Source organism: Phodopus roborovskii, unplaced genomic scaffold (genome assembly GCF_943737965.1).
Source record: "Phodopus roborovskii unplaced genomic scaffold, PHOROB, whole genome shotgun sequence".
NCBI classification, from domain to species: domain Eukaryota; kingdom Metazoa; phylum Chordata; class Mammalia; order Rodentia; family Cricetidae; genus Phodopus; species Phodopus roborovskii.
The window spans coordinates 6285793-6346740 of NW_026126636.1; the positions used below are offsets into that span (position 1 = coordinate 6285793).

Consider the following 60948-nt stretch of genomic DNA (forward strand, 5'->3'; position numbering starts at 1 on the left):
GGGTACTTCAAATATGCCAGACCCTCAGGTCCCCAGCCCTGGACGAGCAGGCAGCCTGTCCAGCCCTCGGAGCCCCAGTTTTAGCACTGAGCTCTTACAGCTGGGACCAATGGCAAAGACGGATCAGCTTTGCCAAGCAAAGCAACCTGGGCTCCTGGGCTGAGACGATGGAGCCTGCAGCTTGCTGAGCTGGTCTGGATCCAGCTAGTGTGTAGGAAACCAAGAGAGTCCTGTGCTAGGCGGGAGCCAGTGTCCTGGAGGGGAGGGCAGGGCAAGCCTCCACAGTCCTGATGTTAAAGACTGTCCCTGTTCTGTAAGCCTGGGAGAGGGGAGAGCCGCACCCCAGTGAGTGTGGGGGCAGGGCACAAGGAGACTTGTCCGGCCTTGACGTCTTTGCCTCAGGGCCAGGGTCTGTGCCAGGTGTGGGTGATGGTTGGAAGGTGTGAGTTGAGTCACCAAACTTGGCCCCACCTGCCTTTACTTAAGGTCCCTCACCAGCTCGCTGTCACACGGTTGCTGTCTGTCTGTGCTCTGGGGCTGAGCTGGTGGTCTGGATCAGGGTTGGTCCAGATGAGGAGGCTGGGCTTGGAGGTTGCCCATCAAAACAGAAAGCGAGCATTGGACGAGCCGGGCATTGCCTATGTCTCTACTTCCTGTGGCCAGTGTCTCCCTGCCGGCTTCCTGTCATGGAACTTTTTGTTTCTGCCCCTTGTGTCTTTTCTTCCTCGATGAGTCTCTCTTCCCTTCTTTACACTGTCCTGTCTCTGGAGTTCCCAGCTGGGACTGACCCAACTCTCCGTCTTTGTCTCCCTGCTTCTCATGCCCTGCCCCTCTAAATCTTGCGGACCATCCCTGATAAGAGCTCTGTTCAAAGCTATCTGTATGATCAATGGGATGAGAATTAAGGTGCTGTCCCTAACCAGTCTGGCAGGTAACATTCCAGATACCAGAGGGAAGAGTGCTGTGTCTCTGAGATCATCAGATCCTCATTTTTGTAATTAGACATGGTATCCCTGGGGCCTTCTCTGATTATTGGTGTTTTGGGTTCCCTGTTTGCAATTGCAATTTTGATGCACTCACTGATGGGAACCTGGGGTCCTAAGGCAGCCTTAGACACTCTAGTCAATTCTCAGAACTCCATGCCCCAGCTCCAGGAGGCTGGAACCTAGGGTTTCCTGATACCGAAACTTCAAGCTTCAAGCCATATAGGAGTGTGGGTATTCCTGGTACTGTCCCGGGTCGTGTTGAGACTGGAGATCGCCCAGAACAACAAGGCCATTGCTCCAAGACAGCTGGGTCATACCAGTGTCTGGAAAAGAAAGGGCCCTTGTATTGTATGACTTTTCCTGAGGAATATGAGCAGATTTCTATTCATTCCAGCAAGCACACTAACAGACCAAAGAAATGGCTGCACAAAAGTCCAGCTTAGTAAATGGATGAGTTTTGGGGGTAGCTTACAGGAGGAACATGGGTGAGGGCTTACTTACTGTACCACAGATTACTCAAGGGCACTCCCATCACCAAAAAGCATACCCCATGAGAAATGAAGTATTCAGAGTCATTGTTAGTGCTTATATTACCTTCTGGGGTGGGTGGGGCCGTGTGAATCCTGTAAGTTTGAGGAACTCCCTGAGACTTGGAAGTTGTTAATGCCTGAGTGTAGTGAGGTAGTCCTTCTGTAGCACTGACCACGCCCATTGGGGGGTGGAGCTATGGGCGGAGGTGACCTGAGGAAGGAGGTCGGAGGGGGCCAGGAAGGCGCTCTCTTTCTGGCGTGACTCGGACAGGAGAGGATCGGGTTGAATTTCCTGGTGTTCATCTGTCTAGGTTGTAAGTTATTTCTCCCTGAATAAACATCTATTCGGCTTATTTGTTTATCCTGATCCTTATTTACCGCAATACCTGAGACTAGTCAGTTTTGAACTTTCTGAATCTTAAGGAGCCTCCCTCCAAAATGGAATGTTTCAATTCCAAGAAAATGGCTACATGACCTCCTACCTCTTCCTCTGGCTCTCACATAGGAATAAATGTTCCGCACAGTGAGGTGCTGAGGAGGAGAACCAGGATGAAAAGTAAAGAAAATAAGAAACAAGACAAAAGCAATGGCTGGGGGCCAGGAGGTCTTGCATAAGCTGATGACTTATGCCAAGCAAGTTTATTAAGAGTCCAGTAGCCTATATATTTTTTGCAAGGGGAAAATGACCAAGGTCAGCAGGGAGCACAGGATGTGGCAAACACAACTGACTGATAACCACAGCCCAGGGGCAAGCAAGAGTTAGGTCCCCAGAAGCCACACCTTTGACTCCTTCAAAGCCCAGGCTCCAGCCCTCAACCGGCCTTGCCAAGTCCACCCCTCAACAAGGATGCAGAATTGAAGTCTCCTTTGTCCTTTGATCAAAGCCTCTGAGAAAGTCTTGGACTGTTTCGATTTCCCAGAGCCAACAGCTACAGTGATCTGTGAATATAAGTAGAAATGCCCAGACATAATTGGACAGACTTATCCCATATATTTAAACAAAACAATAATGGCGAATTACACACTGGAGCCTAGCACCTACCTGCTCAGTCACAGACAGGCTTTTGCTCTCGCAAAAGACGTGAATTCCTTCCTGTGAGGTGAGCCTTCAACCCAGCCAGAAAGCAGTCGTTTGCACACTTAACACTTGTGCCGCTATTGTACATTGGGGGCAGCATGTTGGTGCTGTGGCACACGGCAGAGCAGGGTTGCTGGTGAAAATTCTCTCCCGGCAGCCTGATCAATATATTCTAACACTATGAAATCCAACTAGCAGCCAGGTGTGGTGGAACACACCTTTAACCCCAGTACACAAGAAGCAGAGGCAGGCGGACCTTTGTGAGCAAGGCCAACCGACTCTACAAAGTGAGTTCCAGGACAGCCAAGGCTGTTATAAGGAAACCCCGTCTCAGAAAACAAAAATAAAGGAGGAAAGAAAGCCAGCTGGCAGGGGGAGAGCTTCCAGGCCAGGCCCAGCCTGATTTCTCAATATCCTTCAGCCCCAGTGTGTGGTGTCTTCAGCACAGGAATTTACCATCTAGTTCTGGCATGTAAGCGACTCCGGTATCAGTGGGCTTAATGGTTTGTGGGACTTCTGGGGCCTCGCTAATGGTTTGAATAAAAATGATTCCCGTGGAACGCTCCTCCATTGTTGGCGGGAATGCAAATTTGTACAGTCACTGTGGAAAGCAGTATGGGGATTCTTCAGAAAATCAGGGATCATCCTACCTCAAGACCCTGCAATACCACTTTTGGGCATGGACCCAAAGGAGGCACACTCCCACTATAAGGACATTTGCTCAATTACATTTATAACAGCCAGAACTTGGAAACACCTAGATGCCCCTCAACTGAAGAATGGATAAAGGAAATGTGGTCCATTTACACATGCAGTACTACTCAGAGTTAAGAAACAATGACATTCTAAAACTTACAGGCAAAAAAAAAAAAAAACAAAAAAACAAAAAAACAAAACAAAAAAAAAAAAAAACAAAAAAACTCCAAACCATCCTGAATGGAGTCACCCAGACCTAGAAAGACAAATATAGTGTGTACTCACTCATAAGTGGATACCAGACATAAAGCAGGGGTTAACCAGCTACCACACCCCTAAGAAGCTAGAACCTTCTTCCAGAAACAGATGGAAGCAGATGCAGAGGTCCACAACTAACCATTGGGCCAAGCTCCTCGAGTACAATCACAGTCAGGGAGGAGCGACAATATGAACAACGGAGTCAAGACCATGATGGGGAAACCCAGAGTCAGCTGACCCGAGCTAGTGAGAGATCACTGACTCCAATCTGACAAATGCGGAACCTGCATAAGAGCAAAGTAGGTTCCCTGAATACAGGTGACAATGGTGTGGCTGGGATAATGTATGAGGCCACTGGCAGTGATCTATGATCTAACTCTAATGCACAAACTGACTCAGTGGAGCCCATTCTGTATAGAGAGATACCTTGCTCAGCCTAGACACAGGCGGAGAGGTGTCTTGGTCCTGCCTCAAAGAGATGATGGGACAGACTAAGCAGACGTCCTAGGGGAGGCCTCACCCTCTCCATGGAGCGGATGGGAAGTGGGGTGGGGAGAAGGTGGGGAGAGAGGAAGGAGGGGGAACTGGAATTGTAATCTAAAAAAGAAAGAAAGGAAAAAATGACCCCCGTGGGCTCATGTATTTGAACGTTTAGCTATCAAGGCCTGGCACTATTTGAAAGGATTAGAAGGATTAAGAGGGTGTGGCCTTGCTGAAGAAAGTGTGTCACTGGGGTAGGCTTTGATGTTTCAGAATGGAGCTCTCAGCTACTGCTCCGGGACCTTCCTGCATACCACCAAGCTCCCCACCATGATGACAATGAATTAGATTTTTGAAACTGTAGTCAAGCTTCCCATTAAATGCTTTCTCTCTAATAGTTGCCTCGGTCATGGTATCTCTTCACAGCAATAGAACAATGACTAAGACAGCCTCTGTTGTTTTTTTACTCTTTGCTCTTTAGCTCTTTGGGGGAGGGCCCACCACCCAGCTCCCAAATAAATCACACAGAGGCTTATGTAATCAGAGATTTCTCTCCTACCACCCAGTTCTTCTAATAACCATTCGGAGACTTAATGTTACTTTCAAATGTTTGTTTGATGGCTCAGGCTTATTATTAGATAGCTCTTACATTTAAATTAATCCATATTTCTTATCTCTGCTTTGCCACATAATTCGAGGCTTGTTACCTCAGTTTCTACATGACTTGCTTCCTCTCCTGTATCTCTGCTTGGATTTCCTGCCTGGCTCTATCCTGCCTTGCCATAGACCAAAACAGCTGTATTTATCAACTGATGAGAGCAACATAGTCACAGCGGACAGAAAGACATCCCACAGCAGGCTTATTCGCTTATGAATGCCCAGCCTTAGCTTGGCTTGTTTCTAGCCAAGTTTCTTCAATTATTCCATCTACCTCTTGCCTCTGGCTTTTACCTTTCTCTATTTCTACATACCTTTTCTTTCCTTCTTACTCCGTGGCTTGCTGCGTAGTTGGGTGGCTGCCCCCCGAAGTCCTCCTTCTCTGGCTCCTAGATCTCCTCCCAGATTCCTTGTCCTCTTTTATTCTGCCAGCCCCACCTATCCTCTCTCCTGACTTGCTATTGGCCACTCAACTCTTTATTAGACCAATCAGGTGTTTTAGACAGGCACAGTAACACAGCTTCACAGAGTTAAACAAACGCAACATAAAGGAATGCGACACATCTTGGCATCATTAAACAAATATTCTGCCACACAAACAAATGTAACACATCTTCAAATAACATTCTACAACAAGCCTCCTTGGACAACTACTCATAGGGAGTGGTTCATCCCCAGTCCTGGAATTGGGGCTCCTAGATGTTCCTTCCCAAGCCTGCAAGTTGCGTTTACTTGAACCATTTACCTTGTGTCTCCCAACACTATGGGGTCCTTTTATAAACTTGTAAAACATTCAGGTTTGGAATTCTATAACAAACCCTTTACCAGAGTGTGGGCAGGATCTCTGAAGGGCCACCCTCATCCTTTTCCACTTCCACTGCTGGTGTTCAGCAGTAAGAGGATGCTAAAGCTACAACAGAACAGGCTGGAGATGTGGTTCAGTGGCTGGAAACACTAGTCGCTCTTCCGGAGGACCCTGGTTCAATTCCCAGCACCCACACAATGGTTTACAACCATCTGTAACTCCAGTTCTGGGGTATCTGACCTCTGAGTGTAATGCATGTGCCTGATATACAGACATACATACAGGCAAAACACACATACACATGAAATAAAAAGCAATACATTTCTTTAAGAATCATCCCAGGAAGCAGTGATGAATCTGGGGCGATGATGTTATTTGTGAACGTATACATAGGTTTTTGTTTTAAGATACAGTAGCTGGACATGGTGGCACATGCCTTTAATCCCAGCTCCTGGGAGACAGAGGAAAGACGACCTCATGAGTTCAAGATCAGCATTGTTTACATAGGGAGCTCCAGGACAGCCAGGGCTATGTAGAGAGACCCAATCTCAGAGAGAGAGAGGAGAGGAGAGAGAGAGAGAGAGAGAGAGAGAGAGAGAGAGAGAAACAAAAAACAAACAAAGGATGGAGAGGTTGCTCAGTGGTTAGGAGCACTGGCTGCTCTTACAGAGGACCAGGTTAGAGTCTCAAAAACCCGTATGGAGGTTCACAACTATCTGCAGGTGCACACACATTCATAAGTATGTGAACAAAGCACTCATGCACAAAAATAAAATAAACAAATGAAAAAGTTCTTGGCCAGGTCTGGAAAGATGAGCTCAGTGTTTCAGAGAATTTGTTGCTCTCTCAGAGGACCCAAGTTCAGTTCCCAGCACCCATCAAGCAGCTCAAAACTCCCTTAAACTCCAGCTCCCAGAGATACAACCCCTGGATCCTCCAAGGGCACCCCATGCTCTCCACACACACATATGCACACATACACTCATGCACACTCATACACACATACACACTCATACATACAACATACACACATGCACACTCATGCACACATACACACTCATACACACACACTCATGCACACATACACACTCATGCACACATACACACTCATACACACACACTCATGCACACTTACACACATACACATATACATACACACTCATGCACACCTGCACACACATCCATACATACTCACATACATATCAAATGCCTATAATCCCAGGATTTGAGAATCAGGATGACTGCTGAACCTCTAAGTATGTGTTGGTCTCTTAGCAAGACCCAGCCTGGGCTACATAGAAGACCCTGTCTCAGATGAGGAGGAGGAAGGCAGGAAGGGAAGAAGGAGTAGGGGGTAGGAAGATGGATGAAAGTTGGATATAAAGAGGGCTAAGTAGATAGATGTTAGGTGTTTTTCTTTGTGAGAGTGTGCATGTGTGTAATTTATTTATGATGTTAGGTGTTTGGTGTATGGAAAGAATGACAGCTGGGAGGCGATTGCTGGATTGGATGAATGATTAGATGGATGATGAACAGCTGGGTAGATGAAGCTAGGTGGACAGATTGGCAATGAATGCTGGATGTTCAGAAAGTTAAAGAGGTATGTGGATGGATGGATGGATGGATGGATAGATGGATGGATGGATGGATGGATGGATGGATGGATGGATGGATGGTTGGGTGGGTGGATGGTTGGGTGGGTGGATAAGTGGGTGGATGGATGGATTTACAGTTGGCCTCTTGAGTGGAGAGAATGCTGGAAGTTCAAGTGGTGTCCTACTTTTATCTCTGCAGCTATAATAAAACACCCTGACAAAAGCAACTCAGGAGGAAAAGGCTTTTCAGCTCGAAGCTCCAAGTTGTGGGAAAGTGGAGACAGGAACTTCATCTTGAGGCAGCTGGTCAGATCCATTGTCAAGAGAGAAGATGAAAGCTTACTTGTGCTCTAGAGCAGTGCAGGATCCCTGCTACCCCCTGTAGTAGGCTGTCTTCCTTACAAAATTAACATATTCAAATTAATCCCCACAGACACTTCCACAGGCCAGCCTGACTTAGACAAACCCTTGTTGAGACTCTCTTTGCAGGTGATTGTAGATGTGTAAGGGTAACAATGAAAAGCATCACATGCTAGGTGGGGTAGCACAAGCCTCTCATCACAGCACTCAGAGGCAGATAGATGCTTTTGAGTTCGAGGCCAGCCTGATCTAAGTAGTGAGTTCCACGTTGAAGTTACAAAGTGAGAGTTTAAAAATATTGTAAAAACTAAACACCACAGATGCGTAAGTGGGTAGACAGATGGAATGATGGGAAGGCAGACCAATTCCTAGTTCTGAAGTTTGTAGGCTATGTAACCTGTCTTTCTCCCTCCTTCCCTCTCTCCATCCTTTTCCCCCTCCTTCCCCTTCTCTCTTCCCTTTCTCCTTCCCACCCGCCTTTTCTCTTCTTCTCTCTTTTCTTAGATATACTTTTAGTCTTAGCTAAGGCTAGCCTCCATGTGACTGTAATCCTACAGCCTTAGCCTCCTAAGTGCGGTGATTGTAGGACATTCTACTCAGCAAAAAAAAAATTTTGGAGACAGGGTCTCATTGTATAGTCCTACACTATGTATCACAGGCTAGCCTTGAAGCCCCACTCCAAATCTGCCAAGTGCTGGAGCTATAAGCATGTGTTAGTACCCCTAGCTTGGCAATTTTCCTTCTCTCCCTCCCTCCCTCCCTCCCTTCCCCTCCCCTCCCTTCATTTCTGTGCCAGGGTCTCGTAGCACAGGCTAGCCTCTCGCATACTATAGCACTAAGGATGATCATGAACTCCCTACCTTCACTTCCCAGGGGGTGATTAGAAACATGCCTCGCCACACTCAGCTTTTCGTTTACCTTTCCCATCCCACCGCCACACACGGCCTGTCCCTTCGTCTGTTATGCATGAATGATAGCAGTGGTTCCTAATCTTGGAGTTTGGTGTGAGGAGTGACTGGACTGACACAAATATAGAGCTTGGCGCATACTCCTGTCGTAGTGGAAGGGCAGATGGGTAGGTGTGTGTGTAGAACAGGGCAGGATGAAAGCCAGGACCACACACCCTCACACAGAGATCCCTTAGACATTTTATTAGGGCCTTAGGTGGAACTAGGGGGTCTTTCCTCTTCCCCAGGAGGAGCTCAAATCTGAACATAGGACAAGGTGATGTCACCTTTGATCTCCAGCATGTCTATCCTCTGGAATGCTTGGAATCGATGTGAGTAGTCGAAAAGGTGCTGGCCGTTGGCAAACACCTTGAACCGATCGGTTCCGCAGCGGATTGACAGCTGTGGGAGAGGGGAGAGGTAAGGCCCTGCAGGACCCGGATCTGGGGGTGGTGGGGAGAGGGACCCCCAGACTCACATCAAAGAACTGCCCAGGGCCAAATGGATTGTAGACAACCTTCCTCTCCTCGGAGCCCCAGGAACCATTCAGAAAGCTGTTGCGAACCACACCCTCACCCATTCGGGGGTTGATGTGGAGAGGTATTTCACCTGATGACCCCACCTTGAAGTTGATGATAAAGCTAAGGAAAAATAAGGTGTCAAGTGGGGTCTAGCCCGAGTCGTGAGGAGGGCTGGGGTCTTGATCTCTGTGTCTGAGGGGGCGGGGGAAGCCCGGGTGCTTACTTCTTGGCTGTGGGAAGTATATAGCCCTTGACTATGATGGTTCTTCGGGCTACAAGCCCCCCTTGTAAGGTTCCCACGTATGGCACAGGCTGTGGAAAAAGAACACAGGGATCCACCCAGTCTTGTGGTACAAGGCCACATTTCACAGAATGGCAGAATTGGCCCCAACCATGTTTCTTCCTGAACAATTTACTCCTCCCCCCCCACCCCAAAACCCTCAGTCCACCCTTTCGGGGCTCCCCACATTCCCTGCTTGCTCCCCAGAGAGCAGCTGGCCCCTGGAACACCATACCGGATTGAAGGCTGGGGGTCCTGACATGACCTACAAAGGAGATCGGGATCTCATATATAATATTTGACAAATACTTCTTCCAACACGTCTCCATCCCAAATTATCCACATCCCTGCACATTCCCACCACGCCCGTCCCACTTACGGGCAGGCTGTTCATCTGTGGAGGGTTGTATCCAGGACCCTACAGCGTGGGACAGTCAGGAGTAAGAGTGGTGAGGGATGTAGGATCCTTTGACTGCCCCTAAATCTCTCTCCATCAATCCTCCACCTCTGGGGGAGACTGTCCACCCCGCAGCAGATACTTACAGGTTGAGCCGGAAAACCCATAGTTCCCTGTGGGCACAGAGAAGAAAGGAGGTCATAGTTAGCACCCCTAATTCTGGGCTGGAAAGTGTTGAGGATTATACCTTAGGTCAGCCCCTCCGGGATTTAGGGTCTACCAAAGCATCAGTGGCTCTAGTCAACACCTGGTCAATTCCATTCTTTGTCCCTGCTTCCACAATCTTGTATTAAGTCGCTTCTGTCCTAGGCCCCTCTTCCAACCCTTGCAACCCCCTACTGAGAACTAATCGAGAAAGTGGAATTCTGGAAGCAAATGGGGCCCTCAGTACTTCTTTTCAGGCCTTTTCCAGCCATCAACCCTAGAGCAAGCCGGGATCCTGGGAGTCAGCCCTCTACTGCGCTTGCCCACATCTCTTCCGGTCTCCGCGGCTCCGCCTCTCGCAGAGCCACAGTGCTGAACAGGTGGTTTGTTCCGTCCAGAAGGCCTTCCCGCCCCCATAACTCTCTTTCTCATTGTTTTGTTTTTCAAGACAGGGTTTCTCTGTGTAGCCCTGGCTGTCTTGGAACTAGATATGTAGACCAGGCTGGCCTCGAACTCAGAAATTCACCTGCATCTGCTTCCTGAGTGCTGGGGTTAAAGGCGTGCACCAGCACTACTCAATTTTTTTTTTAATGTGCATTTGTGTTTTGCATGCATGTATACAGGTGTTAGGTTGTAGAGTTAAAGGCAATGCCATATGGGTGCTGGGAGTTGAACCTGGATCCTTCAGAAGAGCAGTCAGTGCCCTTAACCACTGAGCCATCTCTCCAGCCCCTCAACTTTTTTTTTAATTAATTAATTTATTTTTTAAAGACAGTTTCACTGTATATCCCGGCTGACCTGGAACTCACTATATAGAATAGGCTGGCCTTGAACTCACAGAGATCCACCAAATGCTAGGATTAAAGGTGTGCACCACCACCAACCTGAGGTGCTATAAGTATTCTTTACTGCTTTCTCTCCAGCCCCCAGGCTGACTGTTACTTTCAGGCTTTTGTTAGCTAATTGTTGGTATTGAGAAAGGAACTCAGGAACTCATCCCACAAACTAAGCTAGCTTACTCTAGCTGAGCCACACCCCAGCCCCTCACTGGGGGATCCTAGGCCAGGGCTCTACTATTGAGCAAGCTTCAACTTGAGAGTTTTGGCCATGGCATGCTACTCTATCTCAGTGGGTGTGTGTTGGAGGCTTCTCATAGGCTGTGTACCTGGGTGTGGAGCTTCTAGGACACTAGGCCCCACGTTTGTTTGGCATTCAGATCTAGCTCTGTTGGCCAATTTCCAAGGTTATTGCACCAAATTACACTCTGTACAACCATATGGTAGCTGTGCTAGCTTCTTTCTCCACGGAATTTGTTCCGTCACAACCCTGATGGGTGTGCAGGGGCGGCTCACTGTGGCTGTGTTTGCTGGGTGACTAATGTGTTCAGCAGCCTGCCCTGAATTTGTACACTAGTCCTAACCTCTGTATCTGCCTCACATTCTGACTCGGTTCACACACATCTTCTTCCTTCTGGAAGCCTTTCTTGTCTAAGTCAGACTCTTCCATTAGATGCTCAGAGTGCCTTGTTATAACCCCGCCCCCCACTGCCTGAGCCTCCTTAGCTGGATCCTGACCCCTCCCTCTTCCTGAATCCCCCCCCCCTCATGATCTTGACCATGGAGGTCATGCTTGTGGGTCCCTTGTCTATCCTCCTGATCACCAAGGAGTCCCTAAGTTCCCACAGTGATGGATGTGAGAATGGGTCCAGGAGTCCAATGAAAAGAAATCCTTACCGGATATGGGGCTGGGGCAGCCTGGCCTCCAAGGAAGTTGATTGACTGAAGCTCCAGGTCTCCATCCACATGCAGATGGTTGACCATCTGTACCGGCAGCCGGTGCCCATATTCATAGAAGGGCTCTCCATTTACCACCACCTGCAGGGCACAAAGCCAGTGCCAGACATCAGCACCGTGACACAAGGGACGGTGGGATTGTGTTTATTTACTTAGTGTGTATGCATGCGCATGTGTGTTCACGTGTGTGCACGTTTATATGGAGGTCAGCTGTGAGTGTTGTACTTCAGAGCCATTCATCTGCCTTGGTTTTTGAAACAGGGTTTCTCACCACACCTGGTAGTTCTCAACTAGTCTAGGCTGCTTCTCTGCCTCCCTGGAGCTGGGATTGTAAGCATGGCCCACCACCCTGCTCCATATGTGGGTGGTGGGGATAGAACTCAGGAACTCGGACTTGCATAGGCAGCACTTTACTGACTGAGCCATTTCCCAGGCGCCAAGGGATCCCTCTCCCCCCAAACCCCACCAAGAGACAGGGTTTCTCTGTGTAGCCCTGGCTGTCCTGAGACTCACTGAAGACCAGGCTGGCCTCGAACTCACAGAGATCCTCCTACCTCTGCCTTCTGAGTGGGTGCTGGGATTAAAGGTGTGTGATCTTAAATTAAAACTAGCAGTGGTGGCCCAGGCCTTTGATCCCAGCACTCGCGAGACAGGGGCAGGTGGATCTCTGTGTGATCAAGGCTGGCTGGCCTGTGCTATATAACTAGTTCTAGGAAAGCCAGGCCTGTATAGAGAGAGACCGTCTCAAAAACAAAAAAGAAACAAAAACAAAAAACCCTGAAAAAGTAGAAGGCTGGGAGTGTGGCTGAGTTATAAAGAAACCACTTTGCGGCAGGCCACGCACGGTGTGTACAAGGCTTTAATTCCCTCAGCAGGGTAGACAGCAGGGAGGACAAGAGTAAAAGATTGCAGGGAGTGGGAAGAGCTACAGAGGGGGGCAGGGCTGCAGGGAGAGGGCTGCAGGGAAGGGAGAGGGCTGCAGAGAGTGGGGAAGACTACAGGAAGCGGAGAAGGCTGCAGGGAGGGGGAAGGGCTGCAGGGAGGTGGGGCTGCAGGGAGGGGCTGCATGCAGGGAGAGCTGCAGGGATGGAGGGAGGGCTGCAGGGATGAGCTGCATGCAGAGAGGGATATAGGGGAGGAGCAGCGGGGAGGGGCAGAGCTGCAGGGAGGGGGGCTGTGGGGAGGGGGCTGTGGGGGAGGGGGCACAGCTGCGGGGAGGGCAGAGCTGGGGGGAGGGGGGCAGAGCTGCAGGGAGGGCAGAGCTGGGGGGAGGGGGCAGAGCTGCGGGGGAGGGGGCAGAGCTGGGGGGAGGGGGCAGAGCTGCGGGGAGGGGGCAGAGCTGGGGGGAGGGGGCAGAGCTGGGGGGAGGGGGCAGAGCTGCGGGGAGGGGGCAGAGCTGCGGGGAGGGGGCAGAGCTGGGGGGAGGGGGGCAGAGCTGGGGGGAGGGGGGCTGCAGGGAGGGGGCAGAGCTGCGGGGGGAGGGGGCAGAGCTGGGGGGAGGGGGCAGAGCTGGGGGAGGGGGGCAGAGCTGCGGGGGAGGAGGCAGAGCTGTGGGGGAGGAGGCAGAGCTGCGGGGAGGGGGCAGAGCTGGGGGGAGGGGGCAGAGCTGGGGGGAGGGGGCTGTGGGGAGGGGGCAGAGCTGTGAGGAGGGGGCAGAGCTGCGGGGAGGGGGCAGAGCTGTGAGGAGGGGGCAGAGCTGGGGGGAGGGGGCAGAGCTGTGAGGAGGGGGCAGAGCTGGGGGGAGGGGGCAGAGCTGCGGGGAGGGGCCCAGACCTTGTAGTGCTCCGGCATGACCATGAACACCAGCTCGAAGTGTCTGCCCTTGTGGAAAGGCATGCTCTTCTTCCTCTCCTCGTTGCCCCATTGCCCACCCTGCTTCGTGTTGAAGACCACCTTGTCCCAGCCATCAAAGCGGGGGTTGAAGTGGAAAGCGATGTCTGTCTCCTCATCCTGTCCCACAGTGAAGTCCACACGGAACCTGTGGCACATGAAGGGCTAGTTCGTGCCTTCCTGCCAGGGCGTGGGGCCACCCTGCCTGGGCCCTGACACCACTGACTCAGGCTCAGGAGGGACCCTGAGTCCCGATCCGGCAGGGTCCGGGGCCACCTCTCCTCTCTCATCTCCCCCGAGTCTCCTCGGTGATCATGGGAATCACTCTGTCTTTCTTTCATCTTTTTTTTTTCTTTTGGGGGACTGGTGGGGGGATGATGGAGGTCAGGGCTCACTCTAACTTGTGATCCTCCTGCCTCAGCCTCCAGAGTGCTGGGACCACTGGCGGGCACCACCTGAGGGCAAGGATCGTGGTCCCCATCCAGACTCTGCTCTCGGTGGCTATTTGGAAGGAGGGAACAGCAAATAAAGATACAAGAACTGGGGGGGGGGGGCAGGAGGGACATGTTAACTGGTGCTTACTATGCAAGCGCGAGAAAGCCATGGGAAAGCTGGGCCTCGTGCTAACCTGCCAGCCTAACCAACACGCTCTGGGGCCCAGTGAGAGATTCTGTCTCAAAGAACACGGTGGCCAAACCTTTAATCCCAGGGAAGCAGAGGCAGGCAAATCTTAGTGAGTTAGAGGCCTGTCTGACCTACCTAGTGAGTTCTAGGCTAGACCAGTGTCTCAGAAACAAAAGAAAACAAAACAAAATGTCACTGAAGTTGACCTCTGGCCTCCCCATGCTTACACACACACACACACACACACACACACACACACACACACACGCACACACTGATGTCACACAGTGGCTGTGTCCCCATCCCGAGAGGTGGGGGCGGTGGCTTTGAGCTTGTGATCTGAATTCATTCTCTCAAATCTGTCACTTCGGGATATTGCCCCGCCCCGCCCCGCGGCCACCTCTCTTGGTGACCCCTTCCTGACCTCCATTGCTTCCTTCCCTCTTCTGCCTCCTACCCTGGGGTCTCCCTGTTCACTTCTGCCCCCATAGGCCATTAGCAGCCAGAGGGACCCTGTGAACAGCAGAGTCCCCGTTAGGGACAGGAGAAAGCCCCTCCCTGGGGTGAGCAGGGGTGGGGTGGGGTGGTCTCACCGTCTCATGTTCTCTTTGGCTATCCCTTGGATGTAAATGGACATTCCGACACTGAGGCCACCTGGGATGGGTCTCTTGTAGGGCAGAGTCTGTAGAAGGGGCCAGTTGAAGGGCCTCAGAGGCTGTCTGCCTCACACAGCCCTTCCCCCACACCCCAAAGACACCCCCCCCCCCAGTCCCTTAAGCCCGGGAGATGAAACTAGAGTGAGGAGCTGGAGATGTGGCTTGCCCAGCATAACAAAAGGGGCAAAAGGTTTGGGGATGCGGGCTCAGGTGGGCGTCTCACCGGGTTGTAGGTGGGCTGGTACCCCGGCGCTGGGACAAAGGCCATCTTGAGGGTCTGAGCTGATAGCTTGTCCTGGGAGAAGTGAGGGAGTGTGGAATGGCGGCAGGCTGCAGTGGCCTTATACTAGAGGGAGTGGCCATCAGGGAAGAGTTCATGAAGCCTCTCTAGTGGGGATCTCTAGGGCACACCCTCGTCTGCCATTCTGGCAGGGATGCTGACCTCCAACGTCCCCCACAAAGAGGAAGTATTCCTGGACTTCGACCTTGCCTGACTTTATCAGAGTCGTAAAGCCCTGCCTTGAGGACTGTTAGCAGAGGGAGGGTAAGGTCAGGTGGGCAGGGCAGGGGCTGGGCCACTGGAATATCTGGACAGGTGGCCAGTAGAAGCAAGCCAGAATGAGAGAGGAATACTATGTACCTCCTGGCCTTGCACTCTGTAAGACAGAGCCATAGAACACACCAAGCCGGGGCCCTGGGTGCTGGGGCCCACCCTTGTCCCTTCCCGGCTATCCAGAGCTGGTACCTCACTCTCAGTCTGCCCATTATAACGTGGGGAAATAATATCCACCTCGGAATGAACAGCAGTGATTGTACTGGGGACCCCAACACGTGGAAGGTGGAGGCAGGAGGATTACTGCAAGCTTGAGGTTGGCTTAGTTGGTAGAATGCTTGCCTGGCCTGCAAGAAACCCTGGGGTTCACATCAAGCACTACATAAACAGAGCTGTGAAGGGCGCCAGGGTCCAGCAGCCATGACCAGGATGTTCCAGGGAGATCAAGGTCATCCTCTATTACACAGTGAATTCAAGGCTGGGCTGGGCTACATGAGATCCTGTCCCATACAAATGAAAACCCAGCAACAAAGCCAAGTGTGATGGCTGCAATCCCAGTACTCGGGAAGCAGAGGCAGAATTACTTGCAAGCTCAGGGCAGCCTGGTTTACAGAGCAAGATTCACCTTAAACAACAATCTGAAGCCAGGCATTGGTGGCGCACGCCTTTAATCCCAGTGCTCAGGAGGCAGAGGCAGAGGCAGGTGGATCTCTGTGAGTTCGAGGCTAGCCTGGTCTACAGAGCGAGTTCCAGGACAGGTTCCAAAGCCACAGAGAAACCCTGTCTTGAAAAAAAAAAGAAAAAAATTATAAATTAAAAAAAAATATGGGCGTGGTAGCATTGTTGTTCTTTTGCTGCGCAGCTAATGCCTAAGAAACACAAACACGAGACTCAGTGCCCACGTGGAGTTTATTGAGAGAAGGGAGAGAAAGAGGGGGTAGCTGGTGGCCAACTGAAAGCAGGAGAGAGAGAGAGAGAGCGGGGGGGGGGGGGTCAGAGAGAGAGCAAGAGAGAAACCAGAGAGGGAGCAAGAGAGAGGGGCGCTTAGCGTGCTTGCTTTAAAGGGGGGCTTGCGCATGCGTAACTGAGTCCTCTGGCAGCCAGGTAAAGCTCGAGCCGCCAGGTAAGGTGATGTAGCGATGACATGGCCATGAGCGTCCCGCCCATCATCTGGGGCGGGGGTCAGCTGGCTGCTAGTTCCTAACGAGCATCACCTTTAATGCCAGCACTCAGGAGGCAGAGGCAGGTGGTTTTCTATGAATTGGAGGCCTGGTTTGCATAGTCAGTTCTGGAACAGACAAGGCTATGTTTCAAAAAGAGACCCTGCCTTGAAAGAGAGAGAGGGGAGGGAAGGAGGGAGGAGAAAGTAGAAAAGAAAGAAGAGAGGGAGGGATGGACAGAGGGAGGGAGGGAGGGAGGAAAGAATTCACGCCAGGAGACAGAATGTCATGTCTGTGATCTGAACACTAGGGAGGTTGAGGCAGGAGGATTGCTGCGAGTTTGAGCACACGTGCCGGAGGGGGGTAGGGCTACCTGTTCTGGTTGCACAGGCCTTTAACCAACGCCAGCTGTTCAGGAGGCTGAGGCATGAGGGACATTTCAAACCCTGCCTGTCTCAAAAGAATAATACTTGTTAGGCATGGTGGCACACACCTATAATCTCAGCGCTTGAGAAGTGAAGGCAGAGGGATCAGGAGTTCGAGGCCAGATTCTGTCTTCAAATAAAAAAGAAAGAAGGGATGGGGGACGGCACTGAGGAGACGGCTCAGCAGTCAGCGAAGACTTCAGCTCAGCAACAGCGCACACAGGACTCCCAGCCCTGGAAGAGGCAGAAACAGGCCCTAGGTCCCTGGGGCTTGCTGCCTAGCCAGCCTAGCATAATTGGAGGCTAGGTAGAGGGGCTGGAGAGAGGGCTCATCATGCAAGAGCGTGTTCTCGCAGGGCGCCTGGGTTTGGTTCCCAGCACCCACACTGGCGGCTCACAAGCAGCTGTCACTTCAGTTCCAAGAATCACATGCCCTCTTCTGACCTCTGATGGCACCCGTGATCCTACATATGGTGTCCTAGCTAATTTTATGTCAGCTTGACAGAGCCAGTCACCTGAGAGGAAGGAAACTCAGTATCGAAAATGCCTTGGTAAGGGTTGCAGGCAGATAAACGTGGAAGGCATGTTCTTAATTAGTGATTGATGGAGCAGGGCCAGCCCATTCGTGAGTGGTACCATCCCTGGACAGGTATTCCTGGCTTTTATAAGAAAGCAGGTTGAGACAGTCATGGGGAGTAAGCCAGTAGGCAGCACGCTCCACGGCCTCTGCATCAGCTCCTGCCTCCAGGGTCCTGCCCTGCGTGAGTTCCTGCCCTGACTTCCTTTGATGATGAAGTGTGATGGGAAGTTTAAGTGAAATAAACCCTTTCCTCCCAGATTTACTTTTGGGCATGGTGTTTTGTTGCAGCAGTAAAAACCGTAAGACAGACATACAGACATACAAAATAAACGAAAGAATATTCAAAAGCCAAACCTAGTCAGGGCTGCAGAGATGGGCTCAGCAGTGAAGATCACATGACCTGGCTTACAACCATCTATAACTTTAGTTTCAGGGACCCAACACCCACCCTTTCCACCCCTGTCAGGCACCCATGGGTGACACATGCATGTGCTACACACACATACAGGCAAAACCCCATACATAAAATAAAATTAAAAGGCAAAACCCAAGGGGGCTGGTGGTGGCAAACGCCTTCAATTCCAGTACTCGAGAGGCAGAGGCTGATGGATCTGAGCTAAGGCCAGGCTGGTCTACGGAGTAAGTTTTAGGACAGCCAGGATTATTACACAGAAAAATCCTGTCTCAGGAAAAACAAAACCGGGGGCTGGAGAGAGGGCTCATCGATTAAAAGCACTGGATACTCTTCCAAAGGTCCTGGGTTCAATTCCCAGAGTCTACATGGCAGCTCCCAACTGTCTGTGACTCCAGTTCCAAGGAATCTGGCACCCTTACATAGACATACGTGCAGGCAAAACATCAATGCACATGAAATAAATAAATCTTTAAAGCAGAAAGAAAACAAGATTGAGAGGTCCCAAGGATTATCAGCAAAGGTTGAAGCTCAAATGCAGACATTGGATTAAACCCGAGATGAAATGAAAATAGAAATAAAAAGGAGAGAGGGCTGGGGCTTAGAAGTGGAACCCTTGCCTGGCATGCATGGGGCCCTGGGTTCTAGTCCCAGCAACACCAGGAGGAAGGAAGGAAGAAGCAGAAGCAGAGGCCTCACTGAGTTAACATGCCCATCACGTGACTCGGCATACAGGACACGAAGCAGATGTTTGGCCTTACATTCATTCCAAACAGAAACCCAGGAGGCTGAGGTTACCCATAGACAAGGAAACCCAGAGTTAAAACAATACGATTGGCAGATGCGGTGATGCACACCTGTGAACGGGAATGCAAGGCCCTCCGTTCTCAACCACAGGGTGAGTTCCAGGCCAGGCTCGTCCACATGAGACTGTCTACAAATAAATAAAATAAAAAGTTCCTGCCAGCTGGCTCCGAGGCTGGGCACTTGCCACTGTGTTCAATTCATGGAGCCACATGGTGGAAACAGAGAACCATCTTCCTTACAAACACACACATACACACACACACACACCAAAATCAACACTTTCAAAAGATTCATTTCATCACAGATTTTATTGTATATCAGTGCTCTGTCTCCTTGCATTCCAGAAGGAATCTGATCCCATTACAGGTGGTTGTGAGCCACCATGTGGGTGCTGGGAATTGAACTCAGGACCTCTGGAAGAACAGTCAAGTGCTCCTAACCACTAAGCCATCTCTCTAGTCCCCAAATCAACATTTTCTTTTCTTTTTTGGTTTTTCAAGACAGGGTTTCTCTGTAACTTTGGAGCCTGTCCTGGAACTCAGTCTGTAGACCAGGCTGGTCTCTAAGTCATCTCACCGAGATCCGTCTGCCTCTGCCTCCCGAGTGCTGGGATTAAAGGTGTGGGCCATCAACGGCCGGCCTCAACGTTTCTTAAGGGGACTGGAGAGATGGCTCAGCGGTTAAGCGCACTGGCTGCCCTTGCAGAGAGAGAACAAGAAAGGAGGAAGACATGAGGGACTGGCTCAGGGTTGGGAGCAATGACCTCAGCCCAGTGCCAGGCACCCAGGCCCACGGTGCTGTGCCACACCTTGCTGGGGACAGGCACAGAGAACAGGAGTGGCCTTTCAGCCTTCTGTGGCCTCAGTTCCTTGCATACTTCCTCTTGGCCCAGTCAAATTTGCCTCCCGATTGCCCTCCTTGGAGCCAGGCATCTGAGCCCCCGCCCACTGCAGTAAAGACACCAGGCTGTGTTCAAACTTTATTGTTCACAGTGAAGATAAGGCCCCTCAAGAACTACGTCGTAAGGTTATATACGCTGGGCCACCACATGGAAGCCGGCACTGAGGGAACCGTCCCGACCCTCCCCGGAGCCTTCCTCTCTCAGGATCAGGAAGGCACTCAGAGCTTGGAGAAGGTGACACTTTTTGTGTCTTTCTTCTCCATGACTGCCTGGACAGACTTGATTATGTCCTGGGTCTGAAGCATGCTCATGTTCCAGGAGGCCTGGATCAAGGGTGTGGGAAAGACGGGCAGGGCGCCAATCAGAGGAGGTGTGTGCACATGCAGACCCACCCCCAGCCCTCGCTGGCCGCTCTGGACCAGGGAGGCCCATGACTGGTATAGGTGGCCTTTACCATGTAGTCAAGGCTCTCGTCCACAGTATGGTCTCGGGAGTAGACCAGGTTGATTTTTGACCCCTGCACAGCCACAGGACTCTTGCTAGAAATCTCAGCCGCCAGGGCAAAGGCTGCATCCAACATGTTGTCCTTATCTGGGAACACTCGGCTGCCAGGGAAGGAAGAGGTGAGAGGTGGCAGAGCCCTTTCCCTGCGGATGGCCAGGTGGCCTCACAGAGAAAACGGAAACCCAACCACGGGGCTCAGTCAGCCACGGGCGGGGTCATGCTCAGAGGAAGGCCACTGAGAAAGGCCCAGGAGGCCATGGCGCCTCACCCTGGCCTGGGTGGCCCTATGCCCCTCCCTGCCATCAGCCAGTCGGGGTCCTACCTGACCAGCCCACTGTCCAGGGCCTCGTCAGCCATCATCTTTCGTGCGGTGAAGGTGAGCTCATTGACCAGGCTGTAAGGACAGGGAGGTCAGGAGCTGATGTCATCTGGGTCTGCCCCTCCTCTCCGGGTCCACTACTGTCCCTCTCACCTCTGGTTCCCAATGACCTTGGGCAGTCGCTGCAGTGTCCCCACGTCGGCAGCCAGGCCCAAATCCACCTCCTAGAGGGGAACACTGTCAAGGTCTGCTCTGCGTCCGCCATGGCTCCCACACAAGCTCAGCGCCCCACCCTCCAGCTCAGACACCTCAAGAGGCGATGCTACCTGGACCCCCAGCTTGCTCACAAGGCCCTTTCCAGAACCCTGGCTCCACTCCAGCCCTTGTACAGATGACAGCTGTGTCTATGCATAAACCACTAACTCATGATGGGTGCGCCCAGGATGACATCCTCCACCTCCACAGCTGAGCCTGCATCCCCTTTCGGAGCTGGGCAGTGCCAACTCAGAGCTTTTTGTCCATTCATGCCCTCTACCATGAGCTGTGTACCCGCCCACCTTTCTGCCAGGGTCTCACTGTGTGGCTCAGGTTGGTCTGTGTGGTGTCAAGTGTTTCCTGTCAACCTGACAGAACCTAGAGATCAGCCTCTGGGGTACTGTCTTTTTTGTTGTTTGGCTTTTTTTTGAGACGGGGTTTCTCTGTGTATCCCAGGCTGTCCTGGAACATGCTCTATAGACCAGGCTGGCCTCGAACTCCTGCCTCTGCCTCCTTGGGCTGGGATTAAAGGCATGCCTGGCGTGAGGTACTATCCTGAGTGCAATGACTGATGTAGTTAATTGTGGGTGGGACCCTGGCATGTGGCGGGCTGGACACTTCTCTCTTCTAACTACAGTGATGAGGCCACGGCCTCCTTCAGGGTCTGTCTTCACTTGCCAGATACGATTGACCGTGCCTTGAACTGTGGGCTAAAACAAACCCCTTCTCTGTTAAGTTGCTTTTCCAAGGATTTTAGCATGGCAACAGGAAAAGAAACCACGGCAGCCCTGCACTCATTGGGGCAGCCCAGGCTGCCAAAGTCTCTGTGGTTGAGACTACAGGTGTGCCCCGCCCTTGCCAGAACCTTACACCTTCTTCCAGGAAACCCTGAGTCCCAGCTGCCGTGGCCTGCACTGTCCCTGCCCTGCCCCCATCCTGTGGCTGTGTAGCCCTGCAAGGGTCCCAGAAAGGCAGGAGCTCAGGAAGTGCCTCACCTTGACCTGGAAGAAAGCATCCTGGGCACAGTAGCGAATGTCACAGGCAGTGATGAGGTCCACGCCTGGAAGGAAAAGGCCAGGGACAATGAATAATGACGAACCGATTCCTCTTCCCAAAACACGCGGTCACAGCTGGGGACCACCTGTAATTAGCAACAGCTGAGCTGAGGCCAGGGTGGGGGGCGGGGAGCAGGGGGTAGCAGCTCCCCCTGCAGGCACCCTAGTGGTGGCTGGCGACTCCAGACTCACCTCCACCAATACAGCCTCCATGAATGGCAGCAATCACTGGCTTAGGGCACTAAAATAGAAAGGACGGTTGGGGGGTCAAAGCTGGCAGAGGAAGGGTAGGCAGAAAGGATGCCATGCAGCCCTGTCACCTTCTCAATGACAGTGAAGGTCTTCTGGAATTTGCTGATGAGGTCGCGGAGGTGCCAGGCCATGCGGGCTGCATCATCTCCTGGGGTCTGCAGGAGGTGTGCCATGTCCACGACGTCAATACCTGACGAGAAGAGAAGCCATGAGGAGGCCCCACTTAACTACCCCAGACAGGGCTCAAACCCAAACACCACCACAGCACAGAGAAAAGCTCACGAAGGTCTGGGGGTATCTGGGATTTCCTGGGGGGGGGCACCAAATGACTATTTGCTGCTTTGTTTTACCCAAGACAAAGTTTCTCCATGTAGCTCAGGCTGACCTCAATTTCCAGCCTCAGCTTTCCCCGATGCAGGCAATATTGGCATTCCCAAGAAAGACATTCTCCATGAATGGTAAACTATCCCCACACATCACTAGGGGGAGCCCATGAGCCCTGCCTCCCAAACCCAGCAGAATAAATATGAAGTCCGAGCTGCTTTGCACTTGCCTACCATTCATCAGTGAGGTGGGGGACATGGCTCTGTGCTAAAGCATTTGCTTAGAATCCGCAAGTAAAGACCTAGGAGTGTGGCTCAGTGGTGGAGCCCCTGCCTAGAATCCCCCAGTGAGGGGCTGGGGTGTGGCTCAGTGGTAGAGCCCCTGCCTAGAATCCCCCAGTGAGGGGCTGGGGTGTGGCTCAGTGGTAGAGCCCCTGCCTAGAATGCAGAAGTCTCAGGTTGGTCCACAATGTGTTAAAAAACCATTCTAAATAAGAGAGACACAAAGCCCTTGAATCTCATGCTTGTAGTCCAGCACTTTGGAAGCAGAGGTAGAAAGATTGCTTTAAGTTCGAGGCCAGCCTTGTCTACATACTGAGTTCCAGACAGCCAGGGCTACAGAAGCAGTCTCAAAAATCACTAAATAAACAAATAACTGCTGCAGAGATTTCCCAGGGCTTAAGAGCGCTTGTTTTGTTTTTTGTTTTTTTTTTTTGTTTGTTTGTTTGTTTTGTTTTGTTTTTGCAGATGTCTTAGCAAAGCTGCAGTGATCATCACCACCTTCCAAGCTTCATCATGCCACCCAAAGATGACAAGAAGAAAAATGCCAGAAAGCCAGCCAAAAAAGACAAAGAGCCAGTAAACAAGTCTGGTGGCTAGGCCAGAAAGAAGTGGTCCAGGGCTGGAGGTCTTGAGTTCAAGACTCAGCAACCACATGGTGGCTCACAACCATCTGTAATGAGATCTGGTGCCCTCTTCTGGCCTGCAGGTGTACATGCAGGCAGAACACTATACCTAATAAAATTAAAAAAAAAAAAAAAGTGGTCCAAAGACAAAGTTCAGGATAAGCTCAACTACCTACTCTTGTTTGACAAAGCTCTGTATGACAAACTAACTATAAGGTAGTTCCCAACAATCAGCTGTGGTCTCTGAGGGACTGAAGATTTGAGGTTCCTGGGCCAGGGCAGCCCTCCAGGAGCTACTTAGTAAGATTTACCAAGCTCGTTTCAAAGCACAAAGTCCAAGTAATTCCCACCAAAAACACAATGGGTAGAAATGCCCTAGCTGCTGATGAAGATGCAGGAGCAGGTTCCATCAGCTGTACATTTGGAAAAATAAAACTATTAAATTAAAAAAAGAGAGAGTGCTGGTCATTGGTGGCGCACACCTTAGTCCCAGCACTCAGGAGGCAGAGGCAGGAGGATCTCTGTGAGTTTGAGACAGACCAACCTGGTCTATAAAGCTACACAGAGAAACCCTGTCTTGAAAATAAAAATAAAAAAAAATTTTTTTTATTGGCTTCTCTTTTATGGCTTCTCTTCCAAAGGTTCTGACACCTTAACACAGATGTATGTGTAGGCAAAACACCAATGCACACACAATAAATGAAGAAATTAACTTAAGGGAAAAAAAAGCACCTGTTACTCTTTTGTGGGTGGGCACTGGGGAGGGAGGTTGTCCAGTTCCTAGCATCGACGTAGTCACTCACAACCATCTGTAATTCCTTTTTTTTTTTTTTTTTTTTTTTTTTGGTGGGGGGAGCATTTGAGACAGGGTTTCTCTGTGTAACAGCTCTGGCTGTCCTAGAACTTGCTCTCTAAAGCAGTCTGGCCTTGAACTCACAGACATGTGCCTGCCTCTGCCTCCTGAGTGTTGGGATTAAAGGCGTATGCCACTACCACCTGACCCATCTGTAACATCTAACTCCAGTTCGAGGGTGCTAGGCATATATGTAATGTACTTACATACATGCAGGTAAAATGCTCACGTGTAAAATAAAAACTAATGTTTAAAAATTACAATAAAATACGCAACCCTTTCTGTGGCCTCCCCAGCCATGAACAAACCTTACTTCTGTCTGCTGCTTAGGACACAGTGGCTCCAATAGTCCCATCCAGTGCCTCTACACTTCCTGTTCCCTGTGCCAACAACTGTCCCCTCATGATCACAAGACTGGCTACCGGCCTTACGTCCACACAGCTCAAAGATCACCTTCTGAGAGAGGCCCTCACCCAGTTCCCTCTATCTCTGGCTCTACCTTTCTCCAATCCATCTGTCTGATCCAGTATACCTAGTCATCATTCTAGAATGTCAGCTCTACGAACTGGAGTTTTGTTGTTGTTTGTGAAACAGGGTCTCACTCTGGCTGGTCTGAAACTCACAGAGATCCTCCTGCCTCTGCCTTCTAAATGCTGGGATTAAAGGCTTTAATCCCAGTTTGGGCTCAAGAGTAAGGGGACCTCTGGAGCAAGCTGGCTAGTCAGACCAGTTTGAGTGCCAAACTCCAGACTCAGCAAGAGACACGCCTCAATGTACAAGGTTGAGCGCAATCAAGAAAGCCCTGGGACATCAGTCTTGGGCTGTGCCTTCACACATGTGCACACACATGCAAAAACATAAACAGAACAAAAAAGAACAAACAAGAGGCGGGCTGAACAGCATGTTCAAGTAGGAGGATCAGAAACTCAAGGCTAGTCTGGCCTAGATAGTGAGATCTCATCACAAAGAAACAATTAGAAATTTGAGGATTGTAAAAAAAAAAAAAGTACCTGAAGTTAAAAAAAAAAAAAAAAAAAAAAATCGCTGGGTATGTTTCACAGCAGAAGAGAGATGCCAGAAAAAAGGCCATGGAGGGTGTGAAGCCTTCCAGGAGGGCTCAATGGGATAGAAGGGCGGTGGGGGTGGGGATGGGAGGGAGGGGGGAGAAAGGGAAGGAGAGGGAACTGGGATCGATATGAAAAATAAGAATTTTAAAAAAAACATAGAGAAAAAAAAAGCCATAGTAATAAGTGGAGAAAGGTCCAGAGAGGAGAAAGCCCAGTGGATTTCTGTGTCTGGGGAAGCAAGCAGAAGTCAATACAGTGTGCTGTTACTGACAAGGCCTGTGGCTATGAAAACACATTTGGTCCCCACCACTACAGGCTTTGAGAGGTCCAGAGCCTTGTCGCAGGTCACAGGTCCACCATGGAAATCCAACTTCAGGGTCCTGCCATCATGCTCTGCTGTACTAATTTCTGTGTCGGGACTTGTGAAGAGGGAATTCTGGGGTTTGTACCAGCTCCGGAGTACATCCGCACGTGAATGTCTTAAAATAGACCGAAAGAAAACAGCTGGTCTAGCCTGGCGTTGGTGGCATGCGCCTGATGGGGGATGTCCTTCTGTGTGCTGTGAATATGTTTCTCTTATTGGTTGATGAATAAAGCTGCTTTAGCCGATGGGCAGGCAGGATGTAGCCAAGCTGGAAGTACAGACAGGGCTCCTATACTAGGAGAATTTTGGGAGAGGAACACAGAGAGTTGCCAGAGAGAAGCCATGGACCTGCTGAGGACACACACACACACACACGTAATTATTTTTTCCTCTAGACAGGCTTTCTCTGTAGCCCTGGCTGTCCTGTATCTCGCTCTGTAGACCAGGCTGGTCTTGGGCTCAGAGATCCGCCTGCCTCTGCCTAGTGCTGGTACTAAGCGTGTGCATCACCAGATGGGCTATTATTTTTTTCTTTTATTAATCATTTCAGAAGAAAGGGAGGAGGGCCAAGGCACTGCTCAGGCATGGTGTCACGAGTGTTTATAATCCCAGCACTCAACTTTTAGGAAGCTGAGGCAGGAGAATTACATCAAGTTCTAGAGCAACCTCGTCTAAATATGGAGTTCCAGGCCAGCCAGAGCTACTTAGGGGAGAAAAACAAAAACAAAAAGCAAAAAGCAAGGGTAAACAAGTAAAATCAGCAAAGAGAGCAGAGGGAAAGGCAGCAAGGCAGCTTTCCCCCAGGAGGAGGGAGGCCAGCAGAGAAATTACCTGAGGTGAACATTTTCCCTGCACCAGATATTACAACAGCCCGACAGTCAGAGTCTTCGGATATCTTCTGGAAGCATTCCACCATCTCCCTGTGTAGGAGCCAGAAGTGAAGGGTTGTCCGTGGAGTGGGAAGCCCCTGTCCCCGCCTCCCCCTGCCTCCTCTCGCAGACGGGCTTCTGAGTCTGCAGACCTCCAGAAGGCCTTGTTCATGGCATTCCTCTTCTCTGGCCGGTTTAGCTGCACATGGAGAACATGCTTCTGAGCCGATGTCACTTGAAGAGACTCATAGTTGTGGTCTGACAATTCCTCGGGAGCTCTTTTGAAGGCCTCTTGTGCAGAAGAGCTCAGAGGCCGAAGGCTGGCATTGCAATTCAGCTGGCTGGTACCTCTCAGCTCTGGGGAGAGATGGGAAGAGCCTTTGCGATTCCAGAATGGAGACATTTCAACAGCATACACCCCTGAGTGACTCAACACAAGTTCCTCGGAGCCCCCGGCTGGCCGGACATAGCTTTTAAGATTAGGATGTGCTTATGAGACTATTTAGTTAGACCCTTGTTTGTGGGAATCACCCAAGCTTGGAGAATCCAGATCGGAAGACAGGCCTAAAAATTCTAACTGCATTAACTACACAACGGCTCCTGCCTCTATAACAAGACTACGCAACAACGAATCCCCCCAGATTCACGGGTAACTCACGCTGCATCAGCAGGCCGTGGAGTTTGCTGGAAACTGCCCTCATCTCTGCAGAGGTCCGCACTGTGGAGTGGCGCGACGGTCCACGGAAGAAAATAAAGGGGGCGGGCATAAACACCCGCCATGTTGGTCAAGGGCATCGAAGCCACCGCGGCCATCAACCTTTAGTAGCAAGGCCCCACCTAGTTCGCCATCTTTACTAAGGGCAACTGTAAATAGCAACTCCCTCCTGTCTCCTGTGCTTAGGACGTTTAAAAGTGAGACCTTTGGCCCAGTGGGAAACTGGCCTGAGAAAACATTTGGCTGCTGGAAAATTCTGTATAAAGTTCATCACAGCGCTGTGTTATAACAAGAAAACTGAGGACAGCTGAAACAGTCAATAATGGCAGCAGCCTAGAAATCTACCGTCCTGCCTGGATATGGTTACAAAAAAGTTGCTAAGATACAGACAGGACAGAATCAAGCAGTTTTAATTCCCTCGCAGCCGGAAAGTGGTACAGCTTCCCGCGGGACTCGGAAAGCTGGCTCCTGGAACAAGGAAGTCACTGGTTCAAGGTTCCTGGATACTTAGAAATGCTTAGGCAGGAAGGAGTAAATGACTCTAACGCCCACCTTCCTTTATTTTGTGGTACAAGGGTCCTGAGACAAGCAGCATAGGCAAGCATTCTACCACAGCACAACCCCTAGCCTCTTTTTTTTTTTTTTTTTAAATATAAGGTTTACATAAACCTGGGGCTGCCCTGGCACTTGCAAGGATCCTCCTGCATCCTGAAAAGGGGTGATGTGCACCAACGTGCTCTAAAAAGAACCCAAAGAAGTGTAGTGGCTCACGTCTTTAATCCTAGCCCTCAAGGGACCCAGGTAGGTGGATCTCTGTGAGCAACTTCCAGGACAGCTAGGACTATGTAGAGACCCTACCTCTAAACAAAACAAATTCACACACACACTCTCTCTCTGTCCTTTTTTTTTTTTTTTTTTTTTCCTTTCTTTCTGATGGTTTTTTGTTTGCTTGCTTGTTTTTTGAGACAAGGTTTCTGTGTCATGGAACTCACTTTGTTGACTAGGCCGGCCTTACACTCACATAGATCTGCCTGCCTGTGTCTCCCTTGTGCTGGGACTAAAGATGTCCACCACCACACCAGGCTTGCTAGGTTCTTAAAACACACGCAAACACACACTCCCAAAGTACTGAGGATGCATTACCCGAGAGCATAAAATACTGTGTAAGTGTGTTCCTTAGGGAAATGTTTACCAAGAGGGCGAACAGCTGTGTCTGAGCCAGTGGATGTTTCCTTTTTAATGAAATATCTGTAACCCAGGCAGGCTCTTTTTCAAGAGACTATCAGGAGAAAATCCTGTGCAAATACCAAAGTGGGAGAGGAGGATACTCTTAATTTCAGCTAAGCAGCAGTTACCGAAGAGATTTGCCCCGTCAGCAAAAAGACTAGAAAAAAGGTTAGCTCCAGAAGAAAGCCTGGGACAAATGGCTAACTGGTGCCTGTTAGCATATAGAGCACACACTGGTTAAGTATGTCCTTGCAGTTCCTCAGCATCCCCTACTCTGAACTTGAGCTCCTGGCTTTCCTTTCTTCCAGCTCCATTTATTCCCACATGTCCCCATCACTTTTGCCATGCAACCTTTGGTCCCCGCTGCCCCATGGCTGGCTTCAGTCTACTGGTCATGTTTAGTTTACTACCTTCTCTCCCTGCTCTGGACCCTTCCAAATGACCCTGGCGTACCTCCCACCTACAATAAAAACCTTCTCCTCAACCAAACCATGGAGTGGTCATGTCTTCATTTCATTAAGATGTGTACTGTTTAATATAACTAGTACAAAAAGAAAATAATTGTGGTGTGTGTTTGCATCTAAAGGTCAAATTGCCTACAGAGAATACGCTGGGACAGACGGTACGAAGCTCACTTTGAGTAACTTTTATTACATACAGCAAACCCAGGTAGATTTGGTACTTTCCACTTGATAACCCATGATTGCAGAAGGCAGTTTAGCTGGAAGGCCTACACGAGGCTCTCAAGGACACATTGTTACCTCTGCCACTAATGTGGCCTGCTCCTCTGCAGATTACCTCCACCCTCCATGACATCACAGTCCTTAACCCATGCTTCTAGGCCCTGCCTTCTACTGAAGTCATCTTTGGAAGATTCCATCTAAATCCCAGGACTATGTATGTCCCACTACTTAAAGGGCTTGCATTCTTCAACTCCACTGTGAAGTTTGCTTCAGGATGAACATCAGGTTACTTAGCAAGAAAGGTCTGGAAACTACTTCAGGAGGACCAGGTTAGGTAAAGCATCAGCTAACAATGATACTCTGCAGGAGCCAAAGTACTGTTGTAACTTGTCATACAGAGCATTGTTCCAAACTTTCCTTCCTAAACAGACACAGCCATAGAGGAACTTCCAATCCCAATGACTTTGACCCCAAGTCTTCATTTGGTGGAAATCTGAGCATACAAACAATAGAAATGTAAAAGGACAGACCTGTAATCCCAGCACTCAGGAGGCAAAGGCAGGGAAGCTCTGTGAGTTCCAGGGCAGCCAGGGCTACAGAGAAACGGTTTGGGAATTAAAAACAAAAAAAGGAAAATAACTCCTTACTGGGGGGCGGGGGAATACACTTTTTTTTTTTGGTTTGCTTAATCCAGTCTTGTCTTGCACTCACAAACACAGGTGTCTAGGTCCATTCTGTGGGTCCTCCTATACCAGCTTTACAACTTCCCTCATGTGGCAGCGTCATTGTCCTGACTAGCCACAAATTTGTGAGGCCCTGGGGGGGGGGGGGTGTGCTCCAACTTTGAGACAGTATTTCTCTGTGCATCCCTGGCTGTCCTGGATCTCACCCTGTAGATCAGGTTAGATTCCCTTGGATTAATGATACGCACCACTTGTCTGTAATTGTATCCATGGTACATGTGCGTGCTTGTGCACACAGGCCAGAACGACCTGTGGAACTGGATTTCTCCTTCCACCTGGGATTGAACTCAGCCAACTCAGGCATGCCAGCAAGAACCTTTAGCCACTGAGTCATTCGCTAGTGGCTAATTCCACTTTTTCAATGACCGACCTGACTAAAATGAACCTGCTTGGGCAGCGCCCTTCTAGAATGCCACTGCAGGTTACTGTCCATCCTGAGCCTACTGCCCTCCAGGTAACTGTAGGAAGGAACAGACAGCCCACCCTGCAGCCCAGCAAAGTTTTATTTTCCAAACCATTTTATTGAAATGTGCCAAGATACATGGGCAGCACAAATATATGAACAGGGGAAAAAAAAATCACACATACAGTTATCTTAAAAAGTGAAGGTTAATCTTGGGAGATACCAGTTCCCCTCCCCCCCTCCAGAGTTCCAGCATTTCCGTTGTGGTTAAGCCTCTACTGACCTAGCATTTAAAAAGGAAACAAGAACTGCAAAAATAAATCAAAACTGAACAAAACCAAAGAAAACCAACAGCGTAAAGGAAAGGGACGTTTCCTGCTCAGATGTGCTCTTCCCAGCGTCTAATTAGGAGGCGTGCTGTGCGGTGGAGAAGCACAGCTTCAGAGTGTACGGGTACGGGCCATCTGCAAACAAGAGGACAGGTGTCAGGCTGCACTCTGGAGCTCCCGACCAATCACCCCGATCTGCACCCACACACCCTCTTCTGCAGCTCAATTACAGGGATGCAACTCATCACCAGCCAGGGCGCCCAAGCTCTCAGGTGGGTGGAACCAAACAGCCTGGCTGGCTTCCCAGGAGAATGTCATCAGACTGCTCTCCTGGTGACCAAGTCCCATCTGCCTGTGTCTGCGACAAAGGCAATCTCTAGGGTCCTATCTTGCGGGCAGAAGGATGGCTCTGGCACATAGCCAGACAAACCATCAGGCCACCAGGGGGACTCTGCAGGACACACAGACACTCACTTGGGTTTTTCATCTGATAATGGTTCAGGAAGCCCAAGGTCTCCAGGGCATCACTCTTAGAGTCCCACTCCAGCAGCCCAGAGGAGCTGCGCTCACCTAAGTAGAAAGCAAGAGACAGCAACAGGCTTAGGCTGAGCCAGGAGAAGGTGGGTCTCCTCCCAGCAAGCACCTAGAGGCAGAGGCCTGGAGGACATGATGCAGAGACTCACTTTTGCCTGAAAATACTTTCACGGAGGTTGGCCGCTTCACTCCCAGCTCATCGCAGATCTAGGGCAGAAAGATAAGAGCATTCAGAAACCATGGGCTGCCTCTGGGAGCCTTCAAGCAGACCGGGCCTAGTATGTTGTTTTCTAAAGACAGCTGTGATCACAAACACAAGGCACACTATCACCTTGCAACTTGAAAAGTCAGAAATACATCTCACTGAGGCAGCCCAAAGAGAGGAAACTGCTTCTCAACTCCCATCCTGGCAGCCTGGTGGGTACGAGTGGCATTAAATGAGTTGCTCAATTGCTGGGCAACATCCGTGGGCCTCTCGTCTCCTCTGACCAGGCTGTCCAAAGTGTCACCTTCTAGAGCCATCCAGACACCCAGAGGCCTGATGACCGAGATCTGACTCCACTCTTGGCAAATCACCAGTCATTACCACTTGTCCAAGGTGTGCAGGAGCACAGGAGACAAATACTGCATTGTGACATGCACGCTTCCGCCCTCTCCTGCCCCAGCAGTGAGCAGGGCACCTGTCTGGTTTGTTTTTCTGTTCCCAAAACCCCGGGCCCTGTGAGTGGCATTAGGAGCCCACCAATTACTTACAGAACGAGCCTAACTCAAGGACAATGCCATGATGGAGCAGCCACAACACCTACCTCGAAGAAGTTCTCCTCAGTCACCTCCAGGGGAGCGTTGAAGAAATGCAGGACGTTACTAGGGTGCTGGATACGGTTCTTAGCTGCCTGCTCTGGGGTGGAGAACCGATTGTTCCTTGACTCGCTGAAGTCTTTGTAACTGCAGGACCCGTCTTCTAGCCCGTATGACTGGCCGGGCATAATGGCTGGCTGCTTGGAAACACTGAGAAGAGAAGGCAAGTCTTTGTCCTTTGTGTTCTTGGGCCTGCCAGAGGCTCAGCCAGTCCCATGTCTGGGTAACACTGCGGATGCTTTAACTCATGTTACTGCACGGGGCTTCCCACGCAAGCAGAAACATGGCTCCTGTGCCTAGACCCCTCCCCTGCCTGGGCAAGCACCTTGATCTCAGTCAGAACTTGGGACTGCCCACGGCTCCTCTTCAACCTGCCCTTGCCTGGGACAGTACCTACCAGACATTCATCTTCTGCCCGAACATGAAGTTGTTGTTAAGGTGAGTAATGGCTCGGTCCACAGCATAGCCATCAGCCATCTCTACCATGGCGGCCCCCGGCTTGCTTTTCATAAATTTCACCTGGGGGGGGGGGAGAGGTATAACTCAGCAGTGTCCAGGTGCCAGGGTCCTCTCCCCCACCAATCAGAAGCTAACTCCTGCGCTAGACTTCCATTTCCTCACATGTGACTGGGGATCAGAACCATCCCCAAACAGGTCTGGCCTAGGCATGAGCTTAATCCAAAGTAGGCAGCAGAGCCCCGGCAGTGTCTTTCCCACTGGAGAGCTGCCCCGTGAGGCAAAAAGGAGAAAGCATGTTTTCACTATGCTATGTTATGTATCCATTCACAGTAAATGTTAAGCGCTGGGGATGGATCCCTGGGGCTCCTAAGCACGCTGAGCCCCAAACCATTTTACAAAGTACTCTAGTACACACTGGAAAGAAGGCTCTGAAGTCAGGCTATCTAGCCAGCTCCTGCTTCCATGTAAAGAGTATTTAACCTGTCCTTCCCAGCTACAGTGGGGGTTAAAAACCCACGCAAACAACTACACAAAAAGCACATCAATCCCCCAAGCTTTCCTGTGTTCTTTGAGACGGCCACACTCGCAGCCCATTCTCCTGAGTGCTAGGGTCCCAGGCGAGCATCATCATCGCTGGACCAAGCCCAGGGCTACACTCCTGGACAGGTTTGATAAGAAACCACCAGCTACCAGGTGGAGTCAACTTTCCAGCAGAGAATGCCAGATTACCTGGAGCTGTCCAGAGGCAACTTTTATACAGCTATCTTTACTGTGTGTACATCCTTAGGACTTCTGACTCATCTGTGCACTAAGTCTCACTACTGTAAGACAGAGGAGGCACTGGGCTCCTTAATAAGGGAAAAACCCGTGAAGCGGGCTGTCCACAGGGACCCTCACTACCACACACGGTGCGCCTCGCTGTCCTTCCCCTCTGCTCCCCTCCATCTGAAGCTTGGGAACTCCTTCAGCTCTTCAAGGAAAGCAGCTCACCTTCTCCACATTGCCATACAAGCAGAAGACATTGAAGACTCGATCACAGTTCATCTTAGATTGATCCAAGCCATAGACCATGAGCACAGGGCTGTCAGCGTGGGGGCCATAGTCGGGTGGTGGGGGAGGGGGTGGGGGATGACCATACTGGGGGCCATAGCGACTTGGGCCCCGACGGTGACCCCCCACAGGTGGGCCCATCCTTCTCCCTTCGTAGTGAGGTGGGGGGGGCCCGTAGCCCTCATCATGGTAATGGCTGTGGTACCCACCATGGGGCCCTCCTGGGGGGTGGGAAGGAAAGAGAGGGAGGACGGGTGAGAATTTTCGCGGCGGACGACGGGCAGGGGCACATGAGCCACGGGAGTCCACGGAGGGGAACCCCCTGCCCTCACCATATTCAGCGGGATGATCTCCCAGGAGAGGGGGCTGCCGCTGGCGTTTGTTGGGATTACTGCCAGGGTCACCTGTAGATCGAAAACAAGAGTTAGGAATAGAACTCAAGAAAGAATCCCCCCACTCCTGACTAGAAGCCAATCTCGAGGCCAAGGAGCTCCTGGGAGCTCAGCTGCAAACCCTTTCCTTACAAGGGCTGCTGAGGCCTCCTTCCTGTGGGTGGGTGGGTGTCAGGGCATGAAGCCCAGGTCTTGAAGTTGGGATCCACCTTCCTTCCCCTGCCTTATTTCTCTGCCAAGGACACCAGCTTCTGAACTTGCTTACTCTCGCTTGGCCTGGTTAGTAGGGAACAGGCAGTGGCAAGCCCAGCTCCCAGGCTGTCTAGGGAACTATAGCGTGGAAAAGCAACAGAGGGAGACCAGTTTCACAAAGTAATTCCCAATGAAGGGAGGAGAAAAGGTTAAGGGCAACAAATAAGTAACCCAAGATAGACGGAATGAGGTCAAAGAGCCCAGAAGCCTCTAGATTCATTCTGGGAGCACAAGGCCTCACTCCAGGCCCCATTTTTATGAGCCCTGGGCCCAGCCGCCCTCCACATCCCACCCAGTCCAGAGGGACTGTAGGAGCTGACACAAGCCAGCAACAGCACAATCGGTCTGAAAGAGCAGTCAGGTACAAGGCATCAACATTCTCAGACCCAACAGTGGCGCAGAGCCCCCTCCCGACCCCAGCTGTAGTTCTTAAACATTAGTTCAGCGCTTAAGTGACAGACACTGGTAAGCACTTTACAGACATCACAGCTTCTCCAATTCCTCACAACAACCCTATGAGGTAGGTACTCATTTCCCAGCCCCATCTTACAGGTAAGACATCGGAGCAGTTACTTTTTCACTGAGCTGTTAAGACACTCTTGCAAATCAGAGGCTGAGCTAGAACCTCAGCCCAGGTCTGGGTGGCAACCAAGACCTGGAACTTGAGATCACTGCCCTTTCCTGCCACCCTGCCTGGGTTTTTTTTTTTTTTTTTAACAGTCATTTCAAAGATGGAAAAGGGCTACTTACAGCAGAAGTACAGAGTACAATGTCCATTTGTCACAAAAAAACAAATCTGTATTTTTCTCTTACCATTGGACGCTTCAACAGTGAGTTAGCACAGTTCTGAAAGATGGCGTCCCATCAAACATACACTGCGACCCTGCATCACATGGTTTTACAGTCATAAATACAAGTCACGGTATATATCCGCTACATTTTTCTTTATAAAAGTCAATGTTTTGGTTAAATCAAAATTGGCTCACAGATGTTCTGTCCTCAGAAGATACCAGAAAATGGAAATAAAGGTGTGTGGAGTGGGTCACACTGTCACACTATGTGCTGCAGTGCGGTGCGGTGCGGTGCTTCTGGCTGTGTAGCGCTCCATGTGCGTGTCTCCTGGTATGAAGTGTGCCAGTGGCCCCGCTATGCTTGCACTTGGCCTTGGTAGCGCGCCCGGTTACCCACCAGCAGGTAGGTGACTGTGTGCCTCTGAGCTGTTTGCATTTTAGGTCTGTTTTGGTTTTCTGATTTTTTTTGTTGTTGTGGTTAATTTTTTTTTTTTTTTTATTTCTGATCTCCAGTTGGTGCAGACTGTGTTGGCAGCCGGTGACTGCAGGAAAAAAAAATCAAAACACAAAAGAAAAAACAAGGCCCTCCCCAAACCAAAGGACTTAAACAAAACCCACATGGCGAGGAATGGAGAGAGGATCCTATTTTGTCTTGGAGGCCCATGGAATCTACTTCAGTCTATGAATCGAATCGTTCTCCGCTGGCTGGCTGGGTGAGCTCTGTTCTGTGTTTCCTACTTCTGTGTACATTCTTGGGTTCAAGTTTGCTTGGATTTTTGACTTTTAATGTTTAATAAAAAAAGCAGTGTCTGCTGCCATGTTGCGTCTCTTTCTTTGTCTCTGTCTGCCTCTGTCTCTGTGCTTGTAGCTGTTCCTTGGAGCGCGGTGTGGTGTTCTTGATGTAGTGAGCTCAATCTGCGGCTGTTTCTGGGGACGTGATGGAGGCTGCATGTTCTGTTCTCCAGGAAGAACTAGTGGTTTTGTGCCCTGTGTGTTGGTGCGCAATGTGCAGAGGCAGAGCCGCTGAGGTGTGGTTCCCGAGGGGGTGGTGAAGCACCGCCCTCACTCCAGGCCACCTCATCAGCCCTCGTTTTTTGTTTTTTGTTTTTTGTTTTTTTTTTTGGGCCCCAGGCTTGGGGCGGCCAAAGCTGAGAGGCATCAAAACCAATGTACAGGAAGCCCCTGCTACTAGCCCCTGCCGGTCTGCCCATCTTCTATTTGTGTTCCTTGGAGAAGAAATGGTTGGTTGCCATGTTTCTGTCAGCAGTCATGTAATGCCATTGCCCGCTCTGGTACTTTCACTTGGTCATAATTTGCCTTTGACTTTTGGAGGGAGCAGCCAGGCCCAGAGGGCCAATTCTGAGGGTCCTTGGGAGAGTCTAAGCCCACCCTGCCCACTGGTTCTCAGCTGCAAAGCAAGCAAGACAGGCCCACCTACAAGTGTAGGGATGAGTCTCTGGCCTCCCAGAGCCTCTGCAAGTCAGCCACCAGCCTCCTCCCACAGCCCAAGGCCTAGTCCGGCGTATCAGACCAAAAGGTGGTCCATCTTGCTGATTTTCAGAAGGGGCGACGCTGTTTTTCAAAGATAATCCTTCACCTCTCCCACCTACCAAAAGCAAACCAGTCTCGACATTCTAGAAAGGGGGTTGTCTCTGTGGACCCCTGAAGAGGAGCTGAGTCCCCTCTACAAAGGAGATCAGTAATATCTACCCTGGTCTCATGCAAGTGACCTCTACAAGGTGTCTTTGCTGGAGGCTCTGCTTCAAACGCCCTCCCCACACCCCTACCGTCAGAACCCTCACACAGGAGGGAGGACTATTGCTCACTCTCCAGGGAATGAAGGCTTAGGCACCCTAACCAGGTTCTAGAATGAAGAAAGCAGCAAAACCCTATGGAGCTACTTCCGACTTCTGTGCACATGCCATGCCTCCTCAGGGATGTCCTGTTCCCACTCTGCCCCTTCACTAAACTGGGGGTGGGGGGCAGAACTGACCCAAGGCCCTCCCATGTCCACAGGGAGCCCAATGGCATTACATAACCCTGAGCCCGGGTCTATGAGGTACACTAGTCGAGTGAAGAGGCAAGGCGGTGTGTTTAGAACAAAGTAGCCATCAGGATTACCTTGTCCACTGAGGTTGGGGTTTGTGTAGTCCCAAGTATCTTGATCATTCTTGAACACATTTAAGCGGGTAGGCTGCAAGGACAAGACAAAGTCTGAGACGGCAGTGCCTCATCTCACCGGGCACCTGACATTGGGCAGTCATCTCCCAGCCTCACCTTCGCGTACTCGATCTTCAGGGTGCAACAGCCAGAATAGATATCAGCCCCATTAAGTGAGGCCTTGGCCCGCTGGGCACTTTGCACAGAATCAAATGTGAGAGAACTTAAGGAAACCATCACTGTGGAGCTTTGGAGAAGGTATTACATTACCCAAAAACCGAGGACCAAACAGCACTCGAAGGCTTTGAGCACTACATAACCTCAGGTAACAAGAGCCCGGTGACATACCAGCGACTACCCCAGGGAAGCAGCCATTGGCCAGGGTTCTCTCTGATCTATACTCTTATCCCAGCCACCAGAGCCATGGCGCAGCGCCCACAGCTTATTTCAAGCTGCCCCATCTTATCTCTGAAATCTACATCCCGCCTGCTTTTGAAGGTGGCTTCTCACTGCACCTTAGCCAAGGAGGCTCTAACAAGCCATCTTCATCTAAACCCCCTCCCCCTCCTCTTTTAAGTCACCCTGCAGTTGAGTGTTCCGATTCCTCCTTATCTAAGCCCCCTCTCTACACAGAATACCAACACCTCACAGGACTGTGGGTATGGCTGAGTGCTCTCACTTACGCAGAATGAGGCACCGAATAAAACAGCGCCCTCTTCAGATCACCCGCTCTTACATAACCCTCATGGACTATTCCATGGACTATGGTAGCGTGTGGCTGGTTCCCTGTTCAGTTTTCCTTCCACTTAATTGTCTATGCAAAGGCATTTGGTATATTACATGGCATGAGTTCTCTCTGCCAAGCCCTGAGAGATCTTCCAGACCAAAGAACACCAGTTTCCCAGAAAAGGATATTCCACCATAGCCTGGACTCCATTCTTCCGGAAAATGACAATTCTCTGGACAGGGCCACAAGGGTTACAGATAGTGTAAAGAACATCCTGTGAAAACAACAACAGGTGATTACATGGCATGTCACGCTGGCTTGGGGTGGAGTTGAGACAACGGGGAAGGAGCTTCCAGGGCAGCCCACGGAATGCGGCCAGCACATACCGTGGTTATGGAGTAGATGGGGTTCAGGATGGTAAACAGAAGCACACTGTTGACACTCCGGGAGTCATCCGAGTCGCCGGGGCGGGAGATCTTCTGGCTGGTAGAGTAATTGACAAAAGCAGGGTGACCAGCAATGTAGATCTGGTTGTCAGCTGCGTAGTTCACCGCATTGCAAGCTCCCAGGACATCTTCAAACTCCACCAGCGCCTGTCTCTTCTTTGGCATCACCACCACATAGCTGCAGAGGAGTGGGGTAGGGTTGGGGGAATAAGGAACAGGACCCAGCCACAGACCCAGGGCCAGACACCAGTGACCCAGGAGAACGCGAAGGAGACCTAACCCCTGGCTTAAGAAGGCATACCTGATGGGTCCAAATTCCTGCAGGGCTTCCACAAGGTCAGCTTCGACCACACCGTCAATCAGGCCCCTGATGTGGACAACTGGGGAGGCAGGGGTTTTGTGGGGGTCATCGTAGTTCTCCTGAAAAAGAATGGACACACAATGAGTAAGGAGACACGAATCCAATGCCACCGATGGAAAAAAGGCTTGAGTGGGCAGCCATCTGCCCATCGGCTTGTTTCTTAGGCAGGCTGACTGTCGGGAGAACCAGTGTCACATTTGGCACTCTTCCTGGAATCTGTCTCTCTCCTCAATCAAGGTACACAGGAAGAGAGGCTCGGGAAGGGCCACACCCACGGGAAGAGCTCCAGCAGCTGCTGCTGGCCTGAAGAACACACTGTGCGTGTGCTCTAGTGTCTGCTCTTTCTCTGGCTAGGCCAGCTGCACTCATTAGTGAAGAATGACCGTCACCCACAAGTCACCTTCAGCTCCAACCAGGGCAAAAGACCAAGTGCTCCAAGACACATGGTATCCAGGACAACATGCCCTTCCTGTCTTACACTGACTAGGCCAAACTACAGAGCACAGGGCCAAGGTCTTTCCCTCTGAACTGTTATCCCAGCTCCACCTTGGGGGAATCCACACACCCACACCCACACACGAACCTAGGCTCCTGTCTGAAGATCAGGAGGCAGAAGGCCATGACCATTAGTGGGCTCTTTTTTCAGGGATGAAAGACACTGTCTTCCTGGGAGTTTTCAGCTGAGGCTTGTCTCCCACAGCCCCAAGATTGGTTAATCTTAGCCCTATAACTTCCTGTTCTGTAAGGGAATCTACAAACTCTACTCATCTCAGAGCAACAGCCAACTTTAAATTATTGGGAAGGGGGGCAAGGCACACTTAGTATTCAGGCATCTGTACTGGCCTGCCCGTGGGGTCCTGACAGGACATAGCCCCAGACGGCAGTGGTGGCACACACCATTGATCCCAGCACCCGGGAGGCGGAGGTGGAGGCAGGTGGATCTCTTGTGAGTTCGAGGACAGCCTGATCTACAGAGCAAGTGCCAGGATAGGTTCCAAAGCCACAGAGAAGCCCTGTCTCAAAAAAGGAAAAAAATAAAAGCAAGGGCCCCATCCCTGCCGCTCCTGTCCTGGGAGGTGGTCTCCACACCCCCCTTTCTATGATTCCTTTCTCTAAAAAAACCCGTTTGAACCCTCTCCCGCCGCTGCCCATGAGATGTTCAGAGAATTACTCTCTGGAATCCGTACTCTCCTTCCACCTCTTGGGTTCCAGCTGTCTAACTGAAGGTCTTCCAAACACGAGGAAATCTAGCATCCTAATGAGGGTAAGCTAATAAATGCTTACAGCACTAGATGCAGCTGAACAAGAGGACATTGTTTGAGGGGGGGGGTCTCCTTATCTAGCCCGGAACTCACTATGCAGACCAAGCTGACCTCAAACTCTAAAAGAGATTTCGCCCGGCTCTGCCTCCAGAGCGCTGAGATGAAAGGCCCGCACCACCATGCCCGGAAGGAGGACTTTGTAACACTTTTAAAAGAGGTGCTGAATGCACCCTAACACAGAATTGATATATCTGACTTTTAGAGGACTGAGTAGGTCAAATGTCTCTGTGCATGGGCCACAGGCCCAGAATACATTTGAATTTATAAATGCCCCTCTCCTGGAAACCGTAAGCAAACTGAGTGATGACTTCTGAGCTTGGCCCAATTGCCCAAACAGTTATTATCTACCTCTCACAAATTCGCTTCCGTTTTACAATGCATACAGCAACAGAGATGAAATATTCTGGTCTGGCTGGGCATTATAGCCTCACCAAGACAACTTCTATAAATATGCGACCGTAATTACGATCGCGATGGGGCGGAATCGCCGACCCCGTCAAGCCGCCGCCCACCCCGTTCCCGCTCACAAGATCGAGTTAGAGAAGCGCGCTTGCGCACGGGGACAGACTAAAAAAAAAAAAAAAACGATAAAGGGAGAAGGGGGGAGAAAAAAGTCCCGGCCGCGTGCCTGGGCCCCCCACATGCCAGCCCGCGACGCCTGCGCACTCAGCCGCCCGCAGAGGCAGCCGCTTCCTCCGCCCCCTCAAGCCCCGCTACGATTGCGCGCACGCGCAAGCGCCTGTCCTCGCGCAAACCCCGCCGTTTGCCCAACGCCTGCCCCTCCCCCACCCCGCTAAAAGCGCGAGGGCTGCAGCGCGTGCGCAGAGGTCCCCCCGCAAAAATAAATAGCTTTAAAGTTAAGAAATTGCCCCTTCCTTCCGGGAGCCTAAAGCCCTGGCCTCACCCCGCCGCCGCCGCCCGCCGCCCCGGATCCGCCGCCGCCGCCGCCTCCGTGCTGGTCGCCGGCGTTTTCAGTCTTCAGCCGTTTAGGGGCTCGGCCTCCCTCGTTGCCGCCGCCGTAATAACGACCACCGCCGCCTCCGCCGCCCGCCGCCGCCATCTTCACCATCGCTCCCGCCCGCCTCAGCTGCTCGTCCGGCTGCTGCCTCTGCTCGAGCCGCCGACGCCGCTTCTCCGCCCGGGGCAGCAGCCTCCGCGACATGGCGGCGCAGAACCCGCCTCCCCCCGCCTCTCATTGGGGGAGGGACACGCCCGTCACTCGCCGCCCCCACCCGATAGGGGGAGCCACTGGCCCTGGCGTGGGGGGAGGGGAAGACTCCCCACAGTTCATGCCTATTGGATAGAGCCCGTGCCGTTCTGCTGCGGAGCCCGCCCTCGTTCGCCTGTCGCACTCCGTATAGGTGGATGCCTCCTGCCAGTCATTCCCTCCAGCTCCGCCTCCTTAAAATAAACTCCGATTTGATAGGCCGGGTGTTTTTTTTTTTTTTTTTTTGGCATCGCTCCGCCTTCCCACGGACAGCAAATGGAAGCGGCTCCCTGAAGCTCCGCCTCCTTCCCGCTCTCATTGGTTTCCTCGCATATCGGTCACTCGGAAATCCTTGCATCCCGCTCCCCCCCAGTCACAACGATTACCTTCCCGCGCCACTCCGCGGGGATACAAGAAAGGCCTTCCTTTCTGAGTTCCCGCAATGGTTCCCGCTGGTGCCCGTCTTCTACGTCACCACTCGGTTGGTCAATGGAGAGTGGAAAGAAAACCCTCTTCCCAGATGGTATAGGACGACTGATTGGTGAAAACGGGGAGCTCGTAGGCGCTCTCTGGCGCAATCTAGGAACGGGTCCGAGGACGCATGCGCTACTGTACTTTTCGGGGCCTCAAGAGAATGGGTGACTCTAACTAAGGAAGCGACCGGTGGACTACCCGGACGACCTTTTCCGTGCCTGCTGCTTGCAAGCTCCGGAAATGTAGATCAAGACAGCAGTTTGCAGTTATGAGCCCATTAAATAACGTTTCCACTTCACCTTTACCCTATCTGGAAGGTTATTATTATTCTTTGAAAAAGAGCCTCCAAATCAGAGCACTTCTCACTATAAACGCACTCATTGCCAAATGACTTCGGACCCTGTCAGGCGCCATCATCCCTTTTAAATTCAGCCACGGCAGATCTTTGCAGTTGAACTCGGTTCGCACGTGGCAACAGCACCCTGCGTCCTTGGGAGTGCTTTGTGGCCTAGACTCGCTCCTTGGAGACTGCCCTGAGAGGGATTGGTCTTCGGGGAGCGGCAGGGAAGGTACTAACCGAGGATCCTGACCATGGTCCCGTCCGGAGGCGATATGGGGACAAGAGTCAAACGGGCTGTGAACGTAGCTCAGCGGGGGGAGGCTTGCCTAGCACAGACAAGGCGCGTCTTTACACCCCACCACACACACACACACACACACACACGCACGCACAAAAGAAAGCCTTAAGGTCGTGGAAGATTCACAGGCCGCCCCAAACGTGCTGGGGCACCTTTCCTCCAGGCCAGTGGGAGCCCCTGGGTGGGGATCCTCTTAGGACTAAGTTTGAAATGTGGGGGCACAGGGGATGGAACCCCGTTTGTTTCGGTTAAGTTTTTAGCATGGGGTTGGTGGCTGCAAGCCTGTAATTCCAGTGCTCCGAAGTCAGAGGCCGGATTGCCTTGACTTCAGGGCTACCCTGCGCTACACAAGGATTCTCTCTAATTGAAAAACAGAAAAGAAGCGTGGAGGCGTCTGACGACCGAAACGCACCTCCACCCTACCCACTGCACACAGCCACTCCAAAGTCGGCACTCCCAACGTGGGGTGCGCCGCGGCGCAGCGGGTGACGCGCAGCGGCGGGGCGGGCCGCTCCCGCGGAAGGGCGGGTTCCGCGTCGACGTCAGAGGCGGCGGTGGGGGAGGGGAGCGGGCGGTCCCCTCCCCGCCCCCGCGGCCGTCCCGGACGCCCCTCACTCGGGAGCGTCGCCGGCGCTCGGCGGGGCCCTGCACAGCGCGGGCCGCTGGCGGGCCGTGCGCGCCCGGGGCAGCCACTGGCGCCCGCGCCCGCTGCTCCCGCAGCCTGGCCCCCGCCCTCCCGCCGGCGCGGCGACGTGCGTCCCGCCGGTCCCCCCGCCGCCCTCCCCGACCCCGCCGCCCCGTCCCCTACCAGCTCGGCGGCGAGCCTGGCCGGCCGTCCGGGATCGAAAAGAGCAGACACTGGGAAGTTTTGGGGGAGGGAGGGGCGGGCCTTAAAGGGACCACGACCTCTTTTCACTGGGGGAGTTGGGGAACCGAGGAGGTACCGAAGCTGGAACCGAGTGGGAAGAACGTTGAGCTGTTGCGTTCGTTCTGGCTCCGCGTTCCCGCTCACCCCCAGTCCCACTTTCCTCCGGGGGGGGGGAAGAAGTCTCCCAGTTGCTTGGGGTTCACGTGGCAGTTCTATTCTCTCCGTTTGCTGAGTGTTTTGGAGATGAATGTAGACATGTATGTTGTACAAATGAGCAAGCAGGCTCAGAGGACCCAAGGTGCCACGGCTGCTAAGTGTCTGCCATCAGAACCGAGGCAGGGTGATTGTCTGTGTACTGAAGAATGGTGGGGGGACAGCACAGGTTAGACCCTGCGGCCTGGTTCAGCTAGCCGGCAAAGTCACCGAGTCCCGAGTTTAAGGGCGGCTTGGGCTACAAATCTAGACTACACGGACTTACACGCAGGTCATCGGACTCTCACAGCTCTTGTAAATCCCCACCTACCCAAATCTGCTGATTTTCTCTGCCTGCCTAGGTCAGAAGAGGGTTGCCTGGGCTGCAGTTAGCGACAGACAACTGTGAGCATAAATGTGGACCCGGTCCCCCGTCCTCTGCAAAAGCAACAAGTGCTCTTAACGGCCGAGCCAACTCGGTTCTTTTCACCTAACGACCTTTGAGTCCTATCTCAGTTCAGTGAGCCTCCGCACACAGTGTGGCAACAACTGTCCCGACTCATCTCAGAAACTCTGTTCTTCTTGCCAAGGTTCGGCCGAAGAAGTGTGCCAGACAGGTGGAGAATGGAAGGTTCCTGGAGCATCGTGGATGCCCCCCTCATGCTGGGACCACCCTGGAGTAGAAAGGGTTAGGAAATGAACCTGCTTGCTGTTGGCAAGAACAAAGCAAGCTAAGCTAATGAGGTCACTTCCTGATGTAGTCCACTCTCTAAACGTCCCTCTAGCCAGAAGTTCAGTGATGCCACCTCCGCGCCTGCCTGTAATCTCGGTTCTTGGGGACAAACCTGGGTTACATGAAAGCCTACCTTAAGAAACAACTTTTTTTTTTTTTTTAATCAAAATACAGCCATCGAGTCTGGCCAGATGGGTAAATAAAGCTGCTTTGGTGCACAAGCCCGATGACCTAAATTCGATCCCCAGAACCCAGTGAAAGTAGAAGGACAGAACTAGATCCACAAGTTGTCTCCTGACTGCTGCAAATCTATCATGTCACTCACTGCCCCCCCCCATGCACACACAATAATAAAAGTGATAATTAAAACTCTCCTCCAGGGCTTCGCCCATAGCCCAGCAGTGACAGCTCGCCAGAATCGTCTAGTGAGAGGCTGGGAAAGGCAGAGCTGTTGCCTACCATGTCCAGCTCTGTGGGTTCCACGCATAGTACAGCACTAAGCAAATCAATAAAAACTCGAGTAGTGGAGAGAGATGGCTTAGCAACCAAGATCCCTCCCTGGCTGCTTTTCCAGAGGACACAGGTACAACTCCCAGCACCTACGAGGTGACTCACATCATCTATAACGCCATTTCCAGGGGATTCTGAGCATTCTTCTGACCTCCTCGGGACAAGGCACATGTATCATATACAGACATTCGTGCAGGCAAAACACCCTATGCATACCATAATAAAATTTAAAAAGTATTAAGATCCCTCTTCCTTCAGTAACAGGCACAGAACAGCCCCAAACAGAGTCCACCTTTCCCTCAAGTCTGCCTTCCCTGTTAGTTTTTGTTTTGTTTGTTTAAGAGTGTCTCACTAGGTAGCCCTCCCTGGCTGACATAGAATTCTGTATGCAGACAGGCTGGTTTTGAACTCACTGCCTCTGCCTCCTGAGGTCTGGAAGTAAAGGCCTTTGCCACCGTCATGCTCAGCTACCCTGCTGACTTTTTACATTTATTTTTTTGTATGTGGGTGCTTTGCCTGAACGTTTGTAAACCGTATGGGTACATAAGTACCAGAGAGCAGAAGAGGACACTGATAGCTTACACACAGTTGTGAGCTACCATAGTGGGTGCTGGGAATCAAACCTGGGTCCTCTGGGCTAGCAGCCAGTGCTCTCGTTAGTTTATATGTTTGTGTTGTTTATGTGGAGACAGGCTCTCACCATGTACCTCTGGCTGTCCTGGAACTCACACTGTAGTCCAGGCTGGCCTGAAACTCAGATGCACCTGCCCCTGCCTCCCCAGTGCTGGGATTAAAGGCGTGCATTACTATGCTCACCTTGTTCTCTTAATTTCAGAGTCATCTCTCCAGCTACCTCCCTTTTGGAAATGGTCTCATTGTCGTTCTGGCTGGCCTGGAGCTCTGTAATTGGACCTGGTCTATGTAGTGAATTCGCAGTCAGCCAGGGAGATAGAAACTCAGAAGGGGGGGGGGGTAGTTGCAGCCATGGCATGTTCTGAAACTATTGCCAACTTACCCCCCCCAACCCCATATTCAGTTACACAATCCCAAGATGGAGTTCAGACCTACAGTTGTAGCCGCTTTGCTCTAAGCAAGCCACAGCCTTCCTGGCACAGCTACCCTGAGGGTGTTACTGGTCCTTGCTCACCTGCAGTGTTGGTTAATGTTTGCCAACTTGACTGGATCTCAAATCTCTCAGTAAACAAATGCTGGCATGTGTGGAAGGATTATGTTAATCCCGAAGATGGGAGGAGGAAGGCCACTGACCTAAATCATTATGGCCAAACTAATCAAAGCAAGCTTTTCCACTCATCTTAACAAAGACAAGGTTGCAAGGTGGGCCTAACAGGTGGTCATGGGAGGTCACACAGCCTTCTGAAACAAAGGCAAGGTTGCAAGCTGGTTATAAAGAACTTGTTAAAAACAAAGACATGATTGCCATTCTTGGAACAGGCAGCGCAGAACCATTTGTAGTTAAGGTACCAGGTGGGGCATGGCCCAATCCATGAGAAACAGATTTAATCATATACAGGAGTGAACCTAGTTTGTCTTTACTCTAAAATGGCTTCTAAGCCTAAAATGGAGGCAGGCTGGTTCTTCAATCACCTAGATCAGGTTAGCCCCTGATGTGCCTGGAAGAGATCTTTTCAATTAGGTGAATTAAGGTGTAAAGAACCACTTTACTTTTTGGTGGTACCATTCCACGGGGTCTCAGACTTAATACGAAGGAGGAAGCTACTGAACACAAGCATTCACGACTCTGCAACTTGACTGGTGATGGCCAGTCATCTTCCTGCTCCCTCCCCCCAGGCCTTCCCCTCTGGCCTCATGGTCCCCTCAAACTGTCATCCAGAAGGAACCCTTCCTCCTTGGAATTACTTTCTCTCAGGTTTTAGGCCACAGCAATGAGAAAAGCAAGGAACACACAAATATGTGTTTCCTTCCACATGGGAGCCATTTGTTACTTTCTGACCTCTGTCTAGAACCCCGGGCTCTTTAGGAGCTGGGTGAGCGTAACCACGCATTGTATAAGGACACCGTCCTCCACGTGGATGGCTCATGACCCCATGGCTCCCTAAAGTATACTGCCTGAAAAGTCTTGTTGAGCCAGAAAAGATGGATGTGTTCAGAAATCATCTGATCAGCACATAAGCAAACCCGAAAGACACTTCCAGTGGTCAACCCGTGGAATCAAACTAAATCGTGGGGAAGAGATGGCCGTGGTGGTGTACTCCTACATATAAAATCCCAGCCCGGAGGAGGCTGAGGAAGGATAATCTTGAGTCCCACGTAACCCTGAGCTACAATAAAGAGACCTACCTGGTCTAAAAAACAAATAAAAATAAATTTTGCATTGGGTTCATGAGGGTCCATGGAAAGAAGAAACAGGTACTCTAGGATGAATTCTAGCCTTCTGTGGCCGAAGGGGAGCCTGGCTCTGGTGAACTGACCATCTGTAGCTTTGCAAAGGGCTTTATTTATTTATTTATTTATATTATTTTTTTTCATATTTTACATATTGATCCCAGTTCCCTCTCCCTCCCTCCCTCCCATGCCCCCTCCCAACAAAGGGCTTTTTTAAAATTGTTATACAATTCACACCTTTAGCAAGTCAATTTCCTTAGATCAAAACCTCTTATCTAAACTCCTCAAAGACACAATGCCAATGCTAATTCCCTGTCACTGGACATCTCAGTTTGCTGTGTCCCCAGAAACCACGTTTGCATAGGCTTTGAACCTTTAGGAAACTTTCAGATAAGGTTAACATACTTGAGCAGGGAGGTGGGACTGGGAGGTGGTGCAGGGCCTTTAATCTCAGCAGAGGCAGGTGAGAGTCAGGCCAGCCTGGTCTACAGACTTCCAGGACAGCCAAAGCTGATACACAGAGAAACGCTATCTCAAAAACAGTTTACACACTTCAAACAGAAGGTACTGGACACAAAGGGTAACAATCACAAAAGGCAAATGAAAGCTAGGTGCTTAGACTCCAGCATCAAACCAGATGCTCTGCAGGAACTCCCACCACAAGAAAAGGCTGGGGAGGTGGCTCAGCAAGTAAGAGCACTGGCTGCTTTTCCAGAGGACCAGGGTTCGATTCCTAGTACCCACAACCATCTGTAACTCCAGTCTCAGAGATCTAACGCCCTCTATGTTAGGAACTAGCAGCCAGCTGACCCCCGCCCCAGATGATGGGCGGGACGCTCATGGCCATGTCATTGCTACATCACCTTACCTGGCGGCTCAAGCTTTACCTGGCTGCCAGAGGACTCAGTTACGCATGCGCAAGCCCCCCTTTAAAGCAAGCGCGCCTCTCTCTTGCTCCCTCTCTGGTTTCTCTCTTGCTCTCTCTCTGACCCCCCCTGCTCTCTCTCTCTCTCTCTCTCTCTCTCTCTCTCTCTCTCTCTCTCCTGCTTTCGGTTGGCCACCAGCTACCCCCTCTTTCTCTCCCTTCTCTCAATAAACTCCACGTGGGCGCTGAGTCTCGTGTTTGTGTTTCTTAGGCATTAGCTGCGCAGCAAAAGAACAACACTCTTTTGACCTCTTAGGGACACCAGGAACTTAAATGGTACACAGGCATACAGACAAAACACCCATCCAAAATACTTTTTATTTAAAAATGTAAATATACATATGTTACGTATATGAACGTGTGCATGTGTGTGGGAGGCACAGAGGTTCTTGTGCTCATAGATGAACACTAGGGTAAACAGGAATGCGAAACACACATTGCCTCTTCAAAGGGAGAGATGTTTGTTTTCAGCTCAGAAGGCTGGGAATGGGTGTGGTTAATAGCCTGGTGTCCCTTGAGCTATCTGTGTGGCCAAGAGACCATACCAGATCCCCCCCCCACACACCCTTATCGTGAGTTTGCCCATCTTTGTGGTGTCACACGCACTCAGTCTGCTGACCCCATCTTTATGAAAGACGTCACATGCACTTTACAAAGTGTTTCCACGTCATCTCACCTTTTTTAAAAAGATTTTTTTTAACATTTATTACGTATACAGCGTTCTGTCTGCATGCCTGCCTGCAGGCCAGCAGAAGGCACCAGATCTCATTACAGACTGTTGTGAGCCACCATGTGGTTGCTGTCCTCACATCTTAAGCTGTATTGTGCACATGGGATTGGGTTATTGTCACCAGGAAAAACGTCACCAGATTGTGCTATGCTGGAGAGATGGCTCAGTGGTTCAGTTCTTTCAGAGGTTCTGAGTTCAATTCCCAGCAACTGCAAGGTGGCTCACAACCATCTGTTGTGAAGATCTGTCGCCCTCTTCTGGCGTAAAGGTGCACATGCAGATTGATCACTCAAGCATAAAATAAATCTTTAAACAAATGACTAAAAAATAGCTTGGGGTCAGACATTCAAAGTGTGACAAACCCTGAGTGATTACTTAATCATGCTGAACTTTCTCAGCCATGTTACCTGCTTCAGGTCATTACTCTGCTCCCCCTCTTTGGATGACAGTGACAAGCCGTGAATGTGCTTCTAGTGGACTTCCTATGCTTCTATCTGCAATGTCCCCTGTCAGTTCCTGTGGGGGAGGGGCCCTTGTTCTCTGGCAGTGGATGCTAGCTGTGGAAGGCCAGGGAAGTGGGTCACTGGGGGCAGACCTCTGAAGTCAGACCACACACACACACACACACACTCACATACGTCAGACCACACACACATGTCAGAACACAGAAAACACACACACACACTCACACACATGTCAGACTACACACACACACACACACATACATCAGACCACACACACGTCAGAACACAGAAAACACACACACACTCACACACACAGTTCCTCCAGGCCCGTGATGTGTGAACAGCCTCCACTACACACTTGCTCCTCCAAGGACTGAGTGGCTCCTGCATGCCTTCTGGCCGTGATAGGGTGGCCCACTCTGCAATCCGGAGCCCAGATCTATCTTTCCTTCTTTAAGCTGTACCTGTTGGATTCTTTGGCTATGGTGATACAAAAGTGATGGGAATCAGGCTAGAAATCAGGGTCCCAGCTGTCCTCTTTTCCTCTCTGTTACTTCGATGAACATTCCAGTAAAGCAACTAGGCGGAAAAGGTTTGTTTCACTTTAGAGGTCATACTCCATCATGAGGGCGGGAACTCAAGCAGAAATGTGGAAGAGTACCGCCAGCTTGTTTGGGCACATACTTAGCTAACTTCCTTTCCTTCCTTCTTTCCTCCCTCCCTCTCCTCCCCCCCTTACTCCTTGCCTCCCCCCTCCCTCCCCCCCCCACTTCCTCTCTCCTTCCCCCCTCCCCCCCACCACCCTCCCTCCCCCCATCTCCCTTCCTCCCTCTCTTCCTCCCTCCCATCCTTTTGTTTTCATACAGGGTTTCCCTGTGTAGCTCAGGCTGTCCTGGAACTCGCTCTGTAGCCCAGGCTGGCCTCCAACTCACAGAGACCCGCCCGCCTCTGGCTCCCAAGTGCTGGGATTAAAGGCTGCGCCACCGCCACCTGTCACAGCATTACCTAGCGCTTATGCAGCCCTGGACCACCTGCCTAGGGAATGGGGCCCTCTTGGCAAGATACTTCCTGTCGCCATGCCCACAGACTCATCTAATCTGGGCAATTTCTCAGTTCAGGTTTCCTTCTCAGGACATCTGGGCTTCGTGAAATTGACAGTTAAAGCTATCCAGTGCACCACCACCTTCCAGACTCGTTAAATTTGCTGAGCAACAACCGATGGGACTCAGGACAAGCCTTGAGGATGGAATCCTGCAGCCTCCACACTCTCTGTGTGGTATATTTATTTGGCTATTTGGAGTGTGTGAGTGTGTATGTGTTCTTTGTGATTGAACCTGGCCCAGAGAACCTGCTGAGCAAGTGGACCACTGCTGGGCCACTGCCCCCAGGAAGTTCAGCTGTTTGGAAACTCTCCCAGCCCTGTCCTTTTGAGGTTTTATGAAGGCTGCACAAGGCAGGATTGTTAACAGATGGGGCGGGAAACCCAGGAAAACCTGTTGGTTCAGATTCCTCTGGCCTCCCTTGCAACATTCCTTAGTCCAGGGCAAGGGACAGGAGTGTGGGGATGCAGGGTCTTATTGAAGCACAGGTTAAGTTCCCCCAGTGAGAATTTACTCCAACCACTTGGGAATTGGGGGGGGGGTCTTTAATAGTCTAAAACCAGCCACAAATGGACGTTAGTAAGGGATTACATAGGATTTAGGCTTTAAGATTCCCACAATATGCTGTTATCCGTACATCTCCTTAAAGCCATTGCCCCAAGTTCTGCCCAGCAATTAAACAGAGACAGGAGACTGCAAGCCTGGCTATTTTCAGTAACTGGGAGATTTAGACAGCAAAGTTATGCTCACAATTACTTTTGGAATATACCGGTATCGTTCCTTTTGGGTTGGCATTACCCAGGGCCTTCCTGCCTGCCTGGCAGACTACCTCATCCCCATAAGAACTGGAACGTGGGACGTTATGGCAGACTAGAGCTCAATGGTGGTGGCTTGGTTAGTGCCACCCCTTTGAACTGCCAGGTACAGGCATGTCCTTTGATATGGGAATGAAGCAATCTTAGTGGAAAAATCTCAACAGAAACATTCTCAGTAGGCCTAAACTGCAATTATGTTCAAGGTGCAACATTTTCCCTACAGTTTGACAAGTCTGGTTGGTCCACTACTTACCTCCAAGTCATATGAGAGGCAGGATGGCGTAAGTGAATCCGACCTTGGGCAACTTATACTTTCCTAAGCAAGTTTCTTGGTGCATCCTTTGTAACTCATTACTCTCAGTTTCTCCCGTATCATTATGACCTACTACCCAGGAGGTAGGTCAGCAGTCAGCGCCACGATTCAGAAATTGTAAACAAAAACATAAACATCTTTTGGTTTTGTTTGTTTTATTGAGTCAGGGTTTTACTATGTAGCCCCCCCTGCTCCCCCCCACCCCCCACCCCCGCCTCAGACGACTCAGCCTTTCAAGGTCTGGGATTATGGGTTTGGATCAGCATGTCCATTTTTGTTGTTTTGTTTTGTTTCTTGAGACAGGGCTTCTCTGTGTAACAGCCCTAGCTCTCCTGGAACTCGCTCTGTAGACCAGGCTGGTTTCAAACTCACAGAGATCCGCCTGCCTCTGCCTCCTGAATGCTGGGATCAAAGGCGAGCGCCACCACCGCCCGGCTCTATGTCCATTTATATTGTGTGGGGTGTCTCTCCAGTATATGTCTGTGTGCACATATGTATGCTGTGCAGGTTCACATTGGGCATGCTCTTCAGTAGTCTCTCTAACTATTTCTATCTGTGTGTGTCTCGTCTGTCTTTAGTCCTGCATCTTCTGCTCACCTGCTGGCCTAACGTGGGCATAAGTGTGAAGGTAAGAGGACCAACTGTGTGGGCTCCAGGCTTCACATTCAACTCGAGCTTCCCCCCCCCCCCCCAGCACCACATCTAATTCATTATTTTATGTGAGTGTTTTGTTTACCTGTATAAATGTAAACTCAGAGATCCATCAGCCTCTGCCTCTCGAGTACTGGAATTGAAGACGTTCAACACCACCGGCCCCCTTGGGTTTTGCCTTTTAATTTTATTTTATGTATGGGGTTTTGCCTGTATGTGTGTGTAGCACATGCATGTGTCACCCATGGGTGCCTGACAGGGATGGAAAGGGTGGGTGTTGGGTCCCTGAAACTAAAGTTACAGATGGTTGTAAGCCAGGTCATGTGATCTTCACTGCTGAGCCCATCTCTCCAGCCCTGGCTATTTTAAATTTATTTTGTGTATGCAGGCAAAACACCCATACACATATAAATTTTTACTCTTTTTAAAATGTAAGTGAAACCTTCATACATTGGGAATGTGCATATGAAGCTGATAAATATTCCCTCAGTTATGTGAACCTTCCTAACAAATTAATTAACCTTGGTTCTGGGGGCGTCAGCAGGGCCAGGAAACTTCTGGAACTCTCAGGAGAGAAGCCTTTGTTGGCACTGCCTAGCATCTAGTGCTTCTGCATCTTGTGGCTTGTCACGTCACTCTGTCTTCAAAGCCAGGGTCTTTCATCCCTTCTGATGCCCTTACTCTCTTGTCCCCATCCATTCTCCCCACCTCCTATGTTGTATGAGTTCTCCGGGAGCCACAGAGACAATCCCCACGACTTTGTCCCTTATTTTACCATCTGTGGTGGTGGGGACAAACGCCTTTCATCCATGCACTCAGAAGGCAGAGGCAGGTGGATCTCTGTGTGTGAGTTGAGGCTAGCCTTACCTATAGAAAGAATTTCAGGACAGCCAGGGATACACAGAGAATCTCTGTCTTGAAAAAACAAAACACTATAATAATAACAATAACAATAATAATAATAATAATAATAAACACTTTTGCCAAATAAGGTAACACTGATGGGCCAGAGATTGGGGCAGTCCTGTTTGCAAGGCTGACGGAAAACCTATCGCATTGTTTCCTGAATACCTACTATGTCCCAGTACCACTGTCCTGAACATCAGTGCACGTCAGTGTCCTCATGGTCTTGGTCTCAGGCAATTCTCCCATCTCATTCTCTGAAGTAGCTGGGGGCATAGGCCCACGGCATCCCCATACCCCTGCCACTCTCTTAACTACTTAGGGCATAGAAGAATCTAGAATAAGCTCCCACTTCGGGTCCAGGTCAAGTGTCACAGTCGCAGAGGGTGTCCAAATGTGCACCTCTGTGGGGGACTATGCCTTCATTCTGTCTGCACCAAGGAAGTTCAGGTGATAGGGTACTGTTGGGGGGGGGGTTGTGTTTGCTGGGGAGAGCCTTTCCGAGGTAACATCTGCCCAGACCAGGAGGGGATGGGAGGGAGGGAGGAGGAAGTGCTGTGGATATTAAGGAAGGGCTGATATTAAGTAGGTACAGTCAGTGCAAAAGGCATGTCCCTTTTCCTGCCCCGCCCTCCACGCTGTCCCAGAAGCCTCCAGCATCTTGCTTAGCAGAGAGGGCCAAAAGGCTCAGAAGTGACTGGGGTTTGAGAACTCTAATCATCACGGGTCCCCTATTGCCCATGGCTCCTCTAAGGGCAGGCTAGCCTGTGGGGAGAGATGGGAGGCTGTGTTAGAGGGGCAACAGGTCCCACCCTCCCTTTGACCTGGATCCCGCACAGGTGGTTACCTGGGATGTAGGCTGGGCTTGCTGGTGCAGTGTCCGCCTTCGGTGCCACTGGCGCAGGGAGGCCCGGGCCTCGGAGCTGAGACCCTGGGGTGCACGGCCAGCTTCGGGCTGGTAGTGAGCAATGTGGTAGAGAGCCCCAAACCACGTGGTAAGATAATACCCAGCTGGGGGAAAGAAGGCAAGATCGTCAAGGCCCTCTGAGCTTCCCTGAATGCCCACCTCCCCCTCGGAGGCACAGGAGGTTGGGGTTCATCGAGGGGGCCCCCTTCTCAGTGTCTGGGCATCCCATCCTGGAGATGAGAGCTCACCTTCTCCCCGCAGCTCCTCTGGATCCAAGAGCTCCATAAGAAACTCCACATCCAGCTGAGTCTCCCCTATGTGTGGACTCCAGATCAGCTCCTCCGTCAGGGCTGGCAAAAAGGCGTCAGCCCCTAGGGGCTCTAAGGAAGTTTGCGGACAGGTCGTGAGCTTGGCAGCGGTACACACACGCACCGCACCTTCCTTCCAGTCCTCAGGCCTGAGTGGGCACCTGCCACCTTTCCCTGGGATATGGGCCCCCATTATTAAACCGCTCTGCATCCAGGAGTCCTTTACCTTGATTCTCACCACCGGCCAGGCCCGCGTAGACGTCGCTGCACACCGCCAGCAGCAGCGCCACCTTGCGGCGCGGGGCACACGCGGCGTGTAGGTGCGCGAGGCGCGCGTGGATGCGGCTCCGCAAGGCCAGGGCAGGGCTCTGTCCCTCGGGCCCCGCCCCCGCCCTCAAGGCTATTTGGCGCCTGCGCAGTAACCTCAGTTCCTGGGCTCTGAGAGTTCGGAGTTTGGTCCACAGGGCCGGCTTCAGGGGTTCCAGAACTGCACGACACAGGGCCACTTCCACAGCAGGGCCTGGGGACATGTGGCATGTGAGGACAATGCCATCATGGTGACCCACCCTGATCCCTACTCACCCCATCTCTTGCCCCAGGCTACCTCCAACTGTAGACGGGGAGGGGGGTGCATGGGCAGTGTATGCACACTCCAAGGATGGAAGAGACTAGCCCGGCAATGCACGTGTTAAAGGGAGCTAAGATGCAGGTAGCTATGTGAAGTGAGGGTGTGCTTGCCCATGGGGAGTGAGAAGTTGGATGTGAACGCATACTGGGCCAAGTCATGGCATCCCCCAACCCTGGGGAAGTTTCTCTGTAATTCTCATTACCAAGATCTTCGTCTCCAGGGACCCTAGGTTCCCTGCTCCCAAAGACTGCTCTGACATCGGGGTCCTTTGCCAGGTAATTCTGCAGATCAGTGAGGAGCTGCCGCACGTCCTGAAGTAGCTCGGTGGCCGGATCTCCAGGCCTGTAGGGATTTCCAGAAATTGAGGTGAGGCGAGCCCGAAGGCATCGGTACTGCCTGGCCACATAGCCGCTCCGGGCCCGGGCCAGAGCACGGATGTGGTCAGTGAGCAGGTCCTCGCAGCTTTCCTCTTCATCTTTGTAATTATCATTGTTCACTTCCTCTTTCTCTTCCACCACGCTAACTAGAGCAGACCTAGGCGAGTGCAAGTCTGCTCCAGGATGGTACACTTCCGGTTCAACGTGGTGAGACTCTGGTCCAGGATGATGCACTTCCGGTTTCAGTGGGTCTTCCACCCAGGAGACCCGATGTGGGGTGGGCTGCCTAGGGGCTGGATGTGAGAAGCGGGTTGGGTCTCCTCTATCAGTAGCATCCATTCCCTCATCCCGCGGGGTACCCAGGCCCCGCCCAGCTAACCTAGACTGTATTTCTGGTCAGTCTCTGGCTCTGTTTGCTGTGGAGCCTGCTCTGTCCCCCAGCCTCCATGCGTCTCCAGGTAGAGCTGGTTCACTACAGACAGCACCCTCCCTGAGGTGTTGACCCGGATGCAGCCGAGTCGCAGAGGATCTGAGGGCCGGCAGAACAGACAAGGCATTCCAGGTGTGACGCAGGCCACCAGGGAGTTTCATCCCTAGCCTTCCAGCTGCTATTGCTTCTCCTCCTCTCCTCATTCTTCTTCCTCTTTTTATTTATTTATTTATTTATTTATTTATTTATTGGAGACATGATTTCTCTGTGTAGCCCTGGCTGTTCTGGAACTGGCTCTGTAGACCAGGCTGGCCTCGAACTCACAGAGATTTGCCTCTGCCTCCGGAGTCCTGGGATTAGAGGCGTGCGCCACCACCTCCCGGCCCACCGCAGCTTCTTGTCATACTTTCCCTAAGCCCAGCTTCAGCTTCTCCCAAACCCAGTTATCTGGTCCTCACAGTTCCAGTCTCTCTGGACCAAAGAGACCGGCAAGTTGACCTCTGTCCCCCGGAGCAGCGTGACTCACCTGTGTCCTTGTCCCCAGGACCTACAGTTGGAGTGGGCAAGAGCAGTGTCCTTGGCAAAACGTCCCTGAGGATAAAGGGAACCCTCAGTATGGATGGCGTGTCTCAGGGAAGAGTCCCCATTGCCAGTCTGCCAGGGAAACTGTACCTGCTAGCTGACAGGAAGGCCAGGAGATGGGGACAGTCTGGCATGCAGAGGTTGGAGGCTTCCAAGGACACACCTGGTAAGAGGATGAAAAAAATTGCAGGGTGAACACCGGCCACTTCCGCACCGGCCACTTCCGCACCGGCCACTTTTGTCGTACCCCTGTGGCCCAGGCAACCCTTCCCACCTCCCTGGAAGGGGATCTCTCTACTCCACCCTAAGAGAAGGGAATTCCATCCCTGGGAGTGGATGTTGAAGTCATCCAAAATGTCTTCAGTAGTTTTTGTTTTGTTGGAACAGGTCCCCACTGTAACCTCGGCTGGGCTGGCACTCAGACCAGGTTGGCCTCAAAGCTTGTAAGCAATCTTTCTGCCTAAGGTTGTAGTCCGGAGCCACCACACCAGGCTTACAGTTCTTTGTTCTTGTTGTTTTTGAGACAGGGTCTTGCTATGTAACCCAAGCCAGCTTTGACCTTTATATGGAACCCAGGCTAGACTTCAACTTTATTCTTTAACTTTTTTTCAGACAGGGTTTTTTTGTAGCTTCAGGGCCTGACCTGGAACTCACTCTGTAGACCAGGCTGGCCTTGAACTCACAGAGATCTGCCTGCCTCTGCCTCCTGAGTGCTGGGATTAAAGACCTGTGCCACCACCACCTGGCGTTACATTTTGTTTAAATTGATTTCTCTTTGTGGGTGTTTTCCATACACATGTACTGCATGCCTGCAGTGCCCACAGGGGCCAGAAGAGGGCGCTGGATTCCCTGGGACTGGAGTTGCATGTGGGTTTGAGCCATCTGACTGACAAGAGAGCTGGGAACCCAAATGATGATCTCCAGAAGAGCAGCTGGTCCTCTTTACCGTGAAGCCATCGCTGCAGTTGCAGACCTTGCATTCTTGATTCCTTTCTATGGAGGCTCTCAAGGCTGGAGACCATGTCAACCAACCGCTCAAGGAAGGAGGCTCACGCGCAAAGCACAAGAGCAACACGTGCAGCTGGGTAAGCAGGAGCAGAGAGCCCCATGTGTGAGCAATGAGTGAGGGCCAAAAGCGAGAGAGCAAGCTGAGTCACGCGGAACCGTGGCTCATGATGACCACCTAACTTTGTGTTCGAGGCTGTTTCCAAGCCTCTCCAGGGTTCGGGGAAGGGATACAGTCTATGTGTGAGAACAGCCGTTAGCGATGCTCAGCACGCATCGAAAGGGAAGGGTAGCCGAAACGGCACCAGAGAGGAGGCTACCACAATGATCTTGGCAAGAAGTGATGGGCCAGTTCAGATGCAATACTGCAAATGGTATTGGGGAGAGGGATCAAAGCTGACAGACAGTACTTAATCCATTTGCAGTGTGGACTGGAAACCTAGGACAGGCACCTCACCTCTGGGAAACTTGTGAATTTGATAGGTGTTGACATCGCCTGATGAAGGTCCTGTCTTCAGCATCAGGACCTGGCTGGGATCATGTCCTATGACCAGGAAGCTCTGGAGAGGGGGGAGGGGCAAGGGCAAGAGTCAGCTTGATGCAGGTTTATACGGATGTCCCTTTTTGCCTGCTTGGCACCAGTTCCCTTTAGGGCAGTGGTTCTCAACCTTCCTAACAATGGGACCTTTAATACAGCTCCTCATGTTGTGGTGACCCCAACCATAACATTATTTTTTGTTGCTACCTCATAACTGTAATCTTGCTACCATCATGAATTGTAATGTAAACATCTGATATGTGTCCCTCTGAAGGAGTTGCAACCCACGGGTTGAGAACTCTCTCTACTCCTAGTTCCTGTGGATAGGATCCTAGGTTGTGAGTCCAGGACTAGAACTAGCCAATAGGATGAGCTACTGTCTGACCATGGTTTGGCTCAAGGATGAGCAACCGTTCAAGCCTAACTGCCATGGGATTTTTGCTGGAGATCTTTAATTTTTGTTGTTTATTTATTTGTGGGCCTCTCTCTCTCTCTCTCTCTTTCTGAGCTATATCCCCAGTATTGTTTCTTTTACTGTGTAGCCCTCACATAAAGGCACCTCAAACTCATAATTCCCTCCTTCAGTCTCCTGAATACTGGGGTTACAGGCATAACCCATACACTTAGCTTGAGGGAATTCTTTGGAAAAAGCCAGCCCCATCTTGTGCCTGGGGGTGGATGGGAACTTAAACCTCTGAGTCACATCCCTGGTTCCAAATGTCTCTTACCCAGGCTTCTGAAGCTGGGGGACACAGCGCTGACAATCATCTTTAGCATTCCAAGGACAGTGTCCTCAAGAGGGGCAGCTGTGGTCTGCCAAACCCTATTAGCTGTCCTTTCCAAATTTATCCTACATTCCATGAAGAATTTATTTGTTTATATTTCTCAATGTAGCCCAGGCTGGCTTTGAACTCCTGATCCAGGATGACAGATGAGTACCACCTGGCTCACCCCTATGGAAGGTTTGTTCAAGGCAATGGAAGCAATGGAAATGATTGATATCTGGGATGGTGTGTTCAAGAGTAGCTTGGCTAAATAGTGACATAGAAATACTTGTACTGTATAATTCCCAGCTGATTTTTAAGACTTATTAGTTTATTGTGTATAGAGTGTTATGTGTGCATGTACACCTGCAAGCCAGAAGAGGCCACCAGATTCTACTACAGATGGTTGTGAGCTGCCATGTGGATGCTGGGAATTGAACTCAGGATCTCTGGAAGAGCTGCCAGTTCTCTTAACCTCTGAGCCATCTCTCCAGCCCCCTCCACACAGGTGATCTTTTAGAGCTTGGCTGTCCAGCCCCTGCTGTGTGTTCTGGCTCAGGGCAAAGGCACAAAGGCACCCAGCATCTCCTTTCTTCCTGCTGGGGTGCACATGTCACCCCAGCCGAGACAAGGACAGCTCAGAGAACTGCAGAACAGCCAGCCCTGATGTCACTGGGCTGCTAAACGCCAGCTGCTAGGCCCCTTGCTGTTGGAAAGACAGACACCTGCCTATAGAACAGGCCAGGAGATTAAAATCAGCTGGTAGAGTGCCTGGCTTGAATGCAAGAAGTATTGGGTTAAATTCCCAGCACTGCATATGCTGGGTGTGAACACACACACACACACACACACACACACACACACACACACACACACACGTAATCTTAGTATTCAGGGGATGGGAAGGCAAGAGGATCAGAAATTCAAGGTCAGCCAGTGCTACATAGTGAGTCGGGGGCCAGCCTGGGCAACATAAACCCTTTCCCAGAACAAATTCCTAAGTTTTGGGTTAGCCCAGTTTGCATGTGTTGGTCACCTACCAGACACAAGTTGACACAAGCTGTGAGTACTCACCCCCAGTGGCCACAGCTCAAGAAAGGCCTTGGCATGCTGAGCATCCAGCTCTGGGACCTGCCACACCCTCTGTGTCCTCTGCAGTCGAAGAAGTGGCTCTGGGGTAGTAAGGACCCCTAGTGGGCTCTTGCCGGCTCCATCTGTTAGTGGCCAAGACAGCCTGGGATACAGGTTTCAGGAGGTCAAGGGTCATTGCGGAAGCTGGCCACTGACATGGGGGTACAAGAGACGGGGATAGCCCAGGGACAGGAGATCAAAGATGGAGGGACTGGGGTTGGGGAGAGGGGAGTGTCATTGGGTCTCACCTGTCCCCCTCAGTAGGGGCTGCAGACACCATGTCCTCCCGCTGGGCAAGCCTCATGCTGCCAGGCAACAGTGAGCCATGCTCTGGCCTCTGGCATGGATGCAGACGAGACTCAAAGCGGCTCCAGCTCCAGCTAGGGCAAGGGCTAACATTTTAATTGTTGCATCTGGCTCAGAGATCTTGCCTGATCAGAATGGACCTCAGAAGTCCCAGGTTCACCAAGAGCCATCCTTTTTTTTTTTTTGTTTGTTTGTGTTTTGGTTTTTGTTTGTTTGTTTTCAAGACAGGATTTCCTTGTGTTCTTTGTGTATCCTTGGCTGTCCTAGAAGTAGCTCTGTAGATCAGGCTGGCCTCAAACTCAGAGATCTGCCTGCCTCTGCCTCCCCAATGCTGGGATTAAGGGGGTGCAACATCACTAACCAGGGAGCCATTCTCTTTCATTTTCTTTTCCTTTCTTTTTCTTTTCTCTCATTTGGTAGAGCATGAGACTCTTAATCTCAGGGTTGTGGGTTTGTGCCCCATGTTGGGCGCCAATTGGAGGTGGGCAATTTATTATGAGTTCCCTAGACCCAAGATAAATGATAAATGGGCGCTTTATTGGGGAACAGCTTACACAGATAATAGTAAAGAACCGCCGTGGCCTTTCTCTGCCCTTCTGATCTGATCCATGGTGGGGTTGGGGGGGGAGGGACAGAGAGAGAGAGAGAGAGAGAGAATATGAAAGTACTGGCTGCTGTTCTTGAGGTCTTGAGTTCAATTCCCAGCAACCACATGATGGCTCACAACCATCCACAATGAGATCTGGTGCCCTCTTCTGGCCTACAGGGATTCATGCAGACAGAACACTGTATAACTAAATAAACGAATCTTAAAAAAAAAACAAAGAATGAGCCCCCATCTTACACTTTTCTTTCTGCTTCTGTCAGCACCTGAAGCCACGCCCAAAGGGGTGTGACCACTAACAGAGATACACTGGCAAGGTGAAATGCCTCTCTCTCTCTCTCTCTCTCTCTCTCTCTCTCTCCCCCTCTCTCTCTCTCTCTCTCTCCCCCTTCCTTCCTTTTCTTTTTCTGTTTTTGAGACAGCCCAGACTAGTTTGGACCTCTCTGTAGTCCACACTGACTCCAAACTCATGGTAATCCTTCAAACTCTCCCGTGCTGAGATTATAGGCATGAGCCACTATGCCTGACTGGGGTGGCCATGCAAGTCTTTAGTTGCCAAGTGGCAGGCAACTCTGGAGACCCCAGGAGAAAGGCCCATGTATCTTGGGGTGGGGGTTACGAAGGGGTTACTCCAAGATCTTCACGTAGGTAATTGCAACCATAGTGTGTGTGCCAGCTGCGTGACGGCCATGGTTAAAACCAGAAGTTCTTGGCTAACAATAGAGTTC

General features: G+C 51.2%; 4 protein-coding genes across 6 annotated transcripts; all 4 read right to left on the reverse strand.

The window, feature by feature from the left end:
- Positions 1–8607: 8607 nt before the first annotated feature.
- On the reverse strand, positions 8608–15069 carry LOC127238835 (galectin-4). The gene is made up of 9 exons (XM_051207585.1): positions 14921–15069; positions 14635–14723; positions 13361–13565; positions 11528–11668; positions 9573–9611; positions 9429–9458; positions 9137–9225; positions 8871–9033; positions 8608–8794 (listed from the first exon to the last, which is right to left on the reverse strand). Exons 1-9 carry the CDS (start codon positions 14963–14965, stop codon positions 8648–8650), a joined length of 948 nt encoding a protein of 315 aa, XP_051063542.1. The 5' UTR covers positions 14966–15069; the 3' UTR covers positions 8608–8647.
- A 4595-nt stretch (positions 15070–19664) lies between these two features.
- On the reverse strand, positions 19665–27060 carry Ech1 (enoyl-CoA hydratase 1). Its single transcript, XM_051207577.1, has 10 exons — positions 26960–27060; positions 26454–26658; positions 26264–26352; positions 21989–22110; positions 21861–21909; positions 21609–21673; positions 20512–20582; positions 20362–20433; positions 19990–20140; positions 19665–19858 (listed from the first exon to the last, which is right to left on the reverse strand). Exons 1-10 carry the CDS (start codon positions 27000–27002, stop codon positions 19754–19756), a joined length of 972 nt encoding a protein of 323 aa, XP_051063534.1. The 5' UTR covers positions 27003–27060; the 3' UTR covers positions 19665–19753.
- A 3109-nt stretch (positions 27061–30169) lies between these two features.
- Positions 30170–43006, reverse strand: Hnrnpl (heterogeneous nuclear ribonucleoprotein L). 3 transcript variants are annotated; one of them, XM_051207569.1, is made up of 13 exons: positions 40658–40933; positions 38372–38490; positions 38011–38248; positions 37811–37898; positions 37015–37109; positions 36859–36931; positions 33635–33706; positions 33243–33523; positions 32191–32312; positions 31742–31943; positions 31085–31142; positions 30876–30971; positions 30170–30536 (listed from the first exon to the last, which is right to left on the reverse strand). In XM_051207569.1, exons 1-13 carry the CDS (start codon positions 40913–40915, stop codon positions 30478–30480), a joined length of 1761 nt encoding a protein of 586 aa, XP_051063526.1. In that variant the 5' UTR covers positions 40916–40933; the 3' UTR covers positions 30170–30477. The 3 variants fall into 3 exon arrangements, with proteins under 3 accessions (XP_051063526.1, XP_051063527.1, XP_051063525.1); XM_051207570.1 differs by lacking the exon at positions 40658–40933 and adding an exon at positions 42881–43006 and having other exon boundaries at positions 33243–33706; XM_051207568.1 differs by having other exon boundaries at positions 33243–33706; positions 40658–40937.
- Positions 43007–51787: 8781 nt separating this feature from the next.
- On the reverse strand, positions 51788–59750 carry Rinl (Ras and Rab interactor like). Its single transcript, XM_051207583.1, has 11 exons — positions 59559–59750; positions 59254–59413; positions 57335–57437; positions 55963–56035; positions 55817–55881; positions 55240–55389; positions 54686–55153; positions 54082–54375; positions 53796–53927; positions 53488–53651; positions 51788–53405 (listed from the first exon to the last, which is right to left on the reverse strand). The coding sequence occupies exons 1-11, from the start codon at positions 59612–59614 to the stop codon at positions 53361–53363; spliced, it is 1710 nt and encodes a 569-aa protein (XP_051063540.1). The 5' UTR covers positions 59615–59750; the 3' UTR covers positions 51788–53360.
- Positions 59751–60948: the final 1198 nt, after the last annotated feature.

What these genes read in the sequence shown, in the direction of transcription:
- LOC127238835 (XM_051207585.1), bottom strand. Translation starts at nt 14,965, where the DNA reads ATGGCCTTTGTCCCAGCGCCGGGGTACCAGCCCACCTACAACCCG. An exon ending in ACCAGCCCACCTACAACCCG is followed by an intron (nt 14,724 to 14,920) that starts GTGAGACGCCCA and finishes CCCCTTCTACAG; the next exon opens with ACTCTGCCCTACAAGAGACC. An exon ending in CTGCCCCAGCCCCATATCCG is followed by an intron (nt 9,612 to 11,527) that starts GTAAGGATTTCT and finishes CCCACGCTGTAG; the next exon opens with GGTCCTGGATACAACCCTCC.
- Ech1 (XM_051207577.1), bottom strand. Translation starts at nt 27,002, where the DNA reads ATGAGGGCAGTTTCCAGCAAACTCCACGGCCTGCTGATGCAGC. An exon ending in CCTTCACTGTCATTGAGAAG is followed by an intron (nt 21,910 to 21,988) that starts GTGACAGGGCTG and finishes TTTCTATTTTAG; the next exon opens with TGCCCTAAGCCAGTGATTGC. An exon ending in TGGAGGCTGTATTGGTGGAG is followed by an intron (nt 21,674 to 21,860) that starts GTGAGTCTGGAG and finishes TTTTCCTTCCAG; the next exon opens with GCGTGGACCTCATCACTGCC.
- Hnrnpl (XM_051207568.1), bottom strand. Translation starts at nt 40,915, where the DNA reads ATGTCGCGGAGGCTGCTGCCCCGGGCGGAGAAGCGGCGTCGGCGGCTC. An exon ending in GAAAGTATTTTCAGGCAAAA is followed by an intron (nt 30,972 to 31,084) that starts GTGAGTCTCTGC and finishes CTTTCTACTTAG; the next exon opens with GTGAGCGCAGCTCCTCTGGG. An exon ending in TTATCAGATGAAAAACCCAA is followed by an intron (nt 30,537 to 30,875) that starts GTGAGTGTCTGT and finishes TCTTGTTTGCAG; the next exon opens with ATGGCCCGTACCCGTACACT.
- Rinl (XM_051207583.1), bottom strand. Translation starts at nt 59,614, where the DNA reads ATGAGGCTTGCCCAGCGGGAGGACATGGTGTCTGCAGCCCCTACTGAG. An exon ending in GCCCCTACTGAGGGGGACAG is followed by an intron (nt 59,414 to 59,558) that starts GTGAGACCCAAT and finishes CCTGTATCCCAG; the next exon opens with GCTGTCTTGGCCACTAACAG. An exon ending in CCCTGGAGACGAAGATCTTG is followed by an intron (nt 54,376 to 54,685) that starts GTAATGAGAATT and finishes ACATGTCCCCAG; the next exon opens with GCCCTGCTGTGGAAGTGGCC.